Here is a 72,089-nt window from a genome sequence, read left to right as displayed (position 1 = left end):
TTTTCCTTTCTCCTTTTTTTTTTTCTCGACCGCGTCCCAGGGTCACGCAAAGAAAATGTACCGTTATTTAATGATGTTATTGAAACAATGTTATTGAAACAATGTGTGTGTGACACTATCATATAGTGCTCATAAGAGACGTATACTTAAAAAAACAAAAAAAACACGTTACATTGTTTGCTGGCAATAAACTGAACCTCATGTGTTCCCCTCGGCCCCCGTATAAAAGCCCCCGAGGCAGCAACACAAACATTGGTGAAGCCGATCATTATTTGGCCGGCTAAATGAATATTCACACTCAGCAGACTGACTGTGGAGCTGAGATAGCAGCTGGGAGCCTGGGGGGCCCCGGGGGCCCAGACGTCCCGCAACTGCTCGTTGGAACGACCACTATTCATCTGGATGGGAAGATGGCCTCGACAGCCAAGACCCCCCCCACCCCCACCCCTCAACTGTTGCCAGAGCCGGACTTAACAGGCCACCCCGGAAAGGATCACACAGGGATAGGTTGGAAACTAAAATATATAATATTATGTTTTATTACTAGTTTCCCTGGAGTATTAATTTATTTCATACAGCGCTGTATCTGAAAAAGGTGTTTTTGAACGATGGTTTTAGCTTCTCCTTGCTTTGTTTACAGGTGTTGCCTGTTGTAACCCACTGGTTCTGGGGCTACGCCGCGCTACGCCGCGCTACTGGTATCACACAGATTCAATTTACAGGCTTTTATTAATTAAAACATGGGTTGTAGTTTAGTAATTTAATGTGGCAAAAAAAAAAACAGAATCGAGGAATCTGCATAATACAGCTTTGTCAGCATTTTAATTTTATTTATACTTAAGTGGCTTCCTCATGTGATTCCACATAAATATTGGTTTGTAATAGAGCACCGATTTTACACGTTTAATAATCATGAACAAGCACATTGTGACGTCATAAATATTCCATACACGCCGACTTTGCATTAAAATAAAATGAGATGAATTTCTGTAAACGTCGTGGAGCAAAAGGTGAATCGGGATAAAATGTGAATCGGTGTCGTGATTTTCCTCCTTTGAATTTTAAATGTCATTTCTCAATCATTTAAAAGTCTATCCTCTTTATACAAAATATTGACATATGACAGAATAAAAACGCATCATTTTTAGTACAGCCTACCGTTTCTCCTTTCCATCGTTTTATCGTTTGTGACTACAGTCCAGTTAAATAATGACATAATGAAACGCCCGTCACGTCTCTCACAATATTAATATAAAACGGCGCCGCAGAACCAACTGCAGTGGTCACTCTGGGCTTTAATCGCTACTTGGAAAAACACACAGGTGTGCTTCACCTGTACACTCAAGTCGTAAAACAACTGCTGCTCTTTTGCTCCTTGATTTGTGTTGATAGTTACTGGCCATATGCTCTGTTTAACATTGGAACTAAAACACAGCTTTATTATTATACCTTTTTTCTGATTGTGTTTTTTTATGGTTTAATGGGCCACCATACAAAGAGGTCGTAAATGCACGGAGTGAAAACAAGATGCTCCAGTAAGATGTGCTAAGAGCAAGTTTCATCCAGGAGCTCTAATATTTCTCGTCTTGTTTAATTGTCTGAACACGCCTTTTTATAAGTCCGTAAACAAGGATTACATTTGATAAATACCTACTTTTCCTTGCTGCTTTTTTATTTATGCCTGTGTCAAAACACTCAATGAAAGTTCAGGCCGAGCAAAGGCCATTTGCGTTTGTTGTCGCGTGTATTTTTTGTTTACGACTGCGAGTAAAGCGTTTCTGGTTTCTCCCCCATCTGCGTCTAATGATGCGATCCTCGGGCCCAGAACCAAACAAAGCAGTAACATTTCCCTTCGTTGTTTTGATCTCTGAGAAAAAAAAAGAAGAAGCGACACTTTTCCTGGAACTCCCGGCTTAGCGACACCAAAAGAAGTGGACTCAGTAGTGCAGAGGTAGTGAGCGTCAACACGTTATATCAAATGGATATGATGTGCGAAAGAAGGGCCGGGTGGATCAAATTTAATCTCGGGGGGGGTGGGGACAAAAACAAGAACATTTTTATTATAGCGGGTACAAATACAAAAAAGAGGCAATATTGATGCTATTGCTGCCAGCTGGTGTGCATTCTCTACAAATAATCTCCCCTTAGTCTTTCCTCCACAGTCTTGTGCTTGTGGGGAAATTTGAAAAGGCAAGACTGAAAGTCTGGCTTTGGATAAATAAAGAAATACTTTTATTTATTTTTTTTATTCGTCTTCAAAACCCATATGCCAGAGTGGCTTTACTCTCGCATTGAAAAATAGTTCAAGATTGTGTAAAAAAAACAAACACCAAAGCCGAGCTGCAGATATTTGAATGCAACTTTTATATCTATATCTATATATATATATAGAAGGTTAGGTCAAATGTCATGTATATACATGTATGTATAATACCATTGTAATAATGTTTTAAGTATAGTATATTCTAGTTTATTAAGGTTGAGTATAGTACCGTATATTCTAGTGTGATAGAGTGTATTAAGGCAAGGCAAGTTTATTCGTGTAGCACATTTCAACAACAAGGCAATTCAAAGTGCTTCACATAAAAACCTTTAAAAGCATCAAAACATCATGCAAAAGAAAACAAGATTCAAGAGCATTCGTTAAAAGATTAAAAAAACTGTCAAAAAGCAAGAAATAGAATAAAAGTTGCAGTGCAGAGTTAAAGAAATAAAATGCAGTAGTGAGATATTAAGTCGTAGTGTATAATAGTACAGTATATCATGTATACTATTGAATGGTTTGGCACATTAGGGTATAGTAGTATAGTATACAGTTATATTATGGTATGATATATTATGGTACAGGACATAATAGGAATGTAGAATAGAGTGCTATCCAATTACAATGCATACATACAGTAAAGTAATGCAGCAAACACACTCACACACACACACACACACACACACACACACACACACACACACACACAAACATGCCCTTGCAGACAAACAGGGCCTCCTCCCTGAGGAGCAGTAGAGGATCAGAGAGCAGAGACAAGAGGATATCCATTAGGAAGTCTCTGTAATTGGGATGCAATGGGTGGTAAAGACTCACGCAGAGCACAAGTGCTGCAAACACAGGTTTTAACATTTAATTGGGAGTCTTCTGTCCACACAGTTATAACAAAACACATCTCATTCCTCCCTGCCCAGCTTTTAATGATAATATGAATTCTTCTGAACCCCCCTCCCCCCCCCTTCTCCACTGAATGTCTCTCTTAAATCTCTGTGGCCCGGGCATAAATCTGTGGATGTTCCACAGATGTTGCCTCTAAATTTATGGCGGGGCTCATGGGTGATAAAGACAGACGCATGAGTGACAGCAGCCTATTGACTTATCTTGAGCGCTTGCCTTATCCAACACAGCTGCCACTTAAGTCTGCGCTCTGTACTCGTCGGGCCGGCACTTCACACCAGAATTATTTAGGACGGGAGGGGAGGAGGGCTGCATTTGTGACCTCAAAGAAATAAAATTAACATGCTTTTTCTTCTTCCCCGTCCAATTTAAAGAGATCGACATTAAAATACCAAAAAAAACCCCGCATATTTGTCTGGCTGGTTTGAGGAGTAACTCCGAGTAGATTTCTGCTCAAGCAATGATCTGTTAGCCATTAGCCCCCCGCTCTGGGAATCCAGAAGAGGTATTGTTATAAAACATTACAGCGTCAGAATCTCTGCCAAGTCATGACACGCTATTTCCAGGGTATATAGCTATAGGTTGCACACTCTTCCCTTTTTACTTTCCCCATCTCTTCCTATCTCTGTGTGTCTCGTTTCCTTCTTTTTTGTTCGTATCTAATTCATCTCCCTCTTTGTCATCCGTCTACGTCTGGCGGTCGTTATTCTGTTTTCTGTCTCTTTTTTTTTTTATCGCTCCCCCTGCCCTCTCGCCATCCATCCATCCTCCCCGGCTGTTTGACAAGGTGTGTGTGTGTGTGTGTGTGTGTGTGTGTTGTTTTTATCCGAGTGACATCGGGGTCTCTTCCCGGGGCACGTCCCGGGAACAGCGAGTTCAGCCTGATGGCTCCCCTGAGTCCTGCCTCTGTGTGGCCTGGCTAAAATGCAAGCTCTCGCGGACACACACACACACACACACACACACACTAACACACACACTCCTAAAACGTGTATGACATAGCCTCATTTCACATGTATAGATTTGCACAAACACACATAAAAAGAGAACTACACTACCTATTGCTGGAGCGTGTGTGCTATGTGCTCGCTCACGAGCACATAGCACACATATACACAAACAGGGCCTGTTTATTCAGGTATATCCTTCCTGACTTTGCCAGTAAACCTGTAGTCACGGAGGTTACCTCTCAACCTTTGTGAGAAAAGGCAGGAAAAAGAGTAGAAAAAGAAGAGCAAAAGAAAAAAAATAGAAAAAAGATCTCCGACTGCGAGGGTCAGGGCGTCCTTTATTATGAACGTGAGTGAGCCGGCGCGGTTGTTGCCAGACCCTCTGCATAAACATGACGGTCCGAGAGAGTGGAAATGAAAGATGCGTCGGGTCGGGTCACTCGAATGAAAGAGAAAGCTGTCTCCGTTGATTCAAAAGAGAGACAGATCCAAGGAGAGAGATTATTTCCTCTCCAGAGTGAGATAGGGAGAGTGGGCGACGGATAGATTGCCACAAGCTCTCTGTGATAATTAATAGGTAGCAGAGGCAGATGAGCGTGGAGGATGGAGGCGTCAGTGTACACACACACACACACACACACACTCACTCACACACATTGCACTTAGCTAGCCTGCCCATTAGAGATAAACACAGCCCCACTGTGGTAAAGGGTTGATTCATCCCTTCTTCTTCTTAATTGTATGCAGGATGCTGCTGCACAACAAATAGGAACATCTCTTATGAGCTGAAAAAAAGAAGAACAGCAAAAAAACAAAAAAACAGTGTGAATGTTGAGCCGTCTAAACATTCACACCTCAGTGGCACTTCAAAGTCAGTTCCTGAATATGAGCTAACAGACATGTTATATCTAATCTTTGTGTTTGGAGCAGCCATCACGATGATGGATCGGCTGTATAGTCTATTAGCCCATTAGCGCAGATTCAAATCCCCGCTAATAAACAAACACACACAACTGGACAGGGCCTGCAGTTTATCGGCGGCGCTGTCAGACCTATTTTATGTCCGTACTTTGACCCTTGGCAGCTTTACTACTGCTCAGTAAATACACACATGTGTACTATATCTCCTGCAACTCGCCGCTAACATTATTATTATTTTTTTAAACCTCTCTACAATTGTTTTTTCAGCCCAATGACCCCGTAACGGTATACCCGCGTTATTATCTTTAGATTAGTTGATGTCTCCCTTCCATTGTGAATTGATTCATAATTCATAATTATTTATGTGTTCCTGCTGTTTTGCAGCAACATCCTCTTTCACTCGCACACAGAAAGAGTTTTACTCACGAATCGTGATAGCAGGGGAGGGTCATATCCTGCTATAGGCCATTTCTCAACTGATTGTCCCTCACAGTGGTTTTCTTACTATAAATATATATATATATATTTTTAAAAAATATATATATATATAATATATTGTACGTTATTTGTTTACATTCCAAACAAAGTGTCTGATTGTGCATTTCTGAGCTGTGAAGTTCCTCAAGGTTCAATCCTGGGACATATTTTATTCTTCCTTTCCACGCTTCTTCTTTAATCCATCAGCTTGCTGTTCAAAAAGGAACGACAGCATAATTCATTTGATAAAAGTGTTGTTATTGTCTCAAGGAAATGAGCGCCTGGATGTCTCTGCTTTCCTGCTTCTGACTCAACGTTTTTTCCAGAAACCTCTGAGTCATGTTTTATTGCAGTTGAGAAACATATAAACTAAGTTAACTTTTGTTTTCAATTTCGTAATTATTATTAGGAGGAGGGGGGGGGGGGGGGGGGGGGGGGGGGGGGGGGGGGGGGGGGGGGGGGGGGGGTTGAAGGAATGATGGCGGGGACAAAGGAGGGAAAGGATAGGGTATTAATCCACCTCTCCTTTCACCTCCCTCCTTTATTTTCTATTAACAGTCTTTTTTTCCCTCCCTCCTTTTGAGCAGCATCTCCCGCTCATTCCTTACATGCTGGTATCCATTTCTTTCCTTTACTTCCTCCAAAACAACCTCTTTCTTTCTTCCTTCCTTTCTTATTGTTCCCCAGCTTCTTCTGCTTAAATATCGCAGCTGTCATGTCAACATGTTTAACGTGATCTTTTTAGGAGAATAGAGAATATCTCAATTCATAATGTCGTCCTTTAACAGTTTGTACATACAAACATGGATATTACACTTTTAAATTCAATTCATTTTGAGACATCTTTCCCTTTTCAGCTTCTTTGAGAGCCTCACACCCACAATGAACGCAACACATTTTTGACATATCTCTGTGTTTCCATAGTAACAGATTTGTACTTCTAGAGGATAGATGCTCTTCTCAAGGCCGTGATCCTTCACCCTCTGCCAATTGAACACCCACAGCGGCTGATCATATATTTCGCAAGAGGACTCTGTGACGTCATTGACCCCTACTGGTCACCTCCGGAACGGCATCTTTCTGTAAACGATGCCACGTTAATCACCGATGCCGCAATAAACAGTACTCACATTGCCATGCCACGCAAGATGTGAGACATATAGATTATGACTGTATTGAATCAGATGTAAATCATTGCAAGTGTTTATAAGACCTATTCTTGCTTTTTTAAATTCAGCTTGGAATAAGGAATGAAGCTTTCTCTCCTGGCTTGTCCATTGTTCAGATCTGCTCCATCCCTCCCTCTCTCCCTCCCTCTCTCCCTCCCTCTCTCCCTCTATCCTCGGCCCACTCAAACTCCTACGCACCGCTTATCTACCTCTCACCTACATCCTCCTCTCTTCTTTGCCTCTCTTTATAATCTATCTGTTAACACACACACACACACACACACTTCTCTAAAGCAGCCCATCACCGATGCTCGCATATGCCAGCATGTATAGGCCCCGTCATAACTTTATATTGTCATCGTCAAAATAAGACAAGAAAATAAGACAAGAAAATCGCACGAGAGAAGAGAAAAACTGAAAATCCAGAATTATCAGACTGAGAGATTTGTTTGCGTAGAAACCTTAAAAATATGTTTCTTCTTCTTATAAATATCATCCACCACTCCCACCACTAGAGATGATAGCTGTGTGCATAAATGCATATCATTTGCATGTGGATGCGTGCACACACACACACACACACACACAGAGGGGTAAGGCAGTGTAGCGGCTCCCATTTACACACGACTGTAAATTACCCAACACTCCCCAATCAATTATTCATAATCCGTAATTAATTATGAAACGATCAGTAATCCAACACCAGTCCACTCTGCTTGTGGTTGCCTAGTAACCATGACCCATATTAAATGCCACCATTGTTGCCCGTAACCAGAGCACCAATTTTCTTTTTCTTTTTTTTCCCACAGGGCTTCGGGGCCTGGGGGTATTATATTGGAGAGTAAATAAAGTGTGTGTGTGTGTGTGTGTGTGTGTATACACACACAATGGATGCGTGGATGCCCGCCTGTACGCGTGTGGCCATATCATACCGGTTGCTTTGAAGGTTGATCACACAGGGTAAACAAGCAAGGCGGATTAATAATGCAGTATTTTGGCTCGTGCCCAGGGGGAGTGAGTCGTGGCCGGCTCAAGCCCACTAATGGGACACGCCACGGGGAGCACGAGCAAAGAGCCAGACAATGATGCCATAAAGCGTCTACAGGGGGGGGGGGACACACACATTGCTGCGCAGGGGCCGCTATTTTCGCCGGCACTTGTTCTGGAACTGCGTCGGGGGCCCGAATGAATGATTTGTAACAGAGTTTTGGGGGTGTTGAGTGGCCACTTTTAGGAGTGTACAGTAGATCACTTTGCATGCACTTTACCGCAACGGCACACACTGTAAATTGACTGCCTGTGTCCTTTTCTTGCTCTCTGCACAGCTCGACTCCCTCTCATTATCTCTCTGCCGTCCTATTCCAAAAATTCTCCACAGCTGTCTTTTTTTTGTAATTCCAGTCTGTAAATTGAGCTGTAGCGCAAGTTCAGACAGGAAGACCATACCCCTCAAGAATGCCATGTATTCCTCATATGTCTGCCAATCATTTCTCACACATTGTTAACTTGCTGTCATTGTTCTGCGCCGTCAATCATGACACCAGCTGCGCAGATCAGCTGGTCCCCTCTATCCAATAAGCACACGGAAACAATGCCACGGTTAGCTAATCACCTCGCTGCTGTCTCATTTAAATATGACTGTCTCTCTACCTTTGGTTCATTCATGTTGCCGTTACGCACGATTCATGCCGCTGCGATCCGTGTTCTCCATCAGCCAGCGTCTGCATGCTCATAACGAACCGGCAAACGTCCATTTTTTACCTTTTTCCGGCCTCGTTCCGGAAGCCAGCGACGTCCAGTCACCAGCAGAGGAGAAAGCACCTCCTCCCAATTGTCACAAACCGATCGGCACCATGCAGCGTCCGGTTAAAACTCCAGCAACCATCCATGCACGCATTAGGGCGGATATCCTCAAACTCCTGCCGCAACAGCATCCCCTGCTGCCGGCTTTCGTGCCAGCGGCCCCGCGCGCTCCGCATTCATTTCAATTTAAGTGTTCATCATTCAAGGTAAATACATTAATCAGCACGTCGCACCCGGATCTTCTCCTCGATCATATAAATATGGTCAGGATGCGTTCAGTAGTTCTAAGCGCCGCCCAGACCGTAACATTGCGCAATTTCTGGCATTTCCCTGTTCGACGGGCGAAACATTACCTTAAATCCCTTAATAGCGGCGGGCCCCAAATCCCTCTACTATAAAGGCATCTACATGGCTGGTCCCGGATCAGGGTTACTAGAGTCACACAGCTGGAACACCCGTAATCCCTCCGGCACTTACCTACCGTGGTTCGGCTCTCTTAAAGAAACTTACTTCTTGCTGCTTGTCGTTTGTACTCGGGGTCGGATGCACTTACTCTAAGTCGCTTTGGATAAAAGCATCAGCCAAATGATATGTAATGTAACGTATTCAATATCCAGCGTTTGCAGTGTTTAGTCTCAACTGGGCAAAACCTTAGCATTCGTCCGCCCTCGACTCCGGATTCAACATAATCTGCATTGTGTGAGATGCTTCGCCAGAAGCTCTCACGCCTCCGGCGAGCAACAGGAACACAAATGTCATATCACGCGTTAATCAGTCTTCAGAATTTCTCAAGAGCGACAACGATGATGAAGAAAGAGGCGAAAGAGGAGAGACGGGAAAAGAGGAGAGAAGAGACAAAGGAAGAAGACAAGAGGAAAAGATACGAAGCAGAAAAGAGAGAAGAAAGAAAAGAAAAAAGAAAAGGGCGCCCCCTACCCACGCCTCGGCCATCTTCGGAGCTTAAAGATCCCTAAAAAACCTAACTGCCGCTAAGCAATCGCATATAACTGATGGTCGAGGGCCTACACCTTTTCCCTCCCAGCTGCACTTAATGCACATTATGTCTAGGCTATCATCGACCTAGCGAGTCCGTAGGATCATTACTGCCTCGATTTTCAAATGCCTGGACGTGTGAGCAGGTTGTTTCACGTATGGTCTTAAATATAAAATTCACGTCATTTACAGTATACACTGGCATCCAAATGAACCCAGAAGTAATTCAGGGGACACCGTCGGCTAAATCAGTCATCTCAAGCAGGACACGCAGCCCATTAGCCATTACTGGCTACATCACGCATCCAAGCAGGGCACGCAGCCCCTTAGCCATTGCTGGCTACATCATGCATCCAAGCAGGGCACGCAGCCCGTTAGCTACTGCTGGCTACATCATGCATCCAAGCAGGGCACGCAGCCTGTTAGCTACTGCTGGCTACATCATGCATCCAAGCAGGGCACGCAGCCTGTTAGCTACTGCTGGCTACATCATGCATCCAAGCAGGGCACGCAGCCCCTTAGCCATTGCTGGCTACATCATGCATCCAAGCAGGGCACGCAGCCCGTTAGCTACTGCTGGCTACATCATGCATTCAAGCAGGGCACGCAGCCCCTTAGCCATTGCTGGCTACATCATGCATCCAAGCAGGGCACGCAGCCTGTTAGCTACTGCTGGCTACATCATGCATCCAAGCAGGGCACGCAGCCCCTTAGCCATTGCTGGCTACATCATGCATCCAAGCAGGGCATGCAGCCTGTTAGCTACTGCTGGCTACATCATGCATCCAAGCAGAGCACGCAGCCCGTTAGCTACTGCTGGCTACATCATGCATCCAAGCAGGGCACGCAGCCCGTTAGCTACTGCTGGCTACATCATTCGGCACCAGCAGGACACGCATTCCAGTCATGGCCGGCTACATCACTGATCACAGCAGGGCACCCATCCCTCCAGCCACTACAAATCACCATACAAAGCGGCCGTGACTCGTGGCATCATAGCAATCAGATCGGGTAAGTGGTGTTATATAGTCATATCTGGTAAGTAGCGCTATATTCATTATATCACTTACTCCCGTTCAGATGCTCACTCTGTCGTATCCTATCCACTACATGCTCATCGCTCCGGGAATTGCCACTGTATCGTATTCTAATAAGTGTTGAGTATATCGAAATGGCATCAGATCGCTAATGTCCAGATTTTTTTTTTCCTCATTTCATATCATCTGTTAACAATAAACATTATCCTTTCTTTATCTAACTGGTCTCTCCCTGATTGAAATATAGACGCTGTGTTGTTATACTCTCATACCATGCCAGTGACATGTAAAAATATCCTTCAATCTGGGGAACATCCGGCCTCCGGTGAGAAAAAAAAAAGGTTGCATGGTTTGTTTGGTGCGTGTGTGCCTTCTCCTGGAAGAAGTCGTCGTCTTTTTATTACCACGGTGAGGATCTGTGTGGGCCCCCCGGGTGGGAGGTGAAGGGAGACAAAGGTGAGAGGAGAGAGGAACAAGTCAACGACATGAGATAGAGAGGTAGAGTTTGAGATAGAATAAACTGAGAGAGAGCGAGAGAGGGTGGGGCGGGCGAAAGAGGGAAGCGGTGAGCACCGTGTGACCAGACTGCGGTTCCTTCCTCACCAGCCTGAGAACCAGGAAGTAGAGCTGCTTGTTCTTGCATTATTGGGACTAACAGGAAATGCAAAGGTCTTCAGGAGGGATAACGTGTGTGTGTGTGTGTGTGTGTGTGTGTGTGTGTGTTGGATGCTATACCTTGTTGTTGTTTCAGCTACAGATCCCCAACTGCGCCTTGTTTTTTTTAAATATGAATTAAAGCTGCTTTGGTTGATAGGTTTGTGTTAACAATGCATTTTGCTGCTATGCTTATGTTAACATTTGAGCTTCTCACAGCTTGTTATGGTTTTAATTCACTCTGATTGCTCTCGTCAGTGTTGTTTCATTGCTCTGTGTCAATGTGTAAATGCTGAACTATTTGCTATGCATGAAGTTACATCAATCCATTCACGTGTCAGTGTTGTGTTTTCAACTTGTTTTTGCTGCCCCCAAGTGCCCAAAAAAATGTTGAAGACCCAATCAAAACACGTAGTTCGCAGCAAATTAAACCAAAGGGGACTTTAGTAATTACAAAAGCTAAATACATATTACAGTATGTCATAAAGTAATAACTTCTAACCACCCAAAGAGAACAATTGTCTTCTTCCACTAAAGACCAGTCCGGCCATTGTTCCCGACAGCCGTGCCGTGTGATCGTTATTTATGGGCTTTGTACCAAATGGTTTGATACGATGGTTGTGCTGTTATTTCCCTTTTTTTTCTCCGGCCGACACAGAAACACATGTGATTCGGACGGCCTCAAGTTTCAGAGGGTAATGTTTTGCCACGCTTTCATGCTGCGACCCATCAAATGCGCGTCTCGCTTTCACATCCTCCAGCATGTCGTCGACTCTAAACTTCCCACTGAGATCCCTCTACTTTGATTGAGAGCGTAGAAATTAGGCTGCAAACACACCACTGGGGAGCCATCGCTTAAGGCTACGCCGAGCATGTCGCAACACACCAGGCTCTGTGTGGATTCAGTGCGTCTGATTGTTTCTCTACTCCTGGGCTGGGTCTTTTTTTACTTTTTTTTGTATTACTCCATATACGACATCTCCTCAACACATTTCCAGCTGAATAAATGAACGCCACCGAGAGGGCGATGTTAGATGAGTAGATTGGGCCTGCGATGTGGGCTTCCAGCAAGCCAAGAGATCATCAAAATAATCACTGGTGCCTGTGCAAACAGTGTGCAGGTGCTCAGGCACAACACGAGATGAGACGGGGGCCCCCCCCCCACGCCAGCTCGCAAGGGCCAGGGAGCAGCAGGTTGCCTTGGGAACCCTCGGCTCCCTCTTTCTTGTCATTACTCTCCTTTGCACACTCCCCCTTTTCAATCTGCACCATGCTTTCAGTGACAACCCCCCATCCCCCTTGATACACACACACACACACACACACAATACATGCATGCACACACACTCACATAAAGACAGATCTGACTCACCAGCAGAAATATGGGTACACACACACACACACACACACATGTATGAACATCCGGCCCATAAAGATAAACATGCTATTATATCCATCAGTGAGCCTGTAAACCCTCCCATCAATCTGTCTGTGCCTATACGCTCGATTCGGAGCCAACGTAAGAGTCGGATTCCTCTTCCATTACTTTATTAAATAAACAATTCAGAGGTTTATGTGCTCTAAATACGAGTCTATTCACGTAATTGCATTTCTCTTGGATTCAGTTGTATGTCTTTTTTCCCCGATTTGTATCCAAAGAGGCAAACCCACCCTCGTCTTTTCTTGTCTCTTCACCTTAGGCTCAAGTCTAGCATAATCAAAGCCCCCCCCCCCCCCCCCCCCCCCTATACACACACACACACTAGTCAAGCCACACATTTACATACACACAATATATACAACTCTCAGGTCGCCCCGGCTAAGGATGTGACCTGTGTGTGTGTGTGTGTGTGTGTGTGTGTGTGTGTGTGTGTGTGTGTGTGTGTGGCGCAAAGGCCGCTCTGATTGCCCCGTCCAAGGACAGAGGGAGCGAGGTGACACGATGTTGGCTAAGTGCGCTGGCTCATCACCAAATATAAAGCAAAAAAAAAAAAGAAATGACGCCACTAAAGCCCCTTCGAGCTGAAATGGTTCGCGTCGTAAATCTTCGTGAAAAATAATGAACGGCAACATGTTATTGTTCCAAGGTGTGGCTGTAAATCAAACCCACAAGTGTGAAGGTTTGGGTCAAAATGTGTTGAAGAGAAACGGTCCTTTTATGTGGTGAGAATGTCTGCGTGGGATTCTGCAGGCCTTTGGTATCATGTGTTTGTATTATGGTGAAAAAGGTGGGGTTTTGCCTGCAGTGTATCAAGGAAATATTGAAAGTGTTTATGATATGCGTGGCTCCGGGCATCGACAGCACTCTGCATGGGCGGCGTGCTTAACTCTGGGTCTCTACTGCCTCTCAGTGGGCAGAGGCTGACTCTTTGATCTCACATCTGGAACTGAGAACCGATTTGACGAAACACAAACCCTCCTTAAAATTGAAAGGATGTGAAAAAAAAAAATGAAAAGGAGAATGCCTTTGATTTTCAAGTAAAAAAAAAAATTATATAAAAATAAGCCATATTATCCGGTTCCAGCTTCTTAATTGGGAACGTTTGCTGCTTGCTCTTGTCCTTTTGTGACAGTAAACGAAATGTATTCGGCTTTAAGAAGCAATTTGAAGGTGTCGACTCGGAGGCTCTGTAATACTGCATTTCTGCGCTAGTTTCTGGAGTTTCTCTGTTAATTGAAAAAACCAAGGAAGTAGTAGCGATGGTGAAAATAATTGCACAAGTGTAATTGTCTTTTAATCATAAATTTGACCTCAACTTAAGTTTGAAAAAACTGTTTTAAGAGGTGATTTTTCCTCAAATTTTTCTGATTTGTTTGTATTACATGGGTTGACGAAGGCAATTTAGTTAATACACTTTTAAGATTGATTTCCCCAAAGATGTTCAAACTTTTTTAGAGGCCTTGCCGCTGGGGAGGTGTTCTTAAAGTATCCCCAAAGCCCAATTCTTTCTATGTGCGGTGCCAGCTGTAGTCTAAACTCATACAGGGAGTTGGCTGGGTCAACACACAACACTCCTGGTTATCTGGCGGACACTGAACACACGCCCACCCACACACACACACACACACACACAGACACACACATCCAGTCACTTTGGGTCATGGGAACGCGACGGTGAGCTCACACTGTGTTTATTCTGTATGGTTTCCTATTTGAATGTGTCCTTCTCACGAGACTGTTAATGGCTTCCCCTTTTCCCAGGGCAGGGCAGTGCGATCAGACCTTATCCAGGTCATGCCAGGGGGGGTTGGGGGGGGGGGGGGGGGGGGGGGGGGAGAATGAAGTAGGTCCCGGACCCCTCGGTTCCTCCTTCAGGACTCCTTCAAAAGGTTCATCCAAGAATTGAAAAAAAAAAAAGCTGACTGGCCTCAAGAAATATGAACTGTGCTTCCCGAGAGTCCGAGCACTCGTCGGAGAAGGAGCTCGCGGCTCGTTGTTGTTTTTGGCCTAATTGTGTTGCTTTGTCTTATTATGACAACTTATTGGAAAAGGAAATATCTCATGCACGGACCCCTCAAATGGGAACTAGAGGGCGAGCTCCCTCTTATTTGCAGTCGGGTCAGGTTTGGTTCACTTCTGATTCAAATGATTTCTTCGTGAGAGGATCACTTCGTAGCCCGCTGAGAATGTATTGACTGTTGGTGAGAAGCCTTGTCGGTTCTAAAGTCTAGCCCGAAGGTAAAAGGATGTACCTCAAGATGAGAGCTGGGGGGGGTGGATTGGCCCCACATAAGAATGCAAATGTGACATTTTGGGTTGAATAATCTTCAGCGGCCTGAACAAATGTTGACATTTTGTATAAGTGATCCAACTTCAGAGACCCTCATGGTACCCTGGTTTAGTTTTATCTGAACAACTTTTAACGTTACACGTGCAAACCCCCCAAAATACTGTGTGGAATACAAATGAGGAGGCGTGCAGCACGTTGCAGGGGAGCTTTCCCACCACATGAGGGCGCTGTCGTTAGATGATTGTCAAACACGCGTGCAAGCTTCCAGAGCTGCAGATGTCACAGGACATGTTTATGTCACTAAGTGCAGAGCTTAGAAACAACTTTATGATTTATGAATAACAGTCTTGGAGGCAGAACATCACAGAATAGATGTATCTTGATTATTCTCATCCTGCATGAATACAAATATCTGTTGAGGGAGTTTGGTATTCAGCATTGCTGCATGAAGGAATGAAAATGGCCTTCGACAACATAGAATAGAATACTGCCAGCAAATTGACCAAAGTGTTAACTTCAATATTTCCAGCTGCCCCCCCCCACCCCCAGAGTTCAGAGGTGCCTCCAGAGTGAAATGAAACACGATCGTCACTTTAACTCGAGAAGTGAGGTGAAAATAAACCGCCACAGGTATCTCATTAAAAAAAAAGCCAATGTTTAGTATGGACTATATTAAGGCTGGTATTGATCCGACTGAGCCCTGCACCTGGATCGATCGGTTCAGTGAGCGGCCTGCTGGGTAATACCCCGGCCACCATAGGCTCTGGGAGTTAAGGTCACCCTCCTTCCTGCCATCCATCTATTCTTCCGTCTCGATCCAGACGTCTTTACTCGGGTTCTCGTTCAGATTGCATCTTATTATTCACAGACGACCTCTTCGTTATTTTCCACAGAAAGTTGCCCTGTTCGCCGCGGAAGGGAAACGTCGCCGTCGTGGGTATTTTTTTTTGGGCATATAATCCGTTATGTTGTCGCCCGTTAATAGCAATAACAGGTACTTTCACACTCGGGGGGAGGGGTGGGGGGGGGGGGGGGGGGGGGGGGGGGAGTTATAGATGAAGTCGTAAATAATGGTTTGCAAACCTGTTTATTCTCAACACCTCTTAAATCCAGACCAACTAAAAATGGTTATTCTAAACGTTATTAAATGATCTATATTGCCACCACCGCACATGATCAGCAACTTCAGGTCGGACTCTCTTGTTTAAGGTGACTAACAGAACCGCTGTGCTTGGCTAACGGGCCTTATTTGTTCCTCTTGATGATCCCCGAGAAACATTTATAAGTTTCAAGGCAGAAATCTACAGGGTCATAATTTTAGGCAGGATGAGGTGAAATAAGAGTGGGGAAGACAACTTCATTATCTCACTCGCTCCTATAGCTCTGATCCCCACGATGTGGTGTATGACTGCAAAGCCTCCAGCCCAGCCGGGACATTAACATGACTGACACGGTGCAGTACTGACACGGCCACTAATGAAATGCCGATACAGACCACCGTCTCCCCTAATCAAATGGTAATCGAGGAAGTGATGGATCGGGCTGCGTTGGTTCCCTTTTTTTCCCTGTTTGTGTGCCTCCCCTCGTGTGCTTGTGTGTGGGAGAATGAAAAGGAGAGTGTCAAAAGCACATGTACAGACTGTTGAGCTTCTAATACGCTGTCATGCTGCTTCCCAAAAGCTAGAGTGTTAATCATTCATGTCTCGTCCTCGGAGACCCGCGTCTCAAACAGCCCGTTTTCCGCACCTCTGCACAAGAAAACATGCACAGGTGTCCCGGCGAGGCTTTTAAAAGCTTTCTTCCCGTTTGTACCTTCCAGCCTGCTGTCTCTAACCTGTTGTGAGACACTGTTGTATAGCATGAGATTCAGGGGTTAGAGAATAAAAGGTTGACACCATCCATCAATGGGAAAAAATGGAAGAATGTAAAAAAAATAAAAAAAAGGTCAGACAGGCTGGCAGTAAGTGCTCATGGTTGAGTAGTTCACCTCCAGATATAATCTTCACGGAAGCCCCCGGTGGGATGGCGGTGCCCTTTTTACGACAATAAACAGAACCACGACTATATTCATCTTCCTCCTCGTGAGTGCTGCCGCATTAACTCCGGCTCCGGGGCGTAGAAATAAACTCACTTGTGTGTCTTGGATAGCAAGGATGAAGATAAGTATCGGGGGGGCCGCGCTGGGGGTCATTAGTGGTACGCAGGAGAAATGGGGAAAGGTTAGCAATTCTTGCTTGTGCTAATTGCCCATCGGCATTTAATGAGATGCGGCGGGCTGAATGGAAGAAGAGGGGAAGTTTAAGCGATGGGGGCAAAAAATGTCACGAGCGAGTTCACCTCACCTCCACGATGGAAACGTCGACGCACGCTTTTGTGCACACACACGAGTGATGGTGCGCGCGCGTGTGCGTGTGTGTGTGTGTGTGTGTGTGTGTGTGTGGTTGTGTGTCCTCATAGCCTGCGGTCTGATTGTAGATTCATATCTAGTGAGAAATTAGATACTCTGTCTTGTTAACATCGACCTTTAGTCTAATTACTAAAACTGCTAATTATGACCTCCCTGTGCTCCACCTCCACCCAACGCACACACACACACACACACACACACACACACACACACACACACAGTCGTGCGTTTGTCCACGCCGCACGTGTTACACAACATGGGAATCTATCGGTCACAGCGTAATCAAATTGTTATAGATCACTATTGAAAAAATTGGGTGTCAGGAAATTACCATGACCGATCTCCTCTCACAAAAAAAAAGAGGCAATTTCGTAGAGAGAAGAAAAAAAAAAATCAATCTCTTCAGAGTGTGTGAGCGTCCAAGAATTTTCAATTTCCATTTGTTATTTGTGTCCCTTTTGGGAACATTTTTTAATTTAATAGCAGTTTAGTGTGTTTATCACCATACGCGTGTTTACACTCGCTCTTCATAACCGTGCATGAACACGGCAGCTGCTCAGGGCCGCGCACGTGCCCCTAAACAAGTGAATTATTCAAACATCTTCTGCACTATACTTTAGCATTTACGCCTGGTTTCCTGTGCTGCTTCTCAGCGCGCAACATTCCTGAAGTTCCTCTACTTTGTCACAACAATTATCAGTTCCTTCTGAAGTGTCCCAGGGTGTGTAAGGTGTCATATGTTGCAGACTTTCTGACAGTGTGATGCAGTTCTAGGCAGAATCAGTGGGGGGCAGTGACTATCAGCACGTCAGAAAACGAGTGTGAAGGCTGAGAGCATTGGAAGTGGAAACAGAGGATGGTGGATCCTCTCCCCCCAGCTCCTGAATGTTGATGGCAGGTCATTTACAGTAGATTTAAATTTGATGGCGACGAGTCTCTGGCGCTCTCGGGGCGTCTAAAAAAAAAAAGGACGCCGTGATGAAATAGTGGAGGAGGGACCGTGGAGCTGAGACCGCTGTGGAGAATATGATGCGGCTGGAGGATGTACAGCCTGGATGATCCAGGTGTTTGAGTGTGTGTGTGTGTGTGTGTGTGTGTGTGTGTGTCTGACCCCTATCCATCACTGTTGAGCCTGCCAGTTTGGGTTGGAGGCCCAGAACTGAGCGACGCTAGCCCAGCTGTCCTGTACGGTAGCTTGCACACAGTCACACACACACACACACACACACACACACACACACACACACACATGGACCCACACACACCATTACAGTATCAACACTCCCACAATGACCAAACAGCAGTCCCATAAATCCCCCCCCCCCCCCCCCCCCCCCACACACACACACACTTATTCGCGCTCCTGAAGGACAAGGGGGATAAAATAAAAAAACCTTTCACTCATATTGATCCCCCCCCCCCTCACTTGTCACACACTCTTGTGTTGTGCGAGAGACATGCATTTGTTTACTTGTTCTGGCTGATTTACAGAGGAGCGCAACACAACATCACATGAATCATTCTCATCTTTTATTCCCCCACCGCGGCGGCTGCTGCCAACAGCTCCGTGGGCACATTGTGGGGAGGTGTTAGCGGAGCTGCCGAGACCGGATTGAATGGGATTTAGTACAATGTGCACTATTATGGGGCATCATTGGGGATGAGGTTACTGACTGGGAGGGAGGGGGGGGGGGTTAGGCTAAAGATGGAGGCCCTCTGATGGGACTGCACCGCTATTTGCAGCAGGAAATGTGAACCGTTTCATGCAGCGTTACCGAAAAAAAAAGCATTCTGAATGGATTGGTTCATGGAGGACAACAAAAACGGCTTTGCCAATACTTTCAATTCATTTCATATCTTTTCTAAAGATTGATGCTTTTAAATATTATTTTAAAGGCGCTGTGCATTCGATATTCAGAGCATAATTTATAACTTATTTGCTATGCAAAGATACGGCCGAGTGACGTCTTCCCGTGTTTGTTTATTTCGGGGGCTTCTTCTTGTTGACAGTCTATTTAGACCGGTTCATGCACACACGACTACTGTGCGGCGCTCATTGGACCCATGGCGTCGTCGTGGAAGTTCACCGCCCCCCCCCCCCCCCAGGTAAACACTGTTAGCTCGGCCATTACTTTGGTTTATCTTATTTAGTTTCAATTGGAAGGGTTTTTTTTCATATGAAATCAGGGATTGGGTAAATATTTTGGATATTGAATACTGGAGATATACAGTACTTAAGAGAACTCATATTGGGGAACATATATATATATATATATATATATATATATATATATATATATATATACTATATATGCAGTATGGCTTCATGGCTGGCCAAACTCAAACTCTGCAGAGGTCTGACATTTGTCTCACTCAGCATAACTCTCCCCAAGCGTCAGCCAAGATGCCTAAAATGCAACGTAGATACACCTTGGAAGGGTTGGTGGATGAGGGGGGGGGGGGGGGGGGGGGGGGGGGGGGGGGGGGGGGGGGGGGGGGGGGGGGGGGGAGATACTCAATCCGAGATGATTATTCAATAAAACCGCCGAGGAGAGGCTGGGGGATTAACCGAGAGGACAAAATGGCGTAGAAAGGCTGGAGGAAGGAAAGGATTCTAGTCAGATATAGCGAAGGCTTCTTCCAAACACCTGTCTGAGGGGACGCTTTAAGTGTCTAAAAATAGAGAGAGAAAAATCACCGAGCCTACGATCCCCCTCCTCTTCCTCCTCCTCCTCCTCTTCCTCCTCCTCGTCTTCCTCCCCAGAGCCTCCCGAGACGGTATCTCGGACGGAAATGGTAATTGGTTCTGAGAGGGCTTTTTTTTTTTCTTCTTCTTTTTGCACCAGCACTTTTAAAATGAATTCTTAATTTTGAGAGGCAAACATTCGTGCCCCCCTGTGCACTCCTGCTTTAACCCCGGGCGTTGCTGGCTGCCTCTAGCTGCCTCCATGTCATCAAAGGTGAAAACGCAAATGCATCAGACATTCAGCCCACAGCCAGGAGGGGGGGGGGGGGGGGGGGGGGGGGGGGGGGGGGCAGAGTATTTAGATGCAGTTGATGATGCACCACATTGGGCACACAGACATTTTGATATCTTTTCCTAAATGTTCGTGACTTGACGAGAGAAGGCGAAGGCCCGGGTTACCACGGAAGCATAACAATAAGCAAGGGATTAAATACTGTTATAAGCTTTTCATTACGCGGCCGCACCAGATCATGTTTAATCCATTCGTTTCCATACAGTACCAGTTGAGTTTGTTTTTGTTTCTTCACGACTGCGTCGTATCACCAGTATACGATATTAGACGTACTATTAACAAAATAATTACCCATTTGGGATTAATAAAACTGACGTATTGTGTCACCTGCTCTGAATGCTCAGTTAAAATATGTACGCGACGACAAAATTAAAGTACAGCAATAACCACACAAAAAAAAATCACCTGAACTTCTGCTGCAAATGTTATAGTAAATAATAAAAGTTATTAAAAGCTCTAAACACGAAGCAAACACGGGCCACCGATTCACACCTGCAACGCTCTGGCGAGGACTCACTCACTCGCCCTCCACCGCCTCGACAGCGTCGACCTTTGAGGCCGACGTTTGAGTTTGTACAAATTTGTACTCAAGTGGCAAAGATCAAATAGCTTAATAATAATAATAATAATAATACCGCAGATTCAGATCAATCCATCCTCTCTCTGGGCTCCTCCCAGTGCTTGTTTCCCCACTTCCACATGTGTGTGACATCACTTGTAAAAAGAGGTCTCCAGATTGCTGCTTTCCCCCGTTTCCCGACAATTAGAATTCAGAACGGCACGACCTGCCAGCAGAGACACACCAGGTGTCGGAGAGGCTCCCAGCAGGACGAGATATTCTAATAATCAATTCAGGCGAGCGTGCCGCCCGAGGAACCGACCGATTAAGGAGAATCAGAGTGCTCTTTAACCCCTTCTATCGGGCTCGACCGTCTGGAGGTGCACTCATTTACACAGCGACGCGGAAACGCCGTCACATTCCAGGGAGATGATCTCCAGTTTTTAAAAAAAAATGTATAGTCACATAATTGCTATTGGCTGAGGTAGAAAAGGTGAGAGAGAAAGAGAGACTGACTAATTGAGCGTGTGCGAGAGAGAAGCGTTGGCAAGATGCATCCCTGTGTTAAATGTAAATATAGAATAATAAGCCTTAATTTATTACCTCCACCTGAAAGCCTTTAGTGAAAAGGATTTTTTCTCCAACGGTGCTCCAGCAGCTCTGAATCATCAAAGGTGCAAAGCAAATGAAATTTGGGGGGGTTGGGAGTCTGGATTTCATGCAGCCTCATTATACCGGATACGGCGTCGGCCCTTTTGTCAAACTAAAGTTTTTTTTTGTAGTTTTTTTTAGTTTATCTGCCAGCGGAGATTTGGTTCTGACAAAAATGTAGCAGTTAAAGATTAAAGCCCACTTTGCGATACTTTCTTCTACGACACTTAAAAGACGAGAGCTCCTAGACGGCGTAATCTTTTTAGGATGTCACGCTAGTAGAACGATGAACATTACAATGATGAATATTACAACGTTTACTCCTCCGTCAGTGGGGCAGCGTTAGAGTCGGAGGCGTTTTTTCTATCACTTAACTTCCTGTTGTGTTTCCCTTTTATCAAACACACACACACACACACACACAGAGAAAACACCAAAGCATATATTTTTAACTTTCCATTCCGACTGTATATCTCTGGGAGTTTGAAAACACAAATCAATGAAGGTGAACTGTGCATCCTCGTTAGCATTTATGTTTTCAATAACAACAGCGCGATTGATTTCCAGAGAAAGCTAGTTTTGACACCAGTTGGTAATTGTGTTTTTTTTTTGGGGGACATTTAAATGACTAATGAGGGAGCATGTGAAATAATGATTTTTAGGATCCATCTGTGGGTGAGTTTTTCTTTTTTTTTTTCTTTTTTCAGAGCGCAAATGTTTGGTTGGCTCAAGCTGTGTGCTGTGAGCAACAAAGCAAATATTATTTAAGCCACACTTGTAGCCCAAAATGAAGCATATTTTCCAACCGACAAACATTCCCAAATCTGTGCCTAAATCAACCATGTAAGTATTATACAGTTCATCCTCATTATCAGCAGGCAGAAATCCATACAACCAAAATATTATAAGCATAATTTGTTAAAAAGAAAGAATTTACATGTTCGTCGATGAATACACACACACATGCACATATGTGCAGTTATGTGCATATAACTACAGCTAAATCTAATTTGTATATATTTCAAATTAAGTTGAACAACTTGTATAACTTGACTTCCAACTGACTGCCTCTTTTTATTTCCTTCCTCCCTCTTGTTCTCTCTCTCTCTCTCTGACTCGATGACAGGAACCACGGGGGACTCGAGAGCCTCCACTCCCCCCGTTTACCCTCCTCCCTCCTTTAATCGACAGTAAAGGAGGGAGGAGGGTAAAGAGGGGGAGTGGAGGCTGGAGGCTATATGGAAGGGTGGAGAGTCTACAGCCTTCCATATAGCCTCCATCCCTTCATCCCACATCCCTTTCTCTACGTCCCTTCATCCTTTCCCACCTACATCAACATAGTTTATACACTGTATACACTTTGCATTATTTTTTTAATTTATTTTTCATTCTTAAATGTAATATGCCTTGCTATTTTATTTTCCCCTGGGGATGAATAAAGTACATCTAATCTCACATAAGTGTGTGTGTGTGTGTGTGTGTGTGAAGACGTCTCTTTGTGTTGTGTTTTTTTTTTTTAGGAAACAAAGTATTATAAACACCATGCCGGCAAAACGTCAACAACACGGCTAAATATCATCAACTAAAGCTTCACTTTAATTCCTCCTTTTGAAAAATTCAAACCCCCCCCCCCCCCCTCCTAATAAGCTGCCCGCTTTGCTGCCTTGTTGGGACACTTTTCATTTTTCCCCGTTAGATAAACAAACCTATTGAGAGAATGGATAAACAAACTCTGTGCCTCCCCACCGCGCAGTAAACATATTCAGTTTGCTTCTGGCACTGTGCTTTTTGTTGTGCTTTTTTTTTTTTTTTTTTTTTTTTAAGTATTCTGGATACATAAAAAAAAAAAAACATATCTATTGGCTTTTTTTTTGCAGTCTGCTGTGAAAACGCCGTCACTGACTGATGACACCATCACTTGACTCCGCCGACCGGGTCAGAGCCTCTGAGCCGAGTCCCATGTAAAGACTTTTTGATGATGTTTTTTGGCTCGCGAATGTCCAATGAACAATATGCAGCTATCGACATTATCCGTCACAGAAATGGACCATTTATAAATAGTCATATACCGGTTTTCTTTCTTTTTTTTCTCAGGAAAAAGGCTGAATTACATCAACAATAGGGCCGTGCAAAAATATAGCACATTGGGATGAGGTTATAATAGGCATGTTGTACACCCACATAAATATGATTTTAAAAGGAATGATGACAAATATAATTATCCATATTCAGCTGGTGGTCAAACAGACATATTTAACTTATTTAATCATGCCTGAGTGTCAAATATGTTACCGACACACTACGTGGCACAGATCAGCGGGCTCATGTGGGGGGGGGGGGGGGGGGGGGCGAACCTTTTCCTTTAAGGGGGGGGCACAACTGGAACCTTAATGGTGGGCGCTGTTGTATTTTATTTGTATTGCACAACATTACGAGGGTTCCATTAACTGAAAGGCCTTTTGTCAGCGTGCCACCGCCTCTGCTTCTGCTTTGATTATGAAACACAATTCATAATTCGGGATCCAACACAATAAAAAATAAATAAAAAAAGACCCCACCTTTGCCAGCCTTGCATTAAACTTTTTTTTTTAATGACATTTTCATCCGATACTATACGATGACTTTTCATTACTTTTTATATAACATATTTATGGCACCCCTATCCTTTAGATGTTCGATGACTTTTTCATGGCGGATTCTCTCCTATGACATTTGTGTCGATGGCAAACAATACTATAAATTAAAAAATATATGCTACACTATGAATTGTTTATTTAACCGTAATACACAATGACTTACAATGCCTTTTTTTGTGGCAAACTATACGTTGACATCATTCTTACTAACTTAACTCCGCCCCCAATTAGTCGTGTGGAGTTCTTCACCAGGATCTCAAGTCTTCAAACAGTCCCTGTGCCGTGGAAGATGTTCAGCCTCGCTCCCGTTGCCGGAGACGTTGCCGAGGACGACGGTACGGAGGCACATAATTAGAAACCCCGGTAGAGACTGGTCCTGGAACAGCTCTTAGACCCCCTACGGTTTGCCCATGAGCCTCCTCGCCCGCGACTCGAGGATGCCATCATCTCCACGCAGCTGGAGAAATCCGGCGAGCTCCGCGAGGGTCAGCTTGAGGGGTCGATCCAGTCTCCCTTCCTCCCACGTTTTCTTATTTCTCTGCGACAGTTGGAGACCAAGAAGCTGGTCGTGGATCAGAGAAAGGAGGGGGGGGGGGTCTGTGTACAAGTACCTTAGAGTATACATTGACAATATATTAGAGTAGACTTAGCACACTAAACCCCTTTACAAGAAGAGCCCGAGCCGTCTCTATTTCTTAGAGGAGGCTGAGGCTAATGCAACATATGCCAGATAACGCCGAGGATGTTGTACGAGTCTGTGGCCGCACCGCAGAGCGCCACGGGGAATCACTCCCGCCTGTGGCCATCTTACTTTGCACCTCCTTCCACACACAGCGTACGACTTGGACTTATTTCGTCCCTGTCGGCAGCTCGAAGCCCATAAAATATATTCATGTATCTAAACTGCACAACAAAAATAACTGTGCAATCTGAACATTTTAATGTGCAATATGCTGATTTACTCCGGCTATTTATTACTATTGCATGACATACTGTATTAACGTTTCATTGTATAACAGTATGACCTTTTTTCGTGACACGTTTATGGCATATTACGTTATGACAGTATATGATATTTAATGACATACCATACTATGAGTTATTTTACAACATGTATAATGACTTAAAGCATAGGGGGTACCATGGAATGATCCTTTGGGATCACATTAATTTGATACACAAGGCCAAATCAAGGTATCAAAACGGTACTCATTTTTTTCTGTATCTTCTAACAGGTCTGGGCTAAAAGACCTCGAACACATCACAGAGAATGTGCTGCTGGACTGGGATTTTATTTGGAAAGGTATAACTGAAACCTCTAAAAACCCCAACCATCAGCATGATTCACCTACATTTTTCCTATTATATACCGAGGAAAAGTTATTTAATGAAAAATCATCACATCACAGATACCCTTTGTACAGGAGGACTTGTGGGCTCTTTCATGCACATGTTTTGGTTTTGTAAAGACGTAACCCTTTTATCTGGAAAATAGTTTATTTCCTTTTTGACAAAGATCTCAAACTGTGTAATTCCATGCACGCCTGCTGTGGTGCTTCTAAATGATTTTTGCACACTGGAATTATCACAAAGCCAAAAAAACGCATCTTATTAACCGACCTGACAGCCGCAAAAGAAAATGCTAGCAATGCGCTGGAGCCCCCCACACACACACATCAGTGGTTAGCTAGCTAACTTGATGTTGTGAACATGGAACTTACAATAGCCAGAATATATTGTGCTAAAGAAAAAACTATCTTATCCTGGTCCTCGGCTTTAAGCAAAATCCAACAATATATGTAATTGTATAAAATATAATACATTCCCTTGTAGAATATCTGGAGATGTAGGAGGGGGGGTAATATGTATGCTTAAATTAGGGTATATATGTATGTGCTTATATATATCAATATGTATGGCATGTTTACCTTTTATTTATATTTATATATTTTATTTATACTTTATTTGTATGATTATGTGCCTGTGCATCTATGTGTAGTGTGCACATCCTTTCTTTTTCATATGCATATCAAGAAAATGAAATAAATATAAAATCTGATCACAAAAAAAAAACATGTATAATGATAATATAGCATGCCATGAATATGGCGTAAGAAAGTAATTTATAGTATGCAATGTCATTAAATAGTCACAGTATCGGATACCATTAAACATATAATTACAAAGTTTAATATTTAAAAAATCATAAATATGTCAAAATAAAACAAGAAGAAAAGTCATAAATAATGTGATAGCACAGTATGCCATAAAAAAGGCATAGAGGAATCATTTAGTATCGCATGGAAAATATAATTAAAATGTATGCCTTTAAAAATGTAATTATATTATATTAAACCAAAAAGGACGCCGACAAATACAGAATGTCCTAAATTGTCAAGAAATATATAATTTTATAGTAATTAAAAATACTCATTATAGGATACCAAAAAAGGTCATATGGTAAACCATTAAAATGTAATTATACATGTCTAATAAGCAAAGGGACCCTTTGACTCAAGCTGGTGGATACAGAACAAAAGTAATGATATGTATGAATTGTCATATTTAGTACGCCATAAAAAGGTAATGCACATGAGATTTGTCAAAAGGTCATATAACAGTATTCTTTACAGCAGATGTTGTCATAGTATTGTTGTTACATTTTAAAATAAGTGTGTAAAAGTCATCATATAGTGTGTCGTAAAAAGTCACAGCAGAGTTTGCCATGAAATAGTATAAGAAGCCATAATTGAGTTGTAAAATATAGTATTTAATAACATCCAGTAACCTATCGCCGTAACTCTGAGTCTACGATGACGACGGAGGAGTCGTTAGATGGAATATTCCTCCCAAGAAATGCTCCTCAAATGGTCGAGCCACAGAAATAATTGGTCGCACACATTTGAGGGCAAACGGCCGTGAAAGGTTGACGTCCATTCTGCTCATTAGGAGGACGCACGTTGTCGGAGGAGGTGACCCTCGACCGCTTTACTTGTACTTGTATTGTTTTTTAAAAAAAACAAGAAAAACACACACACACACACACACACACACACACACACACAAGGTTCATTACGGACTTGTTGTTAAAAAGCAAAATGTTTTCTCTCTGCGGTCGTCCCCGAATAAAAGGCAGGGCGGGGGGAGGGGGGGGGGGTTGTGATTATTCAGTCAGCGGTGGATGAGAGCGAAGGCCCCCCCCCCCCCCCCCCCCCCCCCAAAAGAAAGAAGAACAAAGAATCAGCAGAGTCTGATCTGAAGGCAAACGGGGCTCAAGATGAGCCGCTTGAGATAGAGGAGAGAGAGAGAGAGAGAGAGAGGGAGAGAGAGAGAGAGAGAGAGAGAGAGAGGAAGGCTATTGACATTGAGAAGACAAGAGGTAGCTAAAAAGTGAGTGTAACCCCTTTGTTATGCTTTTATTCTTCTATTGGAATGACTTGTTCCTATGGCAACCCAATTTGCCACAGGATTCATTTACTGCCCATTCAAGCATCTTTGAAGCTTTCGACACAACGAATCCGCATTCTTTACTTCTTTAAATTTGCATTTATGAGTGTATAATGAGTGTATAATGAGTATCTGAGTATTATTTTTGTACACATTCAACACCGACACTTCTGTTGCCGCCTCTGGTTTTGTTCTCTAAAACCTAACTTCCTGTGAGGACGGACTTTTATTTTGAAAGGACACTATTCATATGACAAGCATGTATTGACAATCTAATTCTAGGAGGGGGACCCAGAGCGTTGTTCTCCCCGAGCAGTATTTAAAAGAGTTAGGAAATTAGATTAGATTAGATGATACAAATATACAATAAAATAAAATAAAATAGCAGGACATATTACATTTAAGAATTTAAATAATAAAGGAAATGAAAATGTAAAAAATTAATAAATGAAAGTGTAAAAAATGAAAGTGTATACAGTGTCTCTAAAGTATAAAGTGAGAAAAATTGGGGGCTTGCTCAAGAGAAAAAATAATTGATGGGGTGGCAATAATCTGAGTCTTCCCACACCGACGTGAAACCTCTTTATTGCTCGGGGACCTTTTTGGTGACGAGCTTTGACCTCCCGAACCCGAAGTCGAGGCGCCGCTTGGCCCCCCCCCCCCCCCCCCTCCGCTGCACTTTCTTTCTCCATCCGAGCTTCACGGTTCAATAATGCCAGGAACTCACCTGGGACCTGTCGCTGTACGTCTTCATACTTATCTGCAGTCCGGCTGGAGGAAGCTGTGCCGGGGAGTCCGCCGTGACCTTTTCCACAGCAGCGAGTTAAAGGAGGCAAAAAAAAACCTAAAATAAATAACAACAACTTGGCTCGGAGGAGAGTAAAAAAAACCAAAAAAAAACACGGCGACATTTTTAATGCGTCAAGAAAGAAGTGACTCCATCCTCCTGTGCTTCTCCGTCCTCCATTTCCTCATTGCCGATAATCCTCCGACTCTTTCTCCGGATTTTCTCCCTTTCTTTCTCTCGGAAAAAACAATATTGCGGCTCCTATTTTTTTTTGGAGAGGAATGTAATGAAAGTTTTCTTTTCCGTGTAGAAAAAAGAGAAGGAAAGTGAGAGTTGTGTGAGAGTTTCCTGGGGACACCAGGGGCCCACGGGATTCAATTCGACTTGCTTGTATACACACTTATTTATTTCTAAGAAATGTAATGAAAATGTTACACAACGCTTCATTGTCATTACTTCTGTGTCTTTTCCCCTTTTATTAGAAGCATTAGAAGCAGCGGAGAAAAATAAACACACAATGTCCGGAGTAAATTATGTGCAGTTTAATTTACTGATTGGGACCATGAATGACAACATATTGGGGGAATTTACTGGAATGTTTACTGGCGCATTGCATCATGTCTGTTTTCTGTCAGTGTAACATACTCGGGTGCATTTTGGAGCTACAACTTCCATCTGTAAAAAGTCTTGAATATGAATATGTCTGGTTCGACGGGTTGTATGATGAAGCCAAACGTGCTTTTTTAATAATCTGACAAGGAGTCATCTTATGATACGGATACAAAACATAAAGCATTATCAGTGCTTACAGTATAGTGATGGTAAAATACATAAATGAAATCTTTACTGTAAAGTGTGGATTACATTTATTTATTTTTTTATAGTTTATAATTGCTTTATAGTTCAATTGTTAGCAATTTTTCCCAAAATCTCACAGATACTCATTTGCCAAGTTTCCATCCAAATAACGTCACAGTTGTACAGAATATTGGAAAATGCAATAACGCTCTTTTCCACACTGCCACATCGATATGATGTCTAGTGGTATTAAACATGGCAAAGGACGAGATGACGTCCTTTAAACAGGGCGAGTCAAACATTTTTAAAACTTGATGGAAATATGGTAATATTACAGGTATACGCAGCAATTCAACAGACTTGAATAAATAGGTGCTTCTATTTATAAATGCTGTTGTTTGAGTCGCTCAATGCAAACCCACTGCACCAATCATTTGTTCTGTGTTATGCTGGTCCCATCAGTGACAGCCCCCCCCCCCCCCCCCCCCCCCCCCCCCCAAAAAATGAATTCTATAAAGCCTATTTTCTATAGATGATATATATTGTTGTGCATGTGAACCGCAGCTTAACCCGGAGCAGACTGTGTTGGTTCCCCTGTATACCATTTCCATATAGATTGCCTGTCCATCATTTCCATTTTGAAATTGCAGGAGAGGCGGGACTGAAAGAATGGACTTCGAAAAGAGCAGGGAGTATTATATATATATAGATATATATGATATATGTAGGAATGTGATACGGAGAGAGATATAAAGAATACAGTGAAAAAGCATAGGCTATAATATCTACGAGTGGAAGGTAATTCTGTCGGACCACGTTTGCTCCTCACAGGGACGTGTGCTCTCGCCCCGGTTATTCATCCTCTACACCGATATGTGTCAGAGCAGGTATGAAAATAGGACCATCTTAAAGCATCCGGATGATTCTGTTATTGTTAGTCGTCTCCAGGGCGACGAGACCAGCCGAGGTCATCCACGACTTTGTGAAGTGGTGTGAGGAGTCCCATCTTCAATTAAACATATCCAAACACATGAGGTCATAACCATTCAGGGTCAGACAGTGGAATGTGTGAAATCCTACAAATATCTTTATTGGACAATTATAAGATAAGATAAGATAAGATAATCCTTTATTAGTCCCTCAGTGGGGAAATTACAGGATTACAGCAGCATTGCTCACAGTAATAAGTAAAAAAACAAGTAGTATAGTAACATAAATAAGATAAAAGAGTAAAAACAAGAAGAATATTATATTTATTTATTGACCCAAAACTGAATGCGAACTGTGAAGCCGTGTGCAAAAAGGGTTGTTTTGTTTGAGGAAACTGTCCTATTATAAACCACCATGATCTTACTTTATCGTGCTTTTATTGAATCAATGTAATCTTTTTCTCTGGTGTCATGGTTTGGAGGCCTGTCTTTAAAGAACAGAAAACTCTCTGCATCAGATTGTGAAATGGTCTAGCAGGTTGAGTGGTGAGTCCCAGCTGAGCCCAGAGTCCCTGAACGCCACGCGGATAACAACACACATCTCCATCTTAAAGGACGACTCCCACCCTTTGCACAGGGAGCTTCAGCTTCTTCCTTCCAGACGGAGGTATTTAGTGTAAAAACAGCTTTGTTCCAGCAGCCGTCATTCAGGCGAACACATTATAATAATAACAGTGCACTGATTTGTGGCTTTGTGTACTTTTATCATCGTGTTTGTCTTGTTGTCTGTGTTTGATTGTAATGTCTGTGTTGAGATGTCTCACTTTCCTTTGCGAAACAAGTCTTCCTACGGGTACAAATAAAGTAACCTGAAACTAATAAATATATTGTCATAATTTTCAGTGGAACCAGCGTCTACGTTAGCCGTCTCTCCTTCATGGGTGCAGATTTGAATCACTACACGGAGTGAAGTGATCAGAAACAGATAAATTATGGCGAGCAACATCAGCTGGTTAATTGACTTGACTGCATTTTGACTTCTTTCATTTTTAGTACCAAGAGAAATCAAACAATAATTCAAACGACCTGGAAAGCGGTAGTAATATACAAAGTCAAAACATCCCGAGGAATACAGATTTCCTTGCAAAAATTAAAATAAAATTTTACATCTTCAAAAAATTAACATTGAATATTTTTGTCTCTATTCGTCCCGTGCTTCTTGGAAGCTCACGCGCTTCTTATTAGAATAACAAGATCTTTCGTAAAGTTTGAAGCTTATAATGCAGCCTTTCTTCTTTTGTTCACGTCTCTGCATGTTGTTGCTCACAGAGATAAACAGACAAAATAAACTTTACAACTCTGTCGCGCTTTACAGGGAAAAATAAAACACGTTGGTTCACAAGTGTCATTCACGAGAGGTCAACCTTGTGCCGAGGACCAAGAGCCTCATTAAGAAACCGGTGTTGACCCTCTGTCACCCCAATTATTACATACATTAATGGCGTCACTTTTCCCGCGCACATACACACACACACACACACACTGATTGTTTCTTTTAGTGCAGAAATCAATCGGGGCACCGGGTGTCTTTGCAGCTTCCACCACACTCAGTTAAAGTAATTGGAGTTTGCTAATGAATGGCCACGAATAATAATAATAATAATAATACATTTATTTATATAGCACCTTTAAAAACAGGGTTTACAAAGTGCTCTACATAGAAGCAAGGTAAAAACATAACATCAATACAAGTAAACATTTCAGAAAATACATGAGGCAAAGGAGACAATGCCATATAGGCAATGAACACAATAGAGGAATAGAAAATTACAAATACAAAATAAAGCAGAACAGACAAACTAAAATAGGGGAAACAAAGAACTGCATAAAAAAAACGACATCTTGGAGGTAATAAAAGGTGTACCAGTCCGGTTTTGGGGAGTGGAGTCAGCAGGAAGAGTAGAGGGTGCTGGGGGAGCAGTAACAGTTCCTGATTTCGTGCCACCATCTCGCTCTTGGGGACTGTTGTTGTGATGAAGAGCTGCAGCGATGCGCTCGCCCGACCAGAGGGAGGGGATGGAAAGCGTGGAGCGATCAGGAGCAAACAAACCCTCCGCGGGAGGCTCTGTGGATGCAACGGGGCCGACGAAGGAGTCCGAGCGCCCCGATGGCCGAGACGAACGGAGGAGCAGAGAAGCCGTTGAGCCCGAGGAGCTGCGAGGTGGAACACTGCCGAATCATGCCAGCCGGGGAGGATGCAATCGCCAACCACGGACCGGACCACCGGAGCACCAGGACCGCTGAGAGGCTACCACCCTCAGAGCAACAGCACGGAGCAGGGAGTCGACCGGCTCGCCGGCCAGCAAGAGACCGTTGGCCAGCCAGCAAGAGACTGTCGGCTAGCCAGCAAGAGACCGTCGGCCAGCCAGCCAACGCCAGTTGTCCAGGATTGTCCAGGCGGCAGCGGTGGAGAGCATCCAGCAGGGAGTCGGCTGGCTCATTGGTAGCCGCCGGCCAGCAAGAGACTGTCGGCTAGCCAGCCAACGCCAGTCGACCAGATCGCAGTGGTGGCGAGCAGGAGCCAACAGCAATCACAAAACAAAAAACAATCCAAGATTTGCAGAATAATTAAGTCAGAAGAATGGCTACACTGTTAAATAATTTAAATGAATGTTAAATTGTAAAAAAGGTAGAAAAAAAACAAATAAAAACAGTCCTAGACGGAGCGGCGTTAAGTTTCGCCAGCGTCCCCGTTGCCAGGACTACAATGCACACGGGCGCATCGACGTAATAGTTGTTGTTTTGTTTTGTTTTGTTTTTTTACTGGACGCCACGCTTGGTTTCACTTTATTTTCTTCTCGTATACGCATCACTTCCGGCTGAGCCAGCGATGCTTTCAATCTCTATTTCGTGCCACTCCAATCCTTGTTCACAGGGTGGTTTGCGTGCCCGCTTCGCTCCCACTAAAGCATCGACAAGTGTGAGTGAACATGATGTGGCCCAAGGTTAACAAAAAAAAAGAAAGACGTTTTTTTTTCCTCTCTCCTCTCTGATTCACATCTCCCTCGACAGGAAGACAGATTTTTTTTTGTTTTTTCAGTCCAACAGAAATGAGCTGGAGAGGGACTTTCTCTTTGGAGGGTTCCGGAGTGCACGGTGGATGTGCACGGCTGCCAAAATACTTCAGAGTAAATGGATCAAATTTGTATCTTGGGGGTTGGGTAATTGTTAGCGCTCCCCGCTCGCTCTCTCGGGGGTCGCTCCTCCGCGAGCCCGTTGGAGATAATTGGCCTTTCTGTCTAATGAAGAACCGAAACGGAGACGAGAAAACGACTTGTAGTTGTTCACGCAAATAAACAACACAGTCAATCATCCAGTGGCAGTTTTCAGAGGTTAAAAAAAACGCATTACATTACTGGAAACATAATTTGTAAACATTTAATAACTTTAATAATGGATTATTAAAAAGGACGTCCGCCTATAATCTGCCTTTTTTTTCCTTTCTTCTCTCTTTGTGTAATTGTCATTTTAAAGAGATAACGGAAGTTACATCACGTAATGGTCCCTTTTCACACAACGGCAGTATCATTTTTACAGTATTTACCTATATGGAGAACATGAACGCTACTTATTATTCCTGCTGCGTCTGAGCAAAGACATACAATGGAATAAAAGAATGGCCCGGTTACGCGGCGGCGGAGGAACTCCACCATGTCCACGGGGCCGGACGATACGGTGCATTGGTTTTTCACATGGAAAAAGGTCACTGCGTCTACGAAGCGCTGCAAAAACAAACCGAGGAGGGATATCGGGCCGCGGTACGGCGAACTGCAGGAAGACCTCGGCGCGGGTGTTGTCAACCGGATTGTCTCGTTGCACGGTGATGCCTTCACTTGCTTTGATAATAATGTCATTAATAAATGGACAAACTAATGTTCTTTAAACGAACCATATAACCAGTTCAATATTTTTGAAAAGTCGTGAAGAAATGGATTTTTTGGTCTCGATACTCTGCAGCTCTTTAGATGCCGAGTTCAGACTCAGAGAGTCATATTAGGATCGTCATAAATTCATAACCGCGACTTGGCAGGCGGACATGGCCGACAACATGTTGGACCCAGACCAATCACAGGGACCAACTTCTCTGTTCCACTTGACGGCGCCAACAAGGTCATTCCTCTTTGGCCCGTCAAGTTTATAGATGATAGACGAAGAGCAAAAGGATGCAGAGGCTGATCCTGGAATACGGCTTGTGAGCAAAGTGTCCATTTGTGGTGTGTGTGGTGTGGGCATATATATATATATTATATATATATATATTATATATATTATATACTGTATATATATATTATATATACACATTATATATATATATATAATATATATATATTTATATATATATATATAATATATATATATATAAAATATATATATTATATATATATAAATATATATATTATATACTGTATATATATTTTATATATATTATATATACATATTATATATATATAATATATATACAGTATATATATATATATATATTTTATATTTTATGTATATATTATATATACACATTATATATATATATAATTTATTTTTTGGGTTATTATTTTTATTTATTTATAATGCCAGTTCTAGACATCCTGATCCACACTCCATACCAGTTGGTGAAGAACCTCACTGGTATTTTGCTCGTTCTTGTTCCGCTCAGTTCAAGAGTCTTATTCTGGGTTTATCCCAAGAGTTTCCCGTTGGCATTGACCTTGTTCTCCCTGCAGTCTGGATCATCCTCCCGGTTCCCCAGTCGGCCCGCCCTACTCTGTAGTCTTGGTCTGCGTTCGGGTCCCCCACCTCACCCCGTGGCAGTCCACCTGGTGAATTAAAGAGCTATCTTTAAAATGCAAAGCAAGATTGTAAACGACAGCCTGGTAAACAAAAATGGTTCTTATATATTCCTTAATATTTATCTAAGAAGTCTTTAATGAATGATTTACTCAGGAGTGAAAGGGAAATGTCAGACGCATTTTTGTAGTGGACAAATTTACAAACTCATTGAAAAAAAAGAAGTGAATTTTAAATTTTGGCCTTGCACTCAATGCACCGTCTGTGGCCCCCTTTTACACACTTTTTCCAAATGTAGTATTTTTTCGGGGCTGAAGCGCGAGAATATGATTCCAGGAGCAGTTTGCATGCGATAGAAAAAAAAACCCCATTCCCCTCACGTCACGTTCTCTCCCTAATTACCGTCACAAGGAACAGGTACCGGGCCCTCGCATACCTCGTGAAGTCAAACCCACGTGGGCCACCGGCGTCCTCCTCGGCACACCGTGCACCCCCTAACGCAGTGTAACTAAACATGTATTAAACAGGAGGTCTGCTTCTGGAACGTGATAGATAGGCGGAGACGGAAAAAAACACAGAGGACAACAAAACATTACGCATTCATCTTCTAATCCCAATTAGTCGCGGTGAGAGAGAGCGAGAGAGAGAGAGAGAGAGAGAGAGAGAGCTGGGGAAGGAAGGGAGCGCCAGAGGCCGACTGTAAAGTGAACGTGTCAGAAAAGAGCAGCTGTTGGTCCTAATTACCAAACTGTTACGGCGAGCGAGGAACTTTGGGGAGCTGGGAAAAGTTGCCGTATGTGTGTGTGTGTGTGTGTGTGTGTGTGTATGTGTGTGTGTGTGTGTGTGTGTGTGTGTGTGTGTGTATGTGTGTGTGGGGGGGTGAAATAAAGACTGTCTGGTGAATAGATGGAGCATGCAGATCCATTATTCACATTCCGCTCTCTTCATAAAGTCTCTTGGAGAAAAAAAAAAAAATGCAATTATTCATTAGCGCAGATTCATCCAAAATTCAACAAAGCCGCTGACCCGTGCAGGGGGGGGGGGGGGGGGGGGGGACGACGACGACTCCGTGAGAGAAAATCAAACAAGCTTATTTTCTTGTGGTTTCAATCTTTAAAAAAAAAGAAGAAGACCGCCGACACAAAACACGTCTTACTGTCTCTGAGTGCAATGTGCACCAATTTCATATCAGGGGGTTCGCAGGTTGATGGCGGATATGATTCCACACACGAGTACCTCTGGCTGTTTGAGAGAGGGGGGGGAGGGGGGTGGGCTATCACCGCAGATGGAGAAGGAAGCACCGAAGGGTGGTCTTGGGTGAAGCCTGCGTGTTGGCGGCTGATAAGGTGGGCGCCTTGCGGTGCCCTCGAGGAGCTCCATCTCCGCGGCCTCTCACACAAACGCAGTCGCACACTCAATGTTCCTGCTTATCTCCCAGGGAACGAGAGTCCCCCCCCCCCCCCCCCCCCACGCCCCCCACGTTGGGGGGCGTGGGGGGGGGGGGGTGGACTCTCGTTTCTTTATCTCCTCACAGTCGTTTACTCGGGAGGTGGAATTGGAGCAGCTCCCACCGCTAAGGCGGCGTGCGAGAAAGGAGGTCATTGGTGGGGACGGTTGACGGAGTAAACGGAGGGATTTAAGGGGGAGTAGAGAGAGAGAAGTGGATGAGTGAAGGGGGACGGAGACCATCGCGCTTGTATCGTCAACTTTGTGTTCCGCAGTTTAATTTGGTGCCGAGCAGAGAGGAGACAACATGACTGTGAAAAGAAAGGCTTACGGAGGAGGGAGACGACAATGTGGATCAGAGGAAGAACAGAGCGAAGAAAGGATTAAACTTCAGGAAAAAGGGGCCCGACACTGTAAAACTATACGATGGCACATAACGAGAAGAAGACACAGCGCACATCGGGGAAAAGAGGTTATATAAGAGGCTGAATCCAAGGGAGAGTCAGGCTTTCTCCAGGAAATATTACCCAGACTCATATTGGAGTTTTGCTGTAATTCCTTATTTGGACTTTACTTTTGGGGCAGACTTACCTCCCTTCGGCAGTCTCAGAGGCCACGATGAAATCTCACACACAAGAAGAACCAGAAGAAGCTATTAGAGGCTCATACGCATCCTAAAATTAAGGGGGAGCTGTCATCAAGCGTCTACCTCGGTTAAGTGATCTCCATTAAGATGCTGAATCTCTATACCTTGCATTAAATTTTGCACGTTAAATCGTGTGCAGATACTTTTTACTCGTGGCTAAGATTGATTTTGCACGATATATTTAACAACAAAAGCAATCTAATGGTCTGCAGACACGATTGTTGGACTCTCATCACGCAGTTCCAATTAGGGATTAATTGAAGATTCGAAGCATGGCCATGAATCACGATGGCACGCAGCCGTTCGTTGCCATTTGTTCAAACTTTGTAGCCTTTTTTTTCCCACCACGTTTCCTGTCTTTTGTGCAAAAGTGTATTTCCCCCCCCCCCCCCCCCCCCCCCCCCCCCCCCCCCCCCCCCCCCCCCCGAAATGTGGGACAATAAATAGAATGCGACCGGCTTTTTGGTGCACGGCCAACTGAGTCTCGTTTTTTTCGTGGCTCGAGCCAAACGACGGTGATTTTTGTGGATCAGGTGAGGGAAAGGTGAACTTGAAAAACAAGATGGATAACGCCGGATGATACTCTTCTTGGGTTTTCAGCCTTGGAGGAACAGATCCAGAGTTTTTTTTTTTACTCAAATGGTACAGGAGTCTCTGTAGCGCCCGAAGCAAAACTATGACTAAATAACTTGATGGGTTTTTCTGAAATTAGAGAATATCAAATACACAGTGGGGGGGGGGGGGGGGGTAATCTTATAAGCCATGGGACCATATGTCCTTTCACAAATGTCTCTCTTTTCCATAGTGCTATTTTTTTAAATACAGCTTCCAGATTTGGTTTATTCTGGGAAAATGTCCTTTAGTTCCATACAATAAAATATGGAGGGCGTTATCTAAACGTCCTGTTACATTGCGCTACGGCTTATCTTATTTAGCTCGCCAAGTCATTGTTTTCTTTCTGGTTTATGTATGGTTTTGGGATAATGACTTATTTTACTTTATGTGTCAGCGGCTGAGAAGAAAATTGTGAATATCTTTCATGCAAATATCCTTTTTTAAAAATCTTTTCTGAAATGTTAGTTTTAATGCATGCTACATCGCCTTGCCATTTGACATGGTTTAATAAGTCAAAAGCAGAAATTCTACTTCTTAACGAAGGAGCCTTTGGTGCTTTTTTTCTTTTTAAAACACCAGATTGCCTCTAAAGTATATTTTTTGTTCCGTGGTTTCTCCCTCCGTGAAACACTAGAGAGACTTTCTCACTCATCATGCTCAGCTCTTATCAAAACGGCTGCTTTGAACCTCATTTCAAGGCCACACAATTTGGGCATACATTTTTTTTCTTCCATGGACCGCATGGTGGGATCATTAGTGAGATATTAAGTTCTTGATGAGTAATTAAGTGCAAAAGGTCACCAAGCTACACCAAGGTTGGGCTTTATTTTTTTTACTGTCTATATTTCTGACAGTCGAGGGCAGGAGTGGAAAAAGTGCCAAAAAAGGTGATTTGGTATCCCCGTTTGATAATTACACACCTGCGATATTTGGAATGGCTGATTGCGATTGAATAGCAATCACCTATTGATTGTGATTTTTTTCTATTATGCTAACATTACTTGAACACTATGATGGCGATATACAGTCTTGTGCTGAGAGTGAAGAAAGTAAATAACAAAAACTTGTTGTTTTTTTCGACAAAAGCAATGTATTCGTCCGCCCTCGTTTGCATATCAGGTGCACAGATCTACATTGTTCTGCTCAGAATGTGCTGCGTCGGCTCCCCGCATTATGAGATGTAGTGGGAAGAAAATCAACTTTACATAAACAGCTCTTCAGGGTGCCAAGTATCCAGATTCAGATCTAACGTTTGCATCAGAAAGTTTGCACGTTCAACATTGCCTTTTTTCTTAAAGGGAAAGTCACACGGTCTCACTTGTGTCACCCATTTAGCTTGAACAGCATATTTAAAGTATGAGCTACCTTGACAAAGTGTAGTTGCAACCTTTAAATCACGAGGCTGCGGACGTGGAGCGGTGGAAGTGCACAAAAAGGAGGAACGCACTATATTCTCGGTGAAGTACGCGCGTGACATTTCCTATTCCTCGGCTTATTAGTCTTTACGACTAGTCTCGCACCGGCTTCGCATCAAGAACCGCCTCTAGTTTTTTTTCCGAGCAAAGGAATTAGATCATTCAATCGCCCCTTCGTGAATTAAACACCCATCGAGCTGCGTGATATCAGAATATGCCGACGATGCACAAAGGCCACGGTAAAAACCGATAAGCATCATGCTTCATGTTACACACTCTGTAATGTGTGTAAGCTCTTTAAAAGTAAAAACAAGCATGTACTTTCATGATTTACTTTCGCATCCTCGAAAGAAGTAACAGCTATACACGCTAACAACAAACAAAACCGCATCTGACAGGCAGCAGAGAGGTTATGAATCCAGGCACTGGAGGAAGGTTGCCTATTTTTCTTTACTCCTGCAGGGTAGAAGGAGGGAATGATGAAAGGAGAATCGTGTGCCTGTGGGAGGTCAATATCGACACAACCCCCAGCTTTGAAAATGACTGACCCGGAGGAGCAGAGTAGTTGTTCAGGGAGAAGCCAGATTGAGTACATTGCAGCGCTGTGACAGTAATACTGTTCAAGGCCTGAGGCGGTCGGCCTCTTCCATCACTCCTCCATGGAGTTATAACGGGGGGCCGGCAGAAATGAAACTATGATCTCTGTTTAAAGAATCGAGTTGAAGACAGAGGTACAACAAAGTTTTTAGAGCCACGAGAAGTATTTCTGTGTCACCGTGCTGCTGGCCATAACTGGCATCAATCCGCCGGGCCCGGACAACCACAGTGCCGGGTGGCTTACACATCTGGCAGTTAACTACGACACCAGGAGCACAAGACAGGCCAAAAAGGTGTGTGAAGAAGAAGAAACGCAGCCAATCAGGCTCTCGTATGCAAAGTTGCGCATACTTGCTGCAATGTTCTATATTTCCACCGGGCGGCAACCTCCAGTTTAAGTGTCTTAAAACTCCTCGAGTTGCATAAATAAGTTGAATTATATTGTAAACATTGTAAATGGTCTCAGACGCTAGTTTCAAGTCTTATACAATACGACATGATGTTCGTTCAGTAAATTATGGTCCCATTTAGAGTTAAAAAAAAAAAGACCATAAAGCGGAGTTTGCTTAGGGGCGGGATTACTGTGATTGACAGGCGTCTCTACGGCACTCCTCCACCGTTCCACATATGGTCAAGCCAAGATGGCGAGGGCCAAAATCGAGGCTTCAAAACAGCCGTCGCCAATGGATGATCGTTACAGTGACTACCTGCACTTATGTACAGTCTATGATTTTCCATTAATGGGGGCGATTGACCATTTAATTAAGCAAACAAAAGCAGACACAGAAGTGAACAAAGGTTGTAGCAAAAGCGCGATAAAGCTAGTTGAGGTTAGTTGAAATAGTTTTCCTGACATGTTTGAAGCGTGTGTTTTCCTGGATGGTTTTGTGATCGTAGTTAGCCTATTTGAAGCTAACCGAGGCTCCACTTTAGCATTCTCAAATGCTAATATGCAGATGATAAGCAGGTGTCGCAAGATTCTTGGTTTTCTATTATGAAACAAAATATGAATAATGGTCCAGATGCTCTTCCTCGAAAAAAAAAAAAAGGAGAAGAGACATTTCCACAACACAAAAGCAGCAGTCATATTCTATTATTTAACAAACGTTTGACACTTGCACAAGGGGAGAACATTTATGAATTATGGTATCGTCCAGCAAACCTCTGCACATTGTGTCTAAAGCCAATGCCAACGTGAAATATCCCTTTAATCCAGTCTACGCAGAGGGGAGGAACCTGTGAAGCAACATGACACTCTGTATAAAGCCTCAGGGCGCCGTATCTATTATCGTACCGCAGCAGAAAACAAACACATCCTACACCCCAGTATGTTTTCAGTGTTTTTGATGTATCCATTAACAAGCACCTCGTGTTCTCTGCTTCTACACACACACACACACACACACACACACATGATCCACTGGGCTTCAAGTGGATGCAGCTGTTTTTACACTTGTACCACAACACTGTATGCAATATGTCCACCGAGAGAAACCAATCAGTTCACAGGATGATGATGATGATGATGATGATGCACCAGGAAAAAATACACTCACAACAGTGCATTAGAAAATATGTCAGAAAGACACAAATTCAAGTTTTTTTTTTAAAGACCATATATTGATTTCTGTTTAGCATATTTACGATGTATTCTTCACGTCTTTTACTGACTTTACTGTATGTGGACCGTTTACGATATTGATCAGGGAGAGGGAGGGAGGGGGAGAGGGAGGGGAGAGGGAGGGGGAGGGAGGGAGAGGGAGGGGAGAGGGAGGGGGAGAGGGAGGGGGAGGGAGGGGAGAGGGAGGGGGAGAGCTTCAGGCCAGTTGGACCCCTGCAATTGATCAGCAAGAGCGGCAACATAAAAAATAAATAAACATTCCTATAAATGTCATATATATATATATATATGGGAGTTTTCATATATATATATATATATATATATATATATATATATATATTTTGTGTGCAGTTTCACCTGAACTTATGAATTCAGAATGAATGCTTGAGGCCACCCCAACAGAGCACGTATACACAAATACACGTCTGCACCACTTGAATAGAGTTTACTTTTCTTTATGTACTATGACAAGAAAAGTGCCATTTCATATTTTAAATGTACATATATACAAAGAGACACACTCACAAACGTGCAATTAATGCGGTTGGTCTCGGCTTGAGAATTATGAATAAAACACTTTACCCGATAGGAGCAGAAACACAACCAAACACACACACACACACACACACACACTCTCATTCTCCCTCAAAGCGTTGCCAAGGGCATCTAAAAAATGTAAACCCTGCTGCATTATCGATGTACCAATGTCGGAGGCGCAGATCACCATCAGGCAATACTGCCATAATAATGTAGCTTTAATAACTGCTGTGATGGAGGCTATTCATTATCGTGGTGCGGTGATCCCGTCTCCGATATCTTGAGATGAACCTGTTTACGGTGGAAGCCTCGCGGTGGTCAGGACCCGGAAGCAAATTAAGAGGCATTCTGGGAGTAGTTTGCACTCCTTTCTGCCCCCCGTGGTTTCCTTCTCCCCCCCGTATAGCCTTCACATCTCGCTAATGGATGCTTTACAGTAGAGAGACTCACACAATTGTTCACATTTTAACCCGCAGTGGAAGCTTTACCTCGTTTTCTCTTTTATTAACTTCCAAGGAGGTTTAATTTACTGCAGAGTCAGAAATTATGAAAGTGCTTCGTTCTCACTTTTCTTCCACGTTCAAACGTTTTGACGTGAACTTTTCAAAAAGTATGAATGAACTCATTTAAAAAATAAATTATTTTAACAAGCAATATGAAATGGCATGTTTTCAAAGCAGTGCACATGCACTGCCGCTTGTCGAGTTCAAATGAAACGTGTTTCACGACGCCTTACACGCCACTGTTTCTCCAGTTGTGGGTCGTATCCAGTCCCACGGTGAACACCTGCTGCCTCAAACAAGAATTCAAAAACGACGACTCAAACGAACAAATCATTGAATGTTGATGTCTGTAACCTTTTTTTGTTCTTTTCGGTATGCATTCATTCGGATTGAAGAACGTCTTCCCAACGTGTCTCGAGACTCTTAAGCATATTCAGTTTCAGTAATTATTTTATAGCTTTGAAGCTTTTGTGTGTCTCTCTCTCTCTCTCTCTCTCTCTCTCTCTCTCTCTCGAGCGTCTTTCACACAAAAACACACTGAACCAAACTCAATTCCCCCCCCTCCCCATTATCTATAATTGAAGAAAACATCGAAAGGAATATTACTTTTCCTCGTGGACAAATGCAAAAATACACATTTCCGTGCATTCCAGATTGCTAAGAGGTTTTCTCCTCATGCGCCGCGCGGGCCTCAGGTGCTCGGTCAGCGCCGTAAACAGACATAATCACAGGCGGAGTGTTCTCAGGTAATTTGCAGAGAGCTATTTGTCTCGGGTGCAAAAAGGCCACGGAGCGTTTTGGGTGTTTTATTTTTTTTACATTTTTTTTTTGCGAGTGCGGGGGGCAAAAAAAGCCAGAGAAACGATGGGCTTCCGACTCAAAGGAGGTAGTTGGGATTTCACTTAAAAAGCTGCACTGCAAGACACAGAATGTGATGAACTGATTCCCTTATCACCCATGCAGTATGTAAATGCCCATTAGCCCACCACTCAAAGTGAGATTTAGCATTTAGACACATGGCCCTGGGGGGTTTGTCCGGGTCAGAGTGATGTCTCGCACCTTTTTTTTTTTTAAAGCAAATGAATCGTTCCTTACTGGAGCACGGAGCAGCCGTCAACCCAACACCTCCACACGCAAAAGGTAGAATAAAAATAAATTAACCCTCTGCATCGACTGGATGCCATGACAATGGACAGAATAGGTTTGCAACAGTTTTTTGAAACCTGATACATAAACAATAATAATTGCAACGTGAACAAGTAGTTTCTGATTATCTGTCGGGAAAGAGAGAGATAATCTCTACAAGGAGCTGGAAGCTGTACATCATTATAAATTACTTGAAAAGATAATGAACAATATAAACAATATCTCACATATAAAACATAGCAAGCGTAATAAATATTACACATTGACACAATGTTTAGCTCTTATGGCGAAGAGACAGAAGATAAATCAGGATTAAATAAAGATGGAAACAATTTCTCAAACGTTTTGTTTGATTGCCGTCATCTTAATTTAACGTGTTGCCATGGAAACATTCCAATTCTTTACGAAGGGGACATGCATGTCAATTTTTGCAGACCTTTCCATTCTCTTAGCTTTATATAACTACATTTTTTGTAGTTTTTTCTTACTTTGACCTACAACACAGAGTCTAGGGGGTGTGTGTGTGGGGGGGGGGGGGGGGGGATGCCTTTCTTCAAATAAATCATCAACGTCCAGCTATAAACAAAGAGATCAAAACATCTGTGAAATGTAATCAAAATACGATGATTGAGTGGAAGCTGACAAATGATGAACACGGATTCGTTTTTCGTTAACGCCCGCCGCCATTAACTCTGCAGAGGGGGACGCGACTAATCTGCTGGACTCACATTTGTATTAATAGATCTCATTTGATGAAATACTGGAATGAAATGATACGCGTTTGTCGTCAAGTTTTTTTTTTAAGTTTTAAAAAAAGAGGGGAAAGTTTGAAGTTTATTCTCCCAAAAAAAAATACAGATTTCAAAAACAGATGTTTCAGAAGAAGTAGCAGTCGACTCACTTTTAATTATGCAAAAATCTTTAGATTTTAGTTTCAGATAACAGAGAGCAATTTCACGTGTGAATGTCTGGTTTTGAGTTGTTGACAGACAGACGTTTAAATGAGGATAAATAAAAACTAATTCAATGAAACGGAGAGACGTTGGATGGAGTCGTTCCTCTCCAAAGAAAGTCGCCGTTTCGCTATCGACCGCATAGCCAATTAAAAGATTACAGTAAGTACAGTGGATCAACAGAGCAGGGGGGGGGGGGGGGGGGGGGGGGGGTAAAAACAAACAACCATAAAGCAAAGTTACTTTATTATCTATACCAACAAATGGTGTTTACTCATCCCGGTGTCAACTGAAAACTTCTTCCAAATTCACTTTGAGAAATACGAAGAGGACAAGAGGCAGAGAGGCAATTTACCCCTCATGTGGACTTTAACATCCATAAGGGACAAAATGAGGCAATTTGCCCCCCCCCCCCCCTGTTAAAACTAGGGGGGGGGCGGGCAGCCAGATGCAACAGAAATGGCTCTCTGTATGCATACAATAATAATCACTTCATAATCAAGGTATGCATATGGACACTGTTGACATGCGAGTGTAAAAATCACTAACAGAATTTTATATTGTTTATATTTTAACACCTTGATCATCAAATAAATATTATTTCTGTACATTTATATTAGCACCGTCTCGTATTATTGTGATAATGTCATACATATCAGCTAATGCTTGATATTTTCCGATGAGATTAGCTCTATTTGTTTGGGATTTCTCGCGATTGCTGAAAACATAGTTAGTGTTGACTGAGCCAGGAGCAAGGAATAAGATGGTTATTAAAAACAAGAAATCAACATGTTTTTTCAGTGTTAGCACTGTTGTGATATTCACAGATTTTCATTATGATGATTCATCTGTCTCGCTCAAGAAATAGAAAGTAAACTGCTTGAAAATCAATGCATTTCTGCAAAAATGTTGATCCCATTAAATGTGATCCATCTTTAAATGTCACTTCACGTTGCATAACTTAGCATTTTATGGTGTACGATTGGCTTGAACATTCAAAGTCAGGTTGGTAAAAAGAAAGTGAACCCTTGGTTTTAGTAAATAGAAAAAGAAATAAAAAAATAGAAAAAAAACTGGAATTTAAATACATTATAAATTATATTGATATATAAGGAACAGCTGCCCTCGTAAAAACAGTTTTTATATATTTGAGTGCATTGTTTTCCACTATAAATCACTTGGATGGAAGGCTGTTAGTTCTTTAACTTTATGAATGTGTAAAGATGTTTCTGTCCGCAAAATATAGTTTTTTTATTTGAGTTTCCGCGGAACATTTTCCTCAGAAACTTAATAAGACATTCATTCATTTTGTGTACAATGTCATACTTTTATTTCCATGAGCACCACTTCATACTTTTTCTTATGGATGAGATATAAATTGCGACCTTTAATATATTCATAGACATGTATTGGCTGTTCTCTTTAAAACTTGTTTCTGCGCTCTTGCTCCTGGTACTTGTGTCGGTCACCAACTATTATTATTTTTTTTTTCGATTTCATTTTTAACATTTAGATTATTTAACGAATATTCGCCGAAAACAATTACTCGAATTGTATTAGTTTGCAGAGAGTCTATTGTAGTGACTCGATGACCACGTCAGACCACATTTCACGGATGAATTGTGCATAAACCTAGAAGTCATACAGGGTTCACGCTTTTTTTTCTGAGCACTGTATGTTAACCTTAAATCTTTTATCCTCTCTTTATATTTCATCCTCACGCATTCGGCGTGAGAGCGATGTGCCATAAAGACGCGAGCATTTCATCACTTTAATTCCGCAGCTTCTTTTTTATACGTCCACGCCCTCGACAGCCGTCAGCTGGACTCATGAATGAACTGATAGAAAACAAGTTTTTTTTTGTGTGTGGGGGGGGGGGGGGGGGGGGGGCCCATAACTCAAGAATTCATATGTTAATTATGACACACCAGGCGAATGATGACACCACGAGGCAGTGATTCTAGTTTCAACCCGCCGTGTTGTCAATGTCACACGTTTAGTCAAATGTCTCCTATGTCTAAAAAATGCTTTCATATTGTATTTGTGATGTTTTTTTTTTTTGTTATGGAAACTAAATGGGCCCCTGCGCCCAAGACAGATTTCCACTCAAGGGCAGCAAAGTGCGTTATCTACTCTACTCTGAAAGCACACATGCACACGATTCAACACACACAACACACACAACACACACAACACACAACACACGAGGTTCGTGGCTCTGGTGAGTCAGATTTACAAATACATAATCCCCAATGGAGGAGATTAAATCACCATTCAATTGGCATCTTGCACGTTGAGTACTGGTTGTTTCTTTTCATATTTCATTACACACACACACACACACACACACGTACATTTCTTTACACACACGTACTGTAGGTAAGGTACATATTTGATAAGAGCGCATTTCCTCTGCACCCTCCGTGTGCTTTTAATTTGCCGTCGCAATTCCACAATTCATACTCGTTCAATACAAATAAGCATAGGCCATAAAGTCTACGTATGCATGGTCCGACCTTTACTTGTGAATGAAGTCCATTCGTCTGTCCGCCTGGACAAACATCTCCGTGAAGTCCTTTCTTATCTTCTTTTAGTTTGTAGAAGTGTAGAAGAAGAGGCAGGGGTGCCGTTTGCCTCCCCTCTGTGCTTGTTCACTGCGGTTTTATGTCAATAAGCGAGACTATAAATAGGTTGTACAGAAAGGTGACATACACTACGTATTCTATGGAAAGAAAGGACATAATAATAGTGTCTACAAATATTACAGTGGTGACAAACAATGCGAAAGCAAAAGGCAACCCAGGCACAGCTCGTTGCTGCCTCACCTAGCGTGTCTCCTCTCTGTTTGAACAAATTCGGCGATTTTTGAGTATATAAAATGCTTAAAATGGAATCATACGTAAATTACATTCATAGCACAGACCAGTAGAGACGTTGAGTGTTTATCAGAGCCGTACATTTCTCTGGACACCAAAGCAAGGCAAAAAAAGGAGAGTGGATATTAAAGTGGACTCAAAATGATTTAATGCTCATGTTGTTTTATGCTAACGTCGTGCCGGCTGAGTGTATAAATTAGCCACCGTTTGCTAATACGTTATCAGTTTTTGCTTTATTAATATGTCAATGTCGAGCCGCCAAACAATTAATTAAAGCATATTAATATTTATTAAAAAAAATCCACGACGAACGTTGTGAAAGGAGCACGAGATGAATGTTAATGAAACATTCAGGGAATTGACACATCGGAGCCTTTGAGTGCTTTGAAGACCAATAACATGAATGTGTGTTATATACTGTACAATGCTGTATTCATCCAACTGATTGCGTTAAGACTAATAATTTAACAGGTGCTGTAATACCTCTAAATATAATATATTAGAGGAAGTATACATCACCACAAACTGCAGAGTCTGACGTCGTCATAACCAAATGCGTTTTCGTGGCTGTCGCAATGGGTCACGTTGTATATTTAGCAGTATACATCGAGCTCTTGCACCCGCCCACTTTATGTCCACGCACAAATAACACACACACACACACACACACACACACACACACATACGGCTACACATTAGACTGAACATGGGTAATAAATTTAAAAAAAAACACACAATGGAAGTGTTTGAAAGAGCAGAGAACAAAGATCAGGGGTTATTAAATGCAGCGTTGACGGTCCACATGGCGACAATGTCCACAGCCCCCATAAAACGCTCTGGAGGACGGTCTCCTTGTTTGCCAGTGGCGACGGTAACATTCGTTAAAACAGGAAAGTCTCTTTTTTATTTGCACATTATGATTATTTACTATCCGCTCTGAACAGGTCTCCCTTGCCCGCCCCCCCCCCCCCCCCCCCCCCATTAATTGCAGCTACAGGTGAGAGGACCTGTGTCCTGTAGCCGCCGCTGTTGTGTTGAGGCAATCCGTACGAACCAATTGACTCACCTGTTTTTGTCTGACATTCTCAAACCTGCTTTACCGCCTCCACACAAATGTCACGCTCTCTCTCTCTCTCTCTCTCTCTCTCTCTCTCTCTCTCTCTCTCCCGGAGGGTGCACGGCGATATAGGAAATGACATCAGGTTGGGGAGAATGGCAGGTCATTACCTGAACCAGTGAAACATGCACCCAGACGCCGCAGCTCTGACCTGCCTCCGCGAAGGGGCCGACAGCAGCGTTATCACACACTCTGTCGCTCAACCTTGGTGGGAAAACAAGGGGGGGGGAGGACTGCATGCATGTGTGCACGTGTGTAACATTGTGTGTGTGTGTGTGTGTGTGTGTGTGTGTGTGTATTCGCCTTGAGGTTGGCCTCAAGGCAAACATGCACTTACCTTGGTTGGTGACGACTGTGGAGAGGAGAGGGCAGGGCTGGAGTGTTAGCCTTGACCTCGGTGGTCCTCATTATAAACGGGGGGGGGGGGGGGGGGGGGGGGGCTTCTGGGCGTTCATGCCTCCGTGCGTTGTGACCTTCGGGCTCGCGAACGCCGCAGAGGGGAAAAAAAAACACATCAAAGTGGAGAATTGGTGCGATTACCAATGGAAAGAAAAAGAAAGAGCGTTGGCCTTTGTTTCCAAATGGATGTGAGAGCGGTGGCGGACGTCGGTGTCGTTTTGGACGATGCCTTCGATAACAAAAAACAATCTTTGTAAAGCCGGGTGAGGATTTGACTGCGGCTCTGCGGCTCTGTTGAGGCTCTGCTGTCACTTCACAGGGCGGGAGGTGCAGGTTGGGCCCGTCTGAAGCATTCAATGATCAGAAAATGATGATCAATAATTTCCTCAATAATAATGTGTAAAAAGACAAAAACAAAAAAACATTCTTATCGTCACTTTTCTTTACTTTACATTTACTGGAACACACATTTTGTGTAAATAAACACACGACGTGCTTTAAGCCTCATATTAACTTTGGGCTGAATGTAGAATGAGTAAAGCAACCAATAGCTCGCAAGTAAATAATGTTTTATTTATAGACAAACAAAACAATAAATCCCAGCATATTCCTTAAAACGTGTTTTTTTTTGTTTATTCTATTTAGTCGCACAGCTATTCTTTTTCCAATAAAAACATTTGAAAAGCTTGAGATCATTTTCATTAAGGGCAAAGAGTTATGGCCAAAATGACGCTATTAAAAGCTTATGAGGGCTTCAATTACAGTACGTGGGTTAATTTCTATTATAGTCGCAATAAGCGTCATATTATTCAGCTCCATGAGATATTCTTAGAACTGTTGCTGTCCATGGTGCTGAAATAGTTTCCTATGACACCAAGTATTCACATCCCAATGATGAGCCTATGCTACCATGCAAAGGATCACTAATTAATGTATGCAGGTCAGAAATAAACAACATATTATATTATATGAAACCAGAGTGGGCTGGAAGCAAAAAAAGAAACAAAGAGTAAAGAATAAAATCAAGAAAGTTGTGAAGAAGCAGCGCAGTCGAAGGGATAAAAGCGGTTAACCCTCATTTCTCTCCGCTCTCTCCGTGACTAAGCACAACTTTGAAGATGATGGTCGTTGGAATAAAATAGTCTCTCTATTGCTCGAGAAGACTTTGAAAAGAATGAGATTTATTTTTTCTTTTTTTTTTTAGTTATGGAGACGAGACGGTAGAAAATTGACGTTTTTTCAAGTCTCCGAGAGGGCTCGGTAAAAGATGCACAGTGAGGGTTCGTTGCTGGAGGAGTTTTTACTGTAAATAGTGTAACTATTTTCTTCTCACATTCAAAAAAGCGACGACCTTTTTCTAAACACAGAATATTTGGATGCTGTTTAGGGTGATTGTGTTTCCGCTGTGCCTCATCACAATGTAGAAATACTACCAAAAAACAAATTGGAGGGATAAAATATATTGCTTTTCCAGTCTACTTCATACAATGGGGCTTGAAGTAAAAAAAAAAATCTTAATTTCAGCCACTTTGGCCAATAACAAAAATGGCTGCTTTGAAATTGATTTGACTTTAATATACGTTTGAAGTTGGCCACTCGCCTACAAATGTTGATTACATATTTGTGTTAATTTACTCAGCCGAATAATCAAGGTAAGCGGTTGAAAAAAATTAATAAAAATAGAATACACGGTGTCTTTATGAAACGATTGACTTTGTTGTTTTGCACCTGCATCAAATTGTTTTTTTCCGATTGGAAAACGCAATCATCGAGTTTCTTCGTAATTGAATTCATGTGCAAAATAGATGAACGCGTGTCACTGTGTGCACACATCAAAGCTACATTTAGCATTAGAGCAGCGGTGGCTCATCACCGGGCTAAGTGTTGATTACAGGAGAATGAAAGAAATGGCTCCCAGGGGCCCCTTCCTGAACGGAGTGCCATGGAGCGAATAACTGGGCGAGATAGGGCATTCATCTTCTCTCTCTCTCACACACACACTTACACACCTTCTGTATCCACGTGTGTGTTCTGGCAGCCGCAGCTGTCATGAAGCTTTTGGGTCGACCCTTGATGCTTTTTATGCCATTGTGTGCGCCCTTTCGATTACAGTCCGCCCCGCGGTGAATTCAGGCCGTTTTTAAAACTGCTGAGTGTATTTAACTTTTCTGCATGGCTACCGAAGAGAAGGAAAAAAAGCTCATCAGAGAGAAAGGAGAAGAAAAAAAAAGAAAGCTCTCTTGGGCATCCAGACGGGGATTGGTCAATTTACACCTAGAGAAAGTGTTTCACACTTAGTGTTGGCCGGTTGGCCGGTTGCCCCCCCCCCCCCCCCCCCCCCCCCCCCCCCTCATTCCCTGGGGAGTTTCTGCAATTTAATGTGGGTAAATTGCTCTATTAAGAACAACATGGATGAGTCGTTTCAATTGTATATGAATTCCACTGCGTTAAAGTGGTGCAAAAGAAGGTACAATATTTAATTATATATATAATATATATATATAATATATGTATTATATATATATATATATATATATATCAAATTATTATATAAAATATTATATAAGTATATATATATAAAATATTATATAAGTATATATATATATATATAAAATATTATATATGTGTGTATATATATGTCCTCTAATTAATATCTTATAGCTTTTAAGCCACCAGGGTCACGGGGTGTGGTGAGGCAAGAGCTCAGGTGCAGAGGGAATTCCAGGAGTCCAGGTACGGGGAAACAAAAAACTCTTTTTACTAAGAAAAAGGAATAACATGGAAAACTCAGGCTGGAAAGGCAAAGTCACACAAAAGACTAACAGGGATAACAACGACGAAGCACAGGATGAAAACACATGACAATCTGGCAGGGGACAAGGGAAAGAATGGGAGTATATATATATATATATATATATATATATATATATATATATATATAAGGGGGAAACCCACTGGTGTAGGGCATGAGTCATTAAGGAGGCAGAGGAGTGGCTGAGGGCAGGTGAAGGGAACGAGTCATTAACAGACACAGAACTAACGGGGTGTTACAACCAGCCGGACTACAAGGGATGACAACGACAGGAAGTTGCGCCACCTCGGACTTGTATATCTCGACAAATATCAAATGGGTTGCTATGAAATCATGTACGTGTGTGTTCATGGTCCCCAGATGACAAATCCAACTGACTTTGGTGATTCCTTTAGTGCCACCATGAAGGTCAACGCGTTCCCATATCCAGTGCAATATCTGAAAACCTCCCAGATAAATTAAACACTTATTTAGCCGCGGGACGGAAGAAAAAAAAAAAAACTTTTACTCCAGCGCCGTGAGGTGCAAAGGTGAAATGTCTCGACAACTATTAGCGATGGATTGGTCTCTTAACTTTTCATATATCACCATCATCATGTCAAAATGTGTCTCACACTTTGGTTTATGACTAAATACCGTGCGCCTCAACTGTGATTCGTTTTTTAGCGGTAATGAGCGACGGTTAAAATGCTAATTCTTCTAGGCTTACATGGTTTAAATGTTAAATATTCCGCCTGTTAAATGCCTGAACCGCAGATGTTCTCTTTCACCATTGTTTGCTTTTCTTTCTCCCTCGTACCACTCCCCTATCTGCCACTGTAGATCACCTATTGACACCCCCCAGCTGCTTCGTGATTATATTTTCACTCATAACCCTCTCACATGGCCACACTGCAAACACACGCACACACACACACACACACACACACACACACACACATATATATATATATATATATATATATATATATATATATATATATATATATATATATCCTTTCCTGTGCCTATCTTAGATTTTGATTTGGGTTCGGCCGGGGCATGTTTGCTCTCTTCCTCCTTGTGCTCAGCAGCCAATACAGAAAAAGAGCAGCATGGTTGATTATTGTTTGCGGGAGAGAGAGAAAGAGAGAGAGAGAGAGAAAAGAAAAAAAGAAATGGGAAAGATTCGGGGTACCCAGAGATTGCGAAGGATTCGTTTCATCGACAGCATCTCCTGGTGGGATATCTGGTGTCTGACGGGAGGGTTCATGGTTCGTAGCACCGAGACCGAAGGAGGTGAACGGATCATCTATGCACTCACATCGCTAACATTGCAGGGTCTCAAGACATTGTTGAGTGCCATGAAATAACATTTACGTGTGTTGGTTGGGAATGAGAGGGTTTCAACCAGCAAAATGGCTTCCAAAGACAGCAAAAGTTACCAAAGGTTAGAGAGCAAATCTAAAGTCTGGAAAAAAAACAAACATGGCTTTGGTGTTTTTTTGGTGCATTACGCGGTGTGTGTTGCACATTAAGCCCCTACACTTTTGGATTGGAAGGTAAATAAAACAAAAGCTCCTCAAGGCCGGGTTTATGAAATAGATGTGTGTGTTGAAAGTGTTTACACAACAACAACAACATCTTCAGCCAAATGGAATCGTAGTTTTCAGAGTCCCCCAACACGATGTCATCATTTCGGTTGTTTTAAATTCCAAATGATCTTTTCGAAAAAAAAAAAAAAAGATGACCCGTATCAGACCGCTGAGCACCAGCAACCACACCAACCCCATTGTGTTCCTCTTTTCTTCCCACTCAGTGACCTTTTGTGTGGACCCCGCCAAGTCCAGAACCGATCAGGCGAAGAGAGCGCTCTCTCCGCCGGGGGGGCCGCCGTTTGAGTCCGTGACACAACGCCGCTGCCCTTTTCGCCCCCGCTCTTGCACTTCCATTTGAACCGGCTGATTGTTGGCGGTCGTGCTCGAGGGTCCCGCCGCGGAGCAGACATTCGGAGCCGTGCCCCTTCTGCTCGGGTTTAGATGGCGGGCGCCATCGATCGGGACAACAGCCGGCTTATGACTCATTTTGGCTTGACTGAGCAATCTAAGCTCCCCCCGCCCCCCCAGACTGCACACGTCTTGTGATTGTTTATCTGGGATGGCTACGAGAAGCGGCACACATTTCAGAATCGTAACACAAACCTGGCGGAGGTGAGCTCGTTTCATAAAGTAACTTTCTGGGCCGTGTGCTTATCTAACCAATAGAGAGGAAGGAGATAAGGGCGTTGTGACATCGCTTCAAGCGGTGGGGAAACCAAGAGCAAAAAAAAAAAAATAACTAAACAAAAACACAACCCTGCATAATTACTGTGGAGAGAAGAAAAAAAAAAGTATAATTGGTTTCCATCCTTGTGGTTATCTCACGCGAAGATGGATGCCAAGATTTACTTAGAGAATAGCCAACAATCACTAGGCCGGTGGACATAAAGAAAAAAGAAAGAAAGAAAACCCAGATTTAACTACCGATTCGCAGCTGGAGCTCTGCGGTTAAGTCGTTCTCTTTTTAAAGTCTTTGGAACATGCCGGATTTAAATAGGATCTGGGTGTGCTTGTTACCCCCTTGTGCTAAAGGACACGATGTCTTAAGACACACCGCAGCGAGACAGAAAGACGAGGAAGAGGAAGAGGAAGAGGAAGTGGGAGATCAGAGTAGCAGGGAGGAGGAAGAGGAAAAAAAGAGAAAGTTTAAAGAGAAAGATAACACTCAATAGAATATTCATGGCCGTCGCCTCACATTCATTCCTGCTGGTGATGATGGGGGCCTTGGCACCTGATAAGTATGCTGTCACATGCTCCCACCCATAGGCCTCCCACGGCCCCCAGCATCCCGGCCCACTTAATCCTTAACCTCCATTTGGATCCCCCGGCCGTAGGGACCGACCCGTCTTCTCCCCCAGAAGCCTCCGAGGCTCCTGAGCTGTAGTGCTTACTGTGTGTAATATGATCAGGCTGGAGCCGAGTCCTCCATCACACGAGCACAGCTTGCTGCGGAGATCATTTCGGACCGAGGGAAAGTCACATTGCTTCCCTCGTACCGACTGGATCGGGGTGTAGATGCACCGGGAAGTGGATGAAACACAACCCATATAAACCGGTCGGGAAACCATGAAAGGGACCCACGCGGTGCAGGAAAAAAAATGGGAGTATTTGTTGTGTTCGGGCCGACCTCCAAGTCGGCGAGTCGATATTCCACGTAGCGTTGGTCAAGCAATGTCTTCAGGGATCAAACGGGTGACACAGGTGTCGGCTACCGAGACGAAGCCCATCTCTGGCATGGCGCTACACGGTCAGGGGAATCATGAAGTAAAAAGATAGAAGGATGATATTTCATTTGGCGGGGGGGGGGTTATAGACTGTAGAGGTGCGGCGATATATTTTAATAACATAAAGGAGCACACATGGACGCAGCTTCAGCAATATTATACAGCATACAACACGCAAACCGATACACTTACATAAGTAAAGCAACACACGTTTGTGCAACTATTGGATGGAGCACAAAATCAGAGAGGCAGCAGATTTCATAACTATTATGTTCTCTTATATTTGGTGTGTAATGAGATTTTGCAACAATCCTTTAAGGTGCCTTTTCCCCCTTTTAAGAGTGTAATTCAGTCAGTTGGATAACGAGCCTCCAACTGCAAAATATGTTGTAAAATCCTTCAATTAGGCACTCTGATGATTCTGCCGCGTTTCTTTTCTCGGTTTTTCCTCGGGAATTATTCACTTTTTATTAGCCACAATTTATTTGCCACAACCGCACCGTCTTTTTCCCCCCCACCACCACCTCGTACACACTCCAGTGGACGTGAGCAAGGGGAAGTAAGCGTCGTAAAAAAACAAAACTGTTGGCACAGAAATAAATACGAGCGCTTTCATCATTTGATATCAAGCCGTGCTTTTTATCTGTGCCGAGTATTTATACATGAGGCACCACGACGACACGTTTCTCGTAAAAGGATACGGGGTGTTGCCACAAAACCCCCACTCTCATCTTACATCCAAGGACTTCTCAGTCTGGGTTGTCGCGATGCCGTCGAACAGACTTGTTAACACATCTTTTCATAAAGGGGAGCCATGTTTTTCGAAGCACTACCTTCGCCTGCATAATTGAACCCCCTCGCACAATGTCGCAGGTGCCTCGTGTGAAAGAGGCCAAAGTCGACTGATCCCCCCATCAATAGCATCCGCCTCGCGTTGGCATCCTCTTTACAACAAACCGTCCTCTTCAACGTCACTCGCTCATTCATTGCCCATGTTACGACTCCAGGGCGTTCACTCGTATTCAGTTCCCTCTCCTCTTTTCAACGCTGCCTGGCGCCATTCACTCTGCGTCACCGTGGCAACTGGCAAACAGAGACCGTTTTGTGGTAGATGTTATTCGCAATGTAGCTGCCGATTGTAATGTCACGCGCAACGCATCTGGGGGGGGGGGGGAAAGGGGCCATCTTTACACAACCCTTTATTATCGCGCCCATCTGTTCTGCCTCCATGTGCTCATGAATAATGTGGAAGTTTGAACAAAAGTTCAGGCGCCGGACCCCCTTTTTTGGGTGTTTGACTTGACTTTTACTATTTGTTCAATCAGCAAATGTTTATACTCGGTGTTAGAAGTAATACAAATACATGTAGCGTATAAAGAAGCTCTGTCACGTGTTCAAATGCACGATAAAACTACGAGTGAGTGTGTGTTCACAGGCTTTAAATCGCACATTCTTCAATATTTCGGGTATACAGCTGCGGCCGCATGCTCGAGGACCTATTGTGGTCGCGGTGACCTTTTTATTGCCTGTTTTAAAAATGCCTGCTGACTCCTCCCTCTACTACCACTACAACGCAGATCTCCGTGTGTGTTGGGCAAACACCACCAACACATACGGCTGCGTACGTTAATGTGTATTATTAGTGTTTAAGCCATTGCAATCATAAATTGCAGCTGCTTTCCAGTTCAAACAGACTGTGTTTCACAAACGTTGGCATTCGCCAATCATATGTCGTGTTCATCCAATCAAACAGTGCGGCAGATGTTGTTGCAGACACACCTGGCGGAGATCTTTTCTCTAGCTCAGTTTTGATCCACGTTTTCGTCTTTGCCCACGTGCTCCAGTAACTCCAATGATTTCTAATCGCTAACATATGTTTGAATCATAAACATAAGGGATGATTTCTTTTGTGGGAAAAAAAAAAAGAAAGGCAAAAGGCGTCCAGATATATCATTTAACTGCCGATGAGCATGAAGTGTGACGTCTGTTCTTTGATGCATCCGTTCTGTGCAGGTGCAATCTTCAATCTATTCCTCCCATTTCAGCCCGAGCTTCATCCGTAATAGTGATGGAGCTCTGCAGATGAGCATCTGCATGGTTGGTGATGATGGGATGAAGTTAAGCGTTTAGCTGAGATTTAAAAAAAAAAGTTTTTACTAAATTACACTGCTGGCGTACAAGAAATGCGATTAATAAATAAGCAGCCATGCCAGACTCTATGAAGGTTTCAGGAGCAGAGTTTTGAGCTCAATGCTGATGGTCATCGGCTGCTTAGCTTTCAAGGTATTTAGTGGTAAAAGTATTAAATAAATGACCCGATGATACCAGACTATTAAAATGTATCCTTAGGCGTGAAAATTAAAATGTGAGCCATGTGGCGATCTATTCGAAAAGTTGTTGCAACATCATCAACATCAAAAGTGTATCTCCTCTTTAATCTGTATTCACCTCAGCTGTCGTCAGGCACACCTTTTGTCAGCGTTATCTCTTCCACAATAAACACACACACACACACACACACACACACACACACACACACACACACACTGTTTTCTCGTTACCGCTCACCATTTATTCCTCAGCTCTGGCTCGCGGTAATCAATACCAGCCTGATCTAAAGAATATAATAATAACTGTAGGCTTTATGTCCAGTTGACATATTGCTGATTGCAAAGGGCTCAATTGAGATTGCAGCCTGTGGCGCAGATGTAATTGATTTGCCGCGAACCTGCGGAAAAAAAAACCCAACCCAACCACCACCACAAAGTTCAAGCCGGTGAGTCGATGTATTAATTTCCCAAAAAAAGGCTTTTATCCTTGTACATGTGTTATCTTTTACAACCACCTCAAGTGACTGTTCTGCGTTGACGTGCGTCTGAGGCGCCGGTTTCTCCCTCATTTACGTCTGACAGGAGCACTCTCCCCCGCCCCCCCCCCCCTTCCTCAGTCATCGCCTGTCTCCCTCGATGAACTCGAGCCGGGGCCCTCGTTTCGGTCGAGGTTGATTAAAGCGGCATCAAAGTCTCAGCCTCTGGCTCCGAATGCATCACATGTCAGCTTATATGCGAGTCGTGTTGAATAACAGCCCCGGCTTTAAGCATCCATCCTCAATCTAAGATTTACAAAAATGCATTAGCAACATCGTGTTTTTGGAAATGTGATTTTCTACAAATACAATTAATTTCTCCTTTTTTAACCTTTGCGGAAAGTTTCTGGCTAGTTTGTTTATTCCCAGTCGATTCATTAGCTGGATGGAGTGTTTGGAAAACACTCTTCTTTTAATCGTTTTCTATTTGATTCCTACTTAAAGCAGGGCCTGTAATTAAAAGACACGCAGACAGAGGAGGAGATAAACTGCCAAAGTGATCTTCAAAGTGCCCTCACAACTAGAGGAAGTGAAGGATAGGAAGCGTCTTCCAGGCCCCTCGGCGAATACTAACTCCTGTTTGTTCAAAACCGCACAATAATGACGTGAAATGTATGCACAGGATTACATATTCATGTTTGCATAAATATGACGGGGCGGGGGGGGGAGTCATTTACAGAGATCGAATGTTTGCAAACGGGGCAACAAATTGGAGATTTAACCCGTTATATTCCTACGTTGCAAACACATGTATTTTACCTTTAAAACTAAAAATTATTTGTATCTCTGAAATGTAGTACAGTAAAAAGTACAATATGTACCTCTGAGATGTAGTACATCAAAAAGTACAATATGTACCTCTGAGATGTAGTACATCAAAAAGTACAATATGTACCTCTGAGATGTAGTGCAGTAAAAAGTACAACATGTACCTCTGAGATGTAGTACATCAAAAAGTACAACATGTACCTCTGAGATGTAGTACATCAAAAAGTACAATATGTATCTCTGAGATGTAGTACATCAAAAAGTACAATATGTACCTCTGAGATGTAGTACATCAAAAAGTACAACATGTACCTCTGAGATGTAGTACATCAAAAAGTACAACATGTACCTCTGAGATGTAGTACATCAAAAAGTACAATATGTACCTCTGAGATGTAGTGCAGTAAAAAGTACAATATTTACCTCTGAGATGTAGTACAGTAAAAAGTACAATATGTACCTCTGAGATGTAGTACAATAAAAAGTACAATATGTATCTCTGAGATGTAGTACATCAAAAAGTACAATATGTATCTCTGAGATATAGTACAGTACAAAGTACAACATGTACCTCTGAGATGTAGTACATCAAAAAGTACAATATGTATCTCTGAGATGTAGTACAATAAAAAGTACAACATATACCTCTGAGATGTAGTACAGTAAAAAGTACAACATGTACCTCTGAGATGTAGTGCAGTAAAAAGTACAATATGTACCTCTGAGATGTAGTACAGTAAAAAGTACAACATGTACCTCTGAGATGTAGTACATCAAAAAGTACAATATGTACCTCTGAGATGTAGTACAGTAAAAAGTACAACATATACCTCTGAGATGTAGTACATCAAAAAGTACAATATGTACCTCTGAGATGTAGTACAGTAAAAAGTACAACATGTACCTCTGAGATGTAGTACATCAAAAAGTACAATATGTACCTCTGAGATGTAGTACAGTACAAAGTACAACATGTACCTCTGAGATGTAGTACATCAAAAAGTACAACATGTACCTCTGAGATGTAGTACAGTACAAAGTACAATATGTACCTCTGAGATGTAGTACATCAAAAAGTACAATATGTATCTCTGAGATGTAGTACATCAAAAAGTACAATATGTATCTCTGAGATGTAGTACAGTACAAAGTACAACATGTACCTCTGAGATGTAGTACAGTAAAAAGTACAACATGTACCTCTGAGATGTAGTACAGTAAAAAGTACAACATGTACCTCTGAGATGTAGTACAATAAAAAGTACAACATGTACCTCTGAGATGTAGTACAATAAAAAGTACAACATGTACCTCTGAGATGTAGTACAGTAAAAAGTACAACATGTACCTCTGAGATGTAGTACATCAAAAAGTACAACATATACCTCTGAGATGTAGTACAGTAAAAAGTACAACATGTACCTCTGAGATGTAGTACAGTAAAAAGTACAACATGTACCTCTGAGATGTAGTACAGTAAAAAGTACAACATGTACCTCTGAGATGTAGTACAGTAAAAAGTACATGTACCTCTGAGATGTAGTGCAGTAAAAAGAACAGTCTTTTAGTCTCATATTAAAAATTTAAAAAGGAGAAAAATGAAATTAAAAAGTTAACTATTCAGATAGTTAAGTTTGTGTCTTTATTAGTTATTCAAGTAAATCATTAGATTATGATACATTTAAATAAAAACAATTATGATTTTTTTTAATGTATTCTGTGCAAAAGGGCTCAAAGGAAAGAAGAAAACAAAAATAGATTTCACTGACGATCAACTGCTGATCAAATGTGCTCTTTTCTTCCACCAGCAGCCTGGAAATAATCATCCAAACAAGGAGCTGTACTGTACATGAACTGTGAAGAAGAAGAAGAAGAAATACCCTCTGTTCTTTAACCCTCTTTTATCTTTTTGTGTACAGCTTCGCATAATACAGCATTAAATCTGAAATTGCTAACGTCTGGGGGTCCATTCTCCATGTTATATAGATAACCGCGTTCGCACACTGACAATATCCTTTTACACATATTTTTTTTTTGTCCGCCGCCATCAAAGCAGCATTATCTCTCCATTGACCCACCGGCCTGCTCCGTTAACCGGTTGTGCCGAAAAAGTGCCGAGTGGCCGTTTTTTTCCCCTACAAAATGGGATTTTCCTTATCTTTGTGTCTGAGAGCATTCTGTCACCGGCGATAGATGACTCTCTCCATTTTTTGCTTCTGTAATTCATTTCCCGGGCTTCCTCCTTTGCCTCCCATTCTTCCCCTCTTGACTGGCGAGGAAGATAAAATGGCCGATGGCCGTCGACGGGCCTCGACGTCGCACGCGACGGATCGCGTTGACGCGACGCGAGCAAAAAAAAAAGAAAAAAGAAAAGAAATGGGGATTACAGATACGGAATCCGACTGTAATTTTTAATAATTAAAAATTGATACACGCGTTCAATTATTTAAAAATGCAAATGAGAAAGATAAGTTTTCATTTTTATACTCGGTGGGGAGCCTCTGCAGTGCGATCAGCGCTGCTGATTTATGAATGTACGCTAATATGCCGTGTTTAGAATCTGACATTTGCAATCTCCCAGAATACCACTTATCGGGTAGCACACGCACACACACACACACACACACACACACACACACACACATCAGCTTTAGTATGGTGGTGGCCTGTTGGTTAATCCTCTGCCCCCTGTTCCAGCAGAGTTTATCATTATCTCCAGTTCTATTAATGCAGTGGAGAACATGTAACGCATGGCAACAGTTGTCAGGAGACGGCGCACACAACACCAGCAGAACGTCACATAATGGCGACGGCGAAATGTCAATTTTTCTCACTGACAACTTGGACAACACTCGTGTTTTTAAATCCATCCGTTTTGGAGGAAATATCCATATGAAGAAAAAAAAAATGGAAAAAAAACGGAAAAAAAACGAGTGAAGGGAAAGCTGCTAGTTTTTTTTAGATTTTTTTAAACGTCTTTTATTTTTTCCAGTTCCTTGGCTGAGCAGTCATGGCTGAACACGGCGTTGTTTTAATAGTCTGAACAGTTTGGTTTCTTTCCTCACCCGGCAGCGTTCCATTTAATCATGTCGCCAGTCCCGCCCCCCCACCCCCCCTACTTCCCCTGTGCCAAAGTTGGCGGTCAAGGTCATTAGTGAGTCATTACAACCTCCTCCTCTCTCACATTGTTCAACTCTTTAATGGGTGCGTACGCCTGTCCACAGACAGAAGAGTGAGAGAAAAACCCACGTCTCGTTTTCCTCACCTCCTCCTAAGCGCTCTCACTCTTTGCCCTCCCCCGTCTCCGCCCCCTACGCCACCTCTCCGCTCCGTAATGTGGACCATAGGTGCAATATCTCTTTGACATTGATTCCAGTGATTTAAATCCTCCAACTCGTGACACAAATTACCTGCAATTTACAGCCACCCCCCCACCCCCTTCCCCACCCCTCCCCATCCATTTCACTCATAATATGCTCCGGTGAGAATTCAATGTTCCTTCTGTCTCCTTCTCTTTATTTTTCCCCCTCCCTCCTCCGTTCCTTGTTCTTTGTTCTCCTTAAACCTTCCTGCTCTCTCTGTCTCTTTCAGTCTCCTCACCTTTCTTTTTTTTCTTTTTTACGATTTATAGCCCCGGCTCCGATGTTCTTTCAAGCACAAAAAGTAAGCCTACGCACGTGTAGGCTTACTGAAACTCGGACAAAGTCTGACACCTTCCCCCTTTTTTGGGTTTTTTTTAACGGCTGCTGGGACGTGAAGCCTAAAATGAAGTGTCAGTCCAGCCACTTAAATAGACAAAGGCCGGTTTCCATCAATACTCAGCAAAAAAAGATAACGTCGGCATAAATCTCAAGAAAGGCCTATTTTTTTTTTTTTTTTACTGTAGTACGCAGGTTTGGAACAAGAAAAAAAAAAGCTCCCTAAATTGATCCGTTTCCTCTTTTTAAAAGCTCTTTCGACGGGAGTGAACGTTTGAGGGGATACTGGCAGTTTTTTTTAAGTGGAGTGGTATTTTCCATCCGTCCATCCATCCAAAGTTAAAAGCGATCCGACTTGTGACGGCATCCATCCTGACCATTATTTCCTCCCCCGCCCCCCGAAGAGAGAAAGCAAGACCAACACCAAAAGAGTATCGGACTCTCTCTCTCTCTCTCTCTCTCTCTCTTTTGGAAAAGGGAAATGAAAGGGAGCGGAAAATGGCCGTTTGTCACTTCAGTGTCTGTAGGTACGAAGCCCGAAGCCTCGCGGATGGAAGTATGGAAGTATGGAGCACTTCACAGCTCGGGTGGCATTTGGAATGCTTTCACCACGCCAATGGGGGGGGGGGGGGGGTCAACAGCTAGACAATGACACAGACAGAGGAACTCAAGGATGCACATTCAGTATTTGTGCTCCCTTTTCTTTGGATCTAACCCCCTTTTTCTGTTGTTCTGCCCTCAGCCTGCGTTTGTCTCTTTGTGTTCTTGCGTTCACCAAATCTACCTCTCTGAGGAAGGCGAGTACACATTTCTTAGTGAGGAGAAAAAACGTTTATAGATTTGTTTGTACAGGCGACCATTGTGAATCTGTGAAATAAAGTGTTGTTTGTCAGAAAAAAAGTGAGTGAACTATCCGCGCTATAAATATTCTCAAAGAAATTGGATTTTTTTTCTGACCTTCAAGTACTGACCAAAAGGAAACACGTCTCCTAAGAGAGTAAACAATTACAGGATGCAGACGGCGAGGCGTACGATCAAAGATGAGCGGGAGACAAGAGAGGAAAGTACCGTTAAAGAAACCGCCCCGACCGGGAACGACCGGGAACGACCGGGAACGACGCGCTGAATCTCAAGGCCCCCCCGTTTGAATGATGGTGAAAATACGAGAAATCGGGTCCGACGCACAAAGCCCACAACAAACTATCTCGAGAGGAGTTAACACAATGGTATTAAAGTTGTGTGCTGAGGGAGATTTGGCAGTAAACAAAACGCTTGACATTTCTATTTTAATTTTGTGTCGACCTTTTACATTTTCCGCCAAACAACATAATGAAGAAAAAGATCGGTGACATCGGGTTCCTGTGCTCAGTCGATGGGAACCTCGTCGAAGACAGATGTACCGTGAGCGCAGACACTGAAAACGTGTCTCTGCTGATTTTCTTTTGATAATTATGCTTTCGATTATTGTCAACATTTTGGTTGTTTGTTCGACCTACGGGAAGTTTGTCCAATTAAGATGTCTAGTCGTGTATACTTGGAAAGCATTGAAGTGAAGAGTCTTCTCAGGTAATAGACGTGCACAACTATCATCGCGCTTCAAATATGGCAGCGGAAAATAATTCCGGGGCTTCTACCTAAATAGAAAATATATATATATATATATATATATATATATATATATATATATATATATATATATATATATATATTGATATAGATGTTGTCGAGATTTAAAGACTTGAATCTCCATCCAACGGTTCTGCCCTTCCGGATATTGTTATGCTTTACAACCGGCGATCAATCTGCAGAGAGCCAGAGTTGAAGCACCAAAGGGGATTAAAGCGGCCGTCCAATTTAAGTTTTAGTATTCTACCGCGGTGGCCAAAAGTAACCGCTCAATACCAATGTCATTTTTATTTGACCTTTCTACACTATCCGTTTTCCAAATGAGCCATAACACTTTCTCCTTTGCCCATTTGTACAAAAAAAAAGAAAAGTTGTTTACCCTCTTTTGTACTTCTTCAATTGTCCTTCCGTCCTCGTTCCTCCACCGTTTCAGCGTAGGAGTGATGGAGGAGGAGGAGGCGGCGAGTCTCCTCGGGGGGGGGGGTCGACTCATCCGAACCTCCTCCCGACCGCACGCTCCTACGCCGCTCCTACGCCGCTCCTACGCCGCTCCTCATTTTCGCCCCTCGCCGACTCCGCAAGGAGATTTTTAAATTACTCAAGAGTTGACCCATCAGGAGGACTTGACACATGGTGAGAGGGGGTTTGGGATTGGGGGGGGGGGGGGGGGGGGGGGGGTGTGTGAAACATGCCGACTGAGCTGAAACTTCATCATTTAACTGCTGTAAAGCCGATGCGGAGTGAGGGAGCAACGAAGCTCTGGGGCAATCACGTGAAATAATGAACCGTCTGACCATTCATAACAAATGGCATTACAGGGAGATACTTTATTTACTCTTTCGAGGGAGCAACATGAATCTTAATTAAGTAAAAAAACGAGGACGCTCGGGCCGTGGAAACCGCGTCGGCATGACGATAATTGGACGTGACAGCTGTTAGTTAGCTGGTAGCCACACACGGGGAGACGTGAAAGCATGAAAGCAACAGATAATGTCTGTCCGCTCATCGTTGAACGCTCTGTGAAAGGCGTGCGTCCGTAAGAGGATCTCTGTTTCTCTTCTCTGAGCGCCGTCTGCAGGTGTGTTTTTTTTTCTTCTTTTGTTTTTTTAGATGTCACTTCCCGGAGATCCAACCTCTGCAGTCAGCCGGGCGTGCGTTAGCTAAAGGGAACGGATCGGGCTCTCTCTCTCGTATTTTACATGGTCAACTGCTCCAAGGAAGCTGAATGGAGTCACTCATTCGTTGTTGTTTTTGGGGGGCCAGAGCAACCCCATAATATCAGAATCAGAATCAGAAGTGTTTATTGTCAGTTAGGTTGAACGTACGAGGAATTTGGCTCGGTGAAAGGTTGCGTAACAATAAACGCAGGACATAGAATAAAACAATAAAACAATTCAAATATAATTTTTTTTTAAACAATAAACACAGTGCAATAATAGAGAAATGTGATAAATAACAAACTTTTAAACAAGTATATATGTGAACAAACTAAATGGCAACGACGTACTGGATCTTAATAGTAAAATCCACCCGAAAACATATTTTTTCTAAAGCCATTGATTTGGAGGACTATAATAACAATAATAACCCAAGGCCAGTAGAGTGACGATGCCACCAGACCAGCTAAAAGCCAACGCTGTAACTTCAAGCAGAGCAGCCAGACGTCATGTCAGAATGGTAAATGCCTCTAGACGACAGAATATTACTATAGTTGTAGTATCTGTTCATGATTTAAAACCTAGAAAGACGGCTCTGGCTTTACCTCAGGTGCACCTGACTTCATTTTACAACCCCAAACAACACAAATTGGACATTTCCTCTCCAGAGAAACAACAACAAAAAAAGGGACGACACAGCAGAGCCCAACGTGGAGAATATAAAGAACCTGAACGGGGCGGGCGGGGGGCAGCTGGGGGGGGGGGGGGGGGGGGGGGGGGGGCATTTCAACATATACAAATGACAAATACTTTCCAGAGTTACATTTCTCCTGAAAAAAAAGAGCAAAAATAATTTACATTAAAGGACATTTTCTGACTAAGGACAATTATTGATACAAAAAAAAAAAGGCAAAAAAGGACCAGGCGGCATTAAAGATGTAAAGAGTTCATTCAAAACTAGGCTGTCAAAAGTAGAGGCCCAACCCTCCCAATAAAGTGTCTTCACAATCCTCAGTTAATTCACTCATTATATTTATTAGAATAGTGATCAAATTATTTCAAACATCTGGACCAGTTTAACTCTCCAAAAACAATGTGCATCATAAATGGGACGTATATATAACCCATTTATGAGACAGCTGTTTTATGTGGATTCCTGAACAGCGTAAAATGTTAAAATGCCAACACGCAAACTTAAGAACGTGGTAAACATTATACCTGCATAACAATCATCATCGTCATTATTAAATTAGCATTAATGTTACGGCCTGACAGCAGGTGTGGTTACCCAGAAACACACAACCGGGGATACAATGAGCTTCTTTATGAATAAAGCCCTGAACGTCCTGATTGTGACACCTGAGAGAGGCTTTTTGTCTTTTTCACGTTTAGCTTGTTTATGAGGCATTTCCACGCAATTTAAAAAAACAACACTTGTTTGTTTTTTCTAGGGACAGCTCTTCGCACACAAGCAACTATCTATATGCATAATTACCTTGTGCGATATGATGGATTTCACTGCTTGTACATCGCGCGGCGTTGTGGGCTTGATGCAAGCCGACAAGGAACAATTCCTCTTCATTAGACCGCATCCAGCATCCTCATGATGGCCGTGTATTGGAGGAAATGAACCGGAAACCCTTCTTCGTGAACACCGAGATATGCCAGTGGAGAATCACCTTGGTTCTAACCGGCAGTGTCCCTCAAAAAAGGAGAGGACTTTCATCAGAGAGACAGATGTTGGCAGGCGGGTGTGTGTTTTTTTTAAATCACAGTGAAGCATATTTTCCATAATGTTTCATCAGTGTTATAACGTTGGAGACGTCGACGCGTCTGTGAGGTATACGCTGCTCTCTGAAGGTAATAGTCATGGAGCAGGAACACACAGTCTCTCACAGCTGATGTGTACACGACAGAAATCCAAAAACAGGAATATGTAACATTGAGTCTAACATAACGTGTGTGTGCTTACGGTTTAACTGACGAATTCGGGGTACACCTCTAGTGTAAGGGACAAGCTACACAGTGTCATTACTCTACATGCATATTATCTTTTCCAAAATAAACTTCAGTCTTCACAGGAAGTTATGTTCAGGCCACAAACCCACAAAAGAATGTGTTATTATTAACTGGCTTAACGACTAATGCCACTAACAAGTGACGCGTGTGAGTCCTGGACACTCACATGACACAGTGTCAGCACTCCCCCAACGCCTTCAACATCTATAATAATATAATATAGTGGCAGCTTTACATAACAAAGAAAGAGCTTGATATAATAGAGGTTTATATAGAACTGTATGCGTGGACATGCATGTGTGTGTGGATTAGGAATCGATACCAAGACCTTCATTATGTTCCAACAGGACCACCATCCGTGGTGAGTACAGTACTGCTTGTTTGCATATATATATATTTATACATTAATTTATTTATATATAAATATATTTATATATGTATTTATACATAGACATGCAAGAGCGAGCTGAGAATATATATACAGTAAATATATATGTATATATATATATATTTATATATATAAATATATACTGTGTATATATATGTGTATGTATGTATATATGTATGTATATATATATACATACATATACGTATTTATACATAGACATACTGTATGTATGTGTGTATATATATAAATACATTTATAAATATATATATAGTGGAAATTAAAATAATATTTTCCTACAGTTTAGCTTCTTTTCTTTTGTTGATAGAGTATAATGTAAAGTAAAGCCACCTGTAACAAGTATTATTTCTATAGAAAGTATTTCCCTCAAAAAGTCCTATTTTAAGATATCTTAAAATCTCTGGTCAGTCAGCTGGTTATACATTAAGCTTTTACATCAGGCTCCCTCTATAATGCATGTTAATTAAATGTAACTTAATTAATTTTTTTTTTTTAAATGAATTGATCTAGTGCTGGTTCAAGGCACGAATCAACTTAAAATATGTGGAGCTTATTTGATATATTCTGCTTCAACCGCTGCACAAAAAAAAAATTGCGTTTTGAAAAGCCACTTTGGAATAAGGACTTGTAACAGATGCTGTCACTGCCACCATTTTGTGAGAATAAGCAGATTTCTCTTTAATATTCTATTAACCGCAGTTTACAGCAGCGTCGCTTTAATAAGTTGCCAAGACAGAAACTACTTTAGCGGCTAATGGAGTTACATCATGTTCATTTATGTCGAGTTGTTCTGCGCTTACAAAAGGCACCGCCTGCTGTTCCTCTCTCGGGCCGTCTATAACTACCTGTCAATTATCCTTCAGTGTAATTGATTTTCATTTACATAAAAGTGTTCCCACTGAAACTTCTAACAGCAGGAGTTCTCCCGATTTGATATAAAAAGCCTTTTTTTTTCATTTGCAGAGGTAATTGTGCGCTTCAAGGTGACAAGCGGTGTGGAGGAAACCATTAAATAGATATAAATCTATGCGGCGATATGGGGAATGGGTGGATCGATATCTTTTATCGGCATGTAAACGATGCACTTATACGAGGGCATATCTCGTCTCGTAAAATAACAAATTCTCCTCTAATACCCAAATATCTACATACCAATATGGAGTTTTTTAATTCAATTAGAAACAGCTACAATGGAGGTAAAAGTAAGGATGACTTCGGCCTCCTCGAGGTCTCACACAGGTTTAAAAAGAAAAGTTGTAATTTATATGTGCCAGACGCCCACAGGTCCTGAACAGGAGGATCTATACACTTGTCTTGGAGTAAAAGACCCGTGGGATCAGCACAGTAGTAGAATGAATGAGGTGTTGTGTCTGACACCGAGAGATTCCAGTTAATAAATGGTGTGCTTGAACTGTGCGATTGTATTTGGACATTCTGATGAATTGGGGGACCGGGAGCCCGTCCTCGCCTTTTTCTTTTTCCTAAACAGAGGAAGGTAATTCATGCCCGGAAAAGCTCGGAGTTGTCTTTAAACTTTTAGGGAGAGAGAGAGAGAGAGAGAGAGAGAGAGAGACCTTCGAACCTATAGACTGGATTACAGAGCGGGGTTAATTTATCAATGAAGACCACGAGCAAGAGGATTCACTTTCTTTCTTTATTTCTAATCCACAGAGAAAACCAGACGATAACCTATTAAAAAAGTAACTTTTCTCAATGAAAATTGGGAAATATAACAAATGAATACATTATTTAATATTACGCCCTGATCTGATGATTAGCATTCATTATTATATATCTTCTTATATACTTTTACTCCAAGAAAAGTGTATATATCCTCCTGTTCAGGACCTGCGGGTGTCTGGCACATATACATTTGCTACAATAAGCAATTGTCAAGCACGTTTTAAGATAACTTTTGAAAAGTTGTACAAAACGAAGGAGAAAAAAAAGTTTAATTAGGAGCAATCCATCAATTAATTTTGAGAAAATAAACTTGGCCACAGCGTAGTAATGGACTGGGAGTCCTCAGTTATCTGGCATCGAGATTTCAGGGTGTTTTAAAAATCTTATTAAATACCCAAATGTATCAACTACATGGACAGAAATACACCGTATGACGTCTTTTTGAAGCAGAACCGTTAGATACAATAAAATATAATGTAATAATTTAAGGTAAGTGACTCACATCGCTCACCTGCGTGTGGCTGTAAGAAGCCGCTCGCTGCACGTGTGCCTACCTGTCCGTGTGCAAATGGAAGATGGATTTCTTTGACCACCAACGGGAGACACATATTCAATATTTAATCCTACGAGAATCAATGAGTTAAAAATGTGAATGTTTTTTTGGGATAAAATCAGTTTTTTTAGGACAAATAAATGCATGGAAAATTGCTCCCGTCACATCCTGTGTGTTTTTTTTTCTCTCACCCTCTAATCTTTTAAGGCTTTTTTTTCGTCTTTAATAATAACACGTTTTATTTTTAGAGCACTCTCCATGGTACTCAAAGACACATGAATTAAATTAATCCTAATAACTAACCTAAAAGGTTTTATAAAACCCACAGCAGTAATCACACATTCATATAGGCCCACATGCATACAGGGATCAAAATCACCGAGCTCTCTCAAGTTACTGGATCAGAAACGTGAACGTCAACCTCTGTGAGTGAGTGAGACCGGGTAACCGGGTAACCGGGTAACCGGGTAACCGCCTTCGTCCCGCTCTGCTTACGCTGCTTGAAGCGCTCCGTATGGCTTCGGATGCATGAAACTGTGCAAGGTTTGCTTTAAGGCACATGGAAGAGACCAGATTGTCCTCGGCCTGAAACAACAAACATGTCTCCGTTTCATTTTCTCTCCAGCTGGGGAGGGGGGGGGGGGGGGGGGACAAGGTGTGTGTGAAGGACACGTTTTACTGTATACGTGTGCAGCGATATGCACAACAAGAGGAGATGAATGGGTTTCAAGTGCCGTGTGTGTTCTCTGCATTGCCAGAGGGGGGAAAAAGAAACAACAACAACTTTCGACCTCATAGATCTGGTCAATTTTCCAACGGATCACACAGCAACAGATGGTTTAATGAAGCAGAACAAACTTCAAACCAGATCCAACGTTTTTTTTTTAAATCACCGCCATTGTGTAGCACAACAGACACATCTATACTTTTGCCAAGCCACACGCATCACACGGGCAAATATCACATCTTCATCTTCTGTATTCAGATGCGAGAGTGCCGTCGAGCTCCGTGCCCAGAATAGCTCGCGAATGGATGCGAGACAGAACTCACTGACTGTGGTGATGCCAAATGACGACCTGCTTACATGGAGACATGAACGTAAACATGACAACAGTCACACCGGATGCATAATGCATGGCGAGCATGAATAATTCCCATAAGCAAGTGGAGGGAATCTGTTTGGTGCTCCGCCAAAAAGGAAAAAAAAAACACCCTTTTTTCTCTACTTCCACCTAAAAAGGCTGCAGCTTTTTTTTTTTTTTTTTTTCATCCTTTTGTGAAAATCCAAAACAAACCTCCATATTGGAGAGACAGATGGCAGACAGGGTGAAAACCGAGTCTCCCACTGTGATGGAAGTGGAGGGTTGCCATGGAAATCAGGAAGTCGAGCAATTTCCTTGGATTCCCCGGTGGTAATTTTTGACGGACTCACGGGGAGTCATTCATATCTGTAAATGTTGCTGCAAGTTTTCCCCAACAACAACTAACAAAAAATACTTTTGCACATCTGAACTGTGATTTACAACACCGCTTCCTCCCTAAAAGGCCCTAAAGACCTTCGCCTGGACCTAAACATATAAACCAAATTTCCCATCGGCTGTATTTTTAGCAACGTGCCACACGCGTGGTTTCTCCTTCCCCTCGTGCCACGCAGCGTCTCGCGTGCATTTCAATCACAGGCTGGTTTGCAGTCATCAGTGCCCACACTTGCCTCACACGTAAGCAATGTTTTAAAAATAATAAAAAAATAATTCGACTTGTAAATATATCATCGGTCATTAATCCCTGATAAAATATCTTTCTTTTTTTTCAAATCAATGTTTAAGCTCCAGTCTGATTTGTGGACACCGTTTTGAATGTTAATGCTCCAGTCAGCCCACACTTCATCCCACTTCTTCTGTCAATATTTGCTCTATATGTATTTGCACCGCATGCGATCCCTTTATTTAGTAGCACCGTTTCCACCGCCCACGTGGACAAGAGCCCAAACGCTTTGCCTCCAATCTCTACTCAGGCATTTCCTTGAATATTCTTTTTGATATATATATATTGCATATCTTCATTATTTGTGGGTCCAAAATATGAGCACATCGGCCCGACCACATTAATAATAATACTGTTGGAATATAAAAAAGAAAGAAGGCAGAATTAAAGAAAGAAGATAAAAATGAACTTCACACGTTCTTCAGTGCTTCGGGTCGCTTTTGTGCGCCGGTGTTTTTTTAACCCTTATGACTCACCAATTATTCACAGCGGCACAGTTTACTTTATTTCTTTTTTTTTCCCCTAATAGACGACATTGTAAGTTTTTATTTATTTTTT

Source organism: Cyclopterus lumpus, chromosome 24 (assembly GCF_009769545.1).
Source record: "Cyclopterus lumpus isolate fCycLum1 chromosome 24, fCycLum1.pri, whole genome shotgun sequence".
Taxonomy (NCBI): Eukaryota; Metazoa; Chordata; class Actinopteri; order Perciformes; family Cyclopteridae; genus Cyclopterus; species Cyclopterus lumpus.
Note: the sequence above shows the minus strand (reverse complement) of the source record.